Source organism: Mirounga leonina, unplaced genomic scaffold (genome assembly GCF_011800145.1).
Source record: "Mirounga leonina isolate KUSES-001 unplaced genomic scaffold, KU_Mleo_1.0 Mir_93, whole genome shotgun sequence".
In the NCBI taxonomy this organism is placed as follows: domain Eukaryota; kingdom Metazoa; phylum Chordata; class Mammalia; order Carnivora; family Phocidae; genus Mirounga; species Mirounga leonina.
Window position 1 is genome coordinate 6303356 of NW_023270854.1, and position 72089 is coordinate 6375444.

Genomic DNA, 72089 nt, shown 5'->3' on the forward strand with positions numbered 1-72089 from the left:
AACATGAGCACTTACAGGAAATACAGAGGTTTAAAGAAATAAATAAGTGCAGTGGATTTGAAAGATTTTGAGTTCTGGAAAGAGAAAAAAATAAAATGGGGGAAAAGACAATATTTGAAGAACTGATGGCTAAAACTATTTTCAAAATTGATTTTAAAAATCTCAGATTGCTGGGGCACTTGGGTGGCTCAGTTGGTTAAGCGTCAGACACTTGATTTCAGCTCAGGTCATGATCTCAGGGTTCTGAGATCAAGACCGTGTGGGCGTGGACCCTGCTTGAGATTCTCTCTCCCTCTCCCTTCCTACACCTGCATGTTCTCAAAAAAAAAAAAAAAAAAAAAAAAAAAAATATATATATATATATATATATATATATAATAATCTCAGATTGGCTTCGCCAGATGTCAACCACAAGTAAATCAATTAACTTCTTTTTTGTTTTCTTTAAATTTTGAGTTGATCCCAAGAAACTCTTAAAGAGGAATGGAAAAGCAAGATAGGAAAGCAAAGGGAGCCAGTACCGCGTGCCTTAGGGAGCAAATTCCCACTATGGATACAAGAACTCTAGTTGGCTGGGGGCCTTTGGGGATGGCATGGATTAGGGGTAGCAAACTTTTCTGTAGAGTCAGCCAGTAAATAGGTTAAACTCTGTGAATCATACGGTCTCTGTTTTGTACTCAGTTCTGTTGGAGTGGGAAAGCAGCCATAGACCAGGTGTAAAAATGAGTATGGCTGTGTCCTAACACAATTGTACTTAAAGAACAAGTAGCGGGATTTGGGGGCTCCCAGCACTCAGAGTGCAATCTAGCATTGTCTCATACAAGTGAGTATAAGGCTGAAGTATTTACCCCCCATCTCCTGCTCACTGGCTGCTGATGAATTGCTCCCAAGGTTGTTAATTCTCTAGCTTACCCCCTGCTGTGTGAGCAGCTTAGGGAAAATAAGAACACAAAGAAAGCTTTGGGTGGTGAGTTGGCAGTGGCTTCCTCAGAAAGCTGTCTCTTTTGCAGGGATTGGAGTGCTGCGGGGATAGGGATGTGGCTCTGGCAAGGGTCTGAGATAGCATTCAACCAACAAATCAAGATGCTAATAAATGCCAAGCTTCTCAAGTAAAAAAAGAACCCAACTGAGAACACATGAATCAGCAACACTCAAATACAAATAGTCTATTCAAATGTTAGAGGAATGAATGTGCAAAAATGTTGAGGACTTAATATCCAATAGTCACTCCAGTTATCAGTGAGACCAAAAAAAAGAAAGAAAGAAAAAAGAAAAGAAAAAAGCGCCTACATATATAAACCTGCTACTACAACCATGATACTACTAGGTGGAAGATCTCATGGGACATTCTGTGAGTTCAGCACACCTGAAGAAGATATCATATCTGACAAAAACGCCTACTGGACTCATGACCTCCAAAGAGTAAAGTCTGCACTTCACTTTGATACTTCACATTTTCCGCAAGTTCCTCCCACTGGTAAACTCTGGAACCATACCAAGAACTGGATTCTGGAAGTGCAATCTTCAGCCTTGGAGGTGAGTTGTGATGGTAAAACACCGTAACAAGACAATCCAGCATGCCAAGTGAGGTCGATCATGGAGTTTAGCTTTGTTTCTGTGGTTCTTGAGCTCACCGCTTCTCCTCTCCTTAAGATACCCAAACAATATGCTGTGGTCATTATCCAACATCAGTTCCTCAGTACATTTTACCAGCTAGAGTAGTAGCTTTAATGACCTCACAGATTTAATATTTAGACCTAGTGTCTGAGCTCAACAGACAATAGTGAAGCTCTGTCAGGATGAGAACCATTTGTCCTACTCCAAATTGACCACTAAATAAGTGCTCTTTTTTATGTCATGAAAATTGATCCACACCAACGTGCTGACAAAACAACAGACAGATACGTGGCATCAGCTCTGGGACCAGACAATGGCAGAGGCTGGTAAAGGGGTGAATAAATCATGAGCAAAGCCCAGAAAAATAGTCAGAAATTTACCTTTGCAGGGAATAAAAGGTAATCTTATAATCTACTAGCCACATGATTGACCCAGTTGTTCCCCCCAGCAATTTGGGAAGAATAACTAATGAACTTGCTGATTTGCCTGTAGATATCTCCTGGTAAATATTGGAAGTGTTGCTCATTTAGTGTAGCTCTATATCTTAAGGTAAAGGAAAAGAGAGATCAAAAATAAACTGTTCTATTTGCAAGCCAAATAGAAAGAAAATACAAAAGTAATGAGGTTTGTTCAGCTGGGGAATGAAAAAAAAATAAATAAATAAAACTTTTTCACATCTTCAATCTTTCTATCAGCAAAAGACCCTCAAAGTCAAGTATAACCTGGACGTACAGATCAAATAAGATGTGTGGTATGTGGCTCAAAGATTCTTTTCTAAGATTCTTGAAAGATTTAAGCAGAACCTGGTTGACCTGTTCAGCTAGGCAGAGAGACTGCTCAGATTTTTCAGGGTCTTATCTGCAGAGACCAGGCATGATAAAAGCAGTTAGTTACAGGCCTGCCAATCTTGAAAAGAATTATGGATGTGTATTTGGGGGCATGAAGTGTGGAGTGAATCCAATTCAGATTCATACAAAGCTGAAAAAGGTTTTTAGGTTGGCTATACTGGCAAACTGAGACCTCAAATAATGTCCTCTGGGACCGTGATATTTTTATGGGGATTAAGCAAGCTGAATTATTTACTCAGATGCTAGCACTGATGGGAATTTTATTATGTAAAAAGAAGAATGAGCCAGAGGTCTATGCCCTCTGGGATCTATGCTCTAAGATCTCAGCAGATTAAAGATCTGAGGGAGTGAGTGGCCACTTTCTGCTCAAGGAAAAAAATGATTTTGTATTTTTAAAAAAATTCTAAAAAAGAATATGCAATAGAACTCTGAGAACCTGCCAAGTCTAAAATATTTACTATTGGAATCTTTACAGAAAATATTTATTGAACTCTGACCCTGGAAGCCACACCTACGCAGTGACAAAGAACTTCAGCCTGGATTTACTCCCCAGGAGTAAAATCGAGTCCTTCAGGAGAACACTATCTCACCCAGAATACTGAATTCTGGAAGCAGGTGCCTAGTTACATTTCAAAATTGCTATGGGCTAGTGACTGGTGTGTTCCTCTAATTTATCCTTTGAAGGAAAGCATTTGTGGCCATTTTTTTCTATCCCTGCCTCTGTCGTCCGAGGCAGAGAACTTGGTATTTTGTTCAGATCTCACTGAAACAGGAACCTCATCCACATCTTGGACATTTCTAAGATGAAGAGAATGTGGTAAGTTCCTAGGAAGTACATGTTGTAAGTCCTTCGCTTTTATTCACAGATTAAAATACATACAACACAAAAAGTTTAGGTAAATTTTTTTTCTTGAAATTCTAAGTATCATATGCCATTTTTATCTCATATTCTTGTCACATTGTGTTTTTAGCTTACTTCTCGGGGTCGTAAAGATTCAAGGAATGCTTGTCCTATATTTTAGCTAATCTTGGCAGTAATGGGAAAACTGACTATACTACATTAATTAAAACAAATGAAAAAGTGGGGGAGGGCAGAAAGAGAGACAGAAATAGAGAGTCACAGTCACATGAACACAGGTAACCAGAACCCAGTAATGATGGATAAGGCTTTTCTCCTTGCCTTTATCCACTACAGAGCATCAGACCTATGTTTCAGGTTGCTCCATCTTATTTTCATCAAAGGAAGCAATATGAACACTTTTTGTCAGTGAGATACAACATAAGGTTGCTATGAACGTTTCTACAAAATTTTTTACTTTTCTAATGTAAAGAAAAGAATGTGTGTCTTTACATTTCCTCTTTATTTTTTTTTTTAATTGAAGTTTTGTTGACACATAATGTCTTAGTTTCAGGTGTCCAACATAGTGATTCGACAATTCTTTATATTATGTAATGTTCACCAATAAAAGTGTGGTTACCATTTGTCACCATATGATGTTATTACAATACACTGACTATGTTCTCTATGCTGTACTCTTCATCCCCATGACTTGTTTGTTTTATAACTGGAAGTGTGTGCCTCTTACTTTCTCCACCTATTTTGCCCATTCTCCACCCTTTTCTCTTTGGCAACCACCAGTTTGTTCTCTGTATTTGGGAGTCTGTTTCTGTTTTCTGTTTGTTTTATTTCGTTTACATTCCACATATATGTTTCCACTTTTTCCTGCCCAGAATGTGTGCAGGAGCCCAGAGATGCAGCAACCTACTTGCAACCATAATGCAATAAACAAGAGGAAAAAAAAAAACAACAAACAAACATGCTGTCAGTTGGATAAAGCCGATGAAAAAGCCTGGTCTTCTCATGATCATATTGAGTAGCTGAACCAGTCTGAAACTGCCTAGCCCTTGGGTATTGATAAGGGGAGGAAAAAGAAACACTTACGTGTTTATTCTACTTCTAGTCAGGTTTTCTATTACTTGCAGTTAAACACATTTCTTACTTATACATATATTTAGAGAGAAAATCATTGAGTATTGATTCTTGTTTTTATTCTTCAACCCAACGAAAGCAATGCTTGCCTTAGGGAAAATAATAAAGCAGAAACAATCTACCTTTTAGTCTTCCTTTCCTTCTTTTTCTACTTGCTTACTTATACTCCACAAATGTAAGTTTCCATTAGATTAACTTATTAATTTAGGTCATCCATCCATGGTCTGCTCTGTTAATTTAAGTCTTATCTCTGCTATGACCCAGTTTTGCCCAAATCAATAAATAACACCATTATTTTCTCAGGCCTTCAACCTTTAAAAGAACCTTAATTCGTGTCTTTTTCTTACTCCGCACACCTGATCCTTCAGCAGTTTCCCACGTCTGCCTCCCTTTTAAGACCTCCACTGTGCAACATTCTGATCTGTCCTCCTGTCTCATAGACTACTGGAATTTACTTTTAGCTTCTCTCTCTCTCTACCTTGACGCCTACTTTAACAGTATGCCCCTTTTACAACATAAATCAGATGATATCACTGCCCTACCACAAGCCTCACAATGATCTCCCTTCGCCTTAGAAGTAAGTTAGGCAACCTCACCATGGGCTCTAACATCCTACACCATCTGGCTCTGCCAGTTACTTCCTCCCTTGGTCATTTGGCTCCCGTATGTCTGCTCACCACGCTGTTCTTTAGACACACCAAGCAGGCTTTGTTGAGGAGAAATACGTGAAGACATGAGGGGTGTGACTCCAACGGATACCCTTTTTATGGAGACATGAAGCCAAGGAAAAGGATATTTCATGTTAAACCAAGAGGTTTTAAAGGGCATTAATGTAGTGAAATAATACATTTAATTCCATAACGTCCAGTAACAAAACTTACAGAATTTTAGAGTTTAAAGTGAAACTCTAGATACGATTAATATAATTTCCTTACTTCAGGTAATCCAGCCATTAGTATTTGTCAACAGAGCAGTTTTATGTTTGCAGAGAATTGGGCAGATAGAACGGAATGTTCCCATATACCCCCACCTCTGCTGGTCACTGTTTCCCTTGTTATTAAAATGTTGCATTAGTGTGCTACATTTGTTATAATTAATAAACCAATAATGATTCATCATTATGAACTGAAATCTATAGTTTACATCAGGATTTGCTCTTTGCAATATACAGTTTTGAGAAATGCATAACATTATCGTTTTAAGCCCTAAATTTTTAAATTAAAAATTTCCTGTGATCCACCTTTCCCGCTGTCCCCATGCCCTTGGCATTCACTAATCATTTCTGTGTTGCTGCAGTTTTGCCTTTACTGAAATGTCATAAATTTGAAATCATATAGTATGCAGCTTTTTCATACAATCTTCTTTCATTAAGCAATATGCTGAACTTTCAGTTTTTTCTATGTACTTTTTGGCTTTATAGCTTAATAATTTTTATTGCTGATTATATTGCATCATACAGATGCATCACAGTTTCTTTATCCATTCGCCTTTTGAAGGATATCTTGGCTGCATCCAGTTTGGGGAAACTATAAATAAAGCTGCTATAAACATTCAAGTGTGGGTTTTTATGTGGATCTAAGTTTTCAACTCATTCAGGTAAATATGCAGGAGCACAATTACTAGATCTCAGGGTAAGACTATGTTTCGCTTTGGAAAAAACTGGCCAAACTCTCTTCCAATGTGACTATGCAATTTGCATTCCCATCATGGTGAATGAGAACTCCTGGTGCTCTAAATGATCACCAGTATTTGATATCACCCATTTTTCTTTTCTTTTTATTTTATTCATTCTAACAGACACAAAGTGGAATCACATGTGGTTTAGCTTGCAATTTTTATAATGCTGGGAATTTTATGTTTATTTTTCTGTTTTATATATCTTCTTTATTTCTGGTTCGGTTTGAATCTTTTACACATTTTAAATTGGGGTGGTTGATTTCTTATTGCTGAGGTTAAGAGTTTTTTTATATTTTGAATACAAGTTCTTATTTTTTAAAAGATTTTATTTATTTATTTGAGAGAGAGAGCAAGAGAGAGAGCACAAGAGGGGAAGAGGGACAGAGGGAGAAGGAGAAGCAGGCTTCCCACTGAGCAGGGAGCTGGACTTGGGGCTCCATCAATCCCAGTACCCTGGGATCATGACCTGAGCCAAAGGCAGATGTTTAACTGACTGAGCCACCCAGGTGCCCCTGAATACAAGTTATTTATCAGATAATGTATTTTATAAATGTTTTCTACCAATCCGTAGCTTGTCTTTTCATTTTTTGTGTCTCTTACAGGGCAGAGGTTATTAATTTTAATGAAGCCAATTAGTCATTTATTTTCTTTCATGTATTATGCTGTTGGTTTTGTATTAAAAACTCATTACTGGGACACATGGGTGGCTCAGTTGGTTAAGCGTCTGCCTTCAGCTCAGGTCATGATCTCAGGGTCCTGGGATCGAGTCCCACATTGGGCAGGGAGCCTGCTTCTCTCTCTCCCCCCCCCTGCTTGTGTTCTCTATCTCTCTGTGTGTCAAATAAATAAATAAAATCTTTAATAATAAAAAAAACACAACTCATTACTGACCTTAAATTTATGAACAAAGTCTGTAAATTAAAAAGACAAAAACCAATCAACCTAACCAGGAGAGATTGTATAATTAGAATAACTTGAAGCGTAGGTAACACTTCAAGACTAAGCATAAGTCCCATTTCTTAAAATGGGGGAAAAAATGGTATGAAAAGAGAATAGGGTCATGTATTAGATTCCAAGAACTGCCTTAAGGAATTCACACAAATTGGGTGGTTTAAAACAACAGAAACTTATTCTTTCACAGTTCTTGAGGCCAGAAGGTTGAAATCAAGGTGTTGGCAGGGCCACGTTTCATGAAGGCTCACAGCAAGTCCCCCTTTCTCTTCTTATTGTGGCTTCTGAGGGTTGCTGGCAATGCTTAGTGCCCTTGGCTCGTGGCAGCATTAACTCTATCCCTGCCTCTATCTTCACGTGGTGTTTTCCCTGTGTGTCTCTGTTTTCTCTCCTTACAAGGACACCGATAACTGGGTTAGTGTCTTTGTTTGTGTGGGTTGCTGTGACAAAATACCACAGACTGGGTGGCTTAAACACAACAATGTGTGAGAGAACACAGTTCTGGAGACTGTAAGTCTAAGATCAAGGGGCTGGCAGCTTTCCTCTCTGGTGAGGACCCCCTTCCTAGTTCACAGATGGCTGCCTTCTCTCTGTGTCCCCACATGGCAGAGGGACAAGGGAGCTCTTTGGGGTCTGTTTTATAATCCCATTCATAAGGGCTCTACCCTCATGACTTAATCACCTGCCATAGACCCCACCTCCTAATACCATCACACTGGGGGGTTAGGATTTCAACATATGAAATCTGGGGGGACACAAACATTCAGTCAATAGCAATAGGATCCACCCAACTTGCAAGTGACCTCATCTTAACTAATTACATATGCATCGGCTAATTATATTTCCAAATAATGTCACATTCTGAGGCTCCAGGTGGACATCAATTTTGGGGAGAAATTATTCAACCTAGTATAGGTCATAGAAATATATTGTGTGCACTTTCATTTGAATGTGCAAAAAGTAAAAGTGCTTAAAAGCAATGGGAATGATAATAAGGCACTGTAAATAGACTTACTAAAAAAAAGAAAAAAGAAACCTCCATAAGTAAGGACCATCCATATTTTTATTAAAAAATAAGTTTTACCAAAGAGAAAATTTTGTTAAATGAACTTAGCTGATATCTGAATTCTCTGCAGGAAGGTGGTAGTGCTTATAATGTGAGCTAAATCCTCTATGGTCACCAGTGACATCAGTAATGACCCACAGAGATTTTGAGCATGTTCTCCATTGTGTAAGCAGCTGGGAGAATGACAGAGAACACGTTTGCAACATCATACTGCACATTTGTCTGCACTGAGAAATTCGAAGAGAATCTACCTGTAAACTATCCTCATCGATTCTTATATTTAAAATACAATTTGAAGTAAAAGTAGCTTCAACAAACTTATTTTGTTACGTCCATGGACCACTGATGTTTATTGTCATAACTGGCTACTCTCCTTAAAACAAGTTAATAATAGGCATAATGGTTCTGTTGTTTGAGTAAGAATTTAATTTTGGGGTTTATATATGTTTGACATTTATCTATGTTTATCATAGGCACAATCTCTCCCACAATCATGTTCAAAAACAGCAAATGAGTAGAAACAAATTCACAAACATAATTATCGAGAATATTTTACATTGAAAACAGTAATTCTTACTTTCATTCCTACGCTGAACTATTGGAGGAAAATTGACGAATTAATAGCATTAGTAAAATTGGATAAAGTGTTTCTTACACTTAGTACCTTAATTTGAAATATAAAATTTCAAATTATGAAACACTTGACGTATCAATTCAATTGCTAATGATTACAAAATTGTTTCTCTGAAGTTACAAAGAAATTATATGTGTGTCAACTATTCTCAAATAAAAAAAAAAAGTAGTGATAATTATTGGGATTTGTGTAAGAGAGAATGGAAAAGAGAAAATTTCCAGCCATTCAATATTAAGAGATGATGCGCCAAGTGTATGTAAGTTAGCCATGTCTGAACGCAGGAAGAAGCATCATGTGGCAAACAGATTGTATTTTAAAGTTAGACTGAGCCACGTGTCCTCAGTTGAGTGTCTGAGTTTCTTCCTATTCAAACTTAAAATAATAACTACTCTGCAGAACTGGGAGGATTCAAGAAATAGTAAGTTAAGCCACTGAGAATATGTCACAATGCATGCTGCTTGCTGTCAATGGTTTGGTGATTGTTGAGTATGTGTCCCTAGATGGAGGGTGTCCACATGAGCACCTCATAATTCCTACACACTTTATATTCCTTTTCCTCATATTATAAGGAATAGGGGCTGGGAAAATGACATTTCCGAGACTCCATCATCATCGGAGTGTCAGTTAACATTTTAGGTAGAGAAGATAAAATACACTTTTCTGAGGTAACTACAGATGAATGTGCCAAGCCTCACCTGTTTCCCCAAAGCAATGCATTATAAGATGCCTTTTCTACAGATATTTTCACTGAAATAATACAACAAATGTATAATCAGGTTTTTAAATAAAATATTTAATAATTTCTCACATCTCTCTTCCTGACTCAGACTCCAAAAGAAGGAATACCATTCTGCCTTGAATAGCAAGGGATTAGAGGAATTTCAATCAGATTTTAGGTGCTTAGTAAATTTTAGCTGACGAACAATTAACTGATCAAAATGGCATTGTAAAAATGAAGTCAAATAGTATCATAGTCTCTTTGGGGGAGATATAGATGCTCTCTATGCATAAATCCTGACTTTAAAACTTCTAGGCCTATGCAATTCTACTTTCTGAATTCTCATAAAATCTGCCTAGAAATCAGAGTAAGAATGGCTCCCACGACAACAATAGCACTGAGGGGTTGAATGCTCATTCTTGTGTATGGGTGATTAAAACAGAATATTGATTTGGAATAAAGAAACAAACTTAAAATGAAGCTATGAAAGAGGATTATGAATAATCTTATTTTAATTATATATCACTAGTATAAGCCCTTGGGAAAATATTTCCCAAAATTGTAATTGAGGTATTATTACTTAATCGACTTAATTTACTTATTTTATAGTAAGGAGATAAGTTAATTTTATCTTCACATGTTTATAATCTGGCTTATATTAAATTTATACGACTCAATAAGGGATATTTTGAACTTCCAGGCATATTTACCATCAAACACTGATTGTGGTATTTTAATTTAAAAATACCACAGAGATTACCAAATAAACCAATGGTTAAATATTATGTTTAGGATTTGGAATCTAGGTAAAATAATATTTTTGCTTCATTCACTAATAAAGGAATCTTGTTTTATGGCAGAAGAAAAATTAACTTTTAATATGCAGAGAAATATTCTTGTTATGTTTACTTACAAACATTTACAAAGAGATACATTGTTTTTAAGTAATGTGTTTTGAAATTAAGAAATCTATGCTTTATTGATAAAAATTTTGGAAATAGTACTTATGTTGTCATTTCACTTTGTACTTTCTTGAATTTGTTTTTAATTTATAGTTATGAAGTTAAAACTTATTTTGACCAATTTATAAAATTGTTATCCATTATTTCTTCACACACTGAAATAAGAAGTTGGCTTTGGTATTTAGCCTGAGGGATAGCTATGCACCTGGGGATCCCTAAAGCTAGACACTGCAACTCCAAATAGGAAACTGGATCTCTTTGTCCTATTTACTAGTGAGAAAATAGATATTTATTAATCCAGTTGTCAACAGCCATATTTAAAATATATTAATTTTAAATTTTACCTTCAGAACTTAACATTTTAAAACAGTATGAACAGAAGAAGGTTTAGTTTTATAAGTAGAGATAGGGTGTGATTTTCTTCATAATCTTTTTAGTGTAAGATACAAAAATTGTATTTTACTAAAATACTAAAATATGATTCATAAACGTCAGTCAAAAGTATATCTCAAATACTGTGGTCAAAATATTTCTGGTTATGCTGAAAACCACGTTTGGTGAACCCAGCCTCTCAGATCTGACCATAATCCAGCATATGTTGGAACTGCCTTGAGCAAATAATCACATTTCTCTCTCTCTTTCTCTCTCTCTATTTTTTTTCTTCACTTTTCATTCTAATTCATTTATGAATTCACCACATCCCAAGCAACCTATATAAACATAACATCCTACCTAGGACAAATATGTAACATGTATTAAATAAAAGACAATAGAAGAATCTTAATCAGAGTATTCCAAGTTGTACTCAAAATGTTTTTTCTAGCTATATGTTAGATCTGAAGGATGGAATCATAACTTAGCATTACACTTTCATTTTTAGATAATTTGACATTATAGTCAAAATAAATAATACAATTAAATACTCTTATCAAACTTTCCCATATCATATTATACAGATGTTGGTTAAAAATAGATTTTGGCAAATAGATATAATCCATGTGCCCTAAAATATAGAAGTAAACTATTATTATACAAAATGAATAAACGTGAGAATTGTTTTCCTAGGTCTTCCCCCAGATCCATACTGTTTGCCCTGTAGGTGAAGACTCAGATATGCTCCAACTGGAAGTTTTATTTTCATTAATCATAAATTTTCTGAGATGTAGGATCACAGAAGACAGTTCTGAGTCCTTATTTTTGTTAAGTGATTATAAAATTGTTATTATACAAGCCATTTAGATACACAGTTTTAAAAAATACTGCTGACATTCTTTTTATCATCAAGCCTATGGGTCTTCTTTATTGCTGCTGCAGTCAAAATGTAGACTTTGACTGACATTCTCCAGGAAGAGAATTCTGAGAATAATAATTGGATATTCTGTAACACTGTTCTCTAAGAACTGTTAGCTCTGTTGCCTTTTCTTAGTTTGACATTTTGCTAAGCCCTACTGTCTTTATTTTCAGGATAGAATTGAAAGTTTGTGGAGACTTAGGAAACTTTTCCGGAAATCTGCCAATTAAATAAACTATTGAGATTGGAAATAGTGTGGTTTATGATATATTTAATACAAAAAAAAATAAAAGCAATAGTATGAATAGTTCTCTATTACCTCCTAGAAACCAACTTATTCTGGGAATTTGGAATTTCTTTTTTTTTTTTTTTTTGATCTCTGTATGAAAGCTTTGTATTGACTCATATTTTTTTATATAATAAAACTCCCTCTATAATAATATGGTTGCATTTTAGTAAATGTCAAATATAAATATGGCTATTATATTATCAATGTGTTCAAAAACCAACATTTTCAATTCCATATAAATCTGACTTTCACAATATATTTCTTTTTAGATTCAATTTAAAACCCAAACCCAACAAGCATGTATTGTGTGTATAATTTATGCTACACTTCATGCTGAATACTTGAAATAAAAACAATAATATGACAGAACTCCTGTTCTCAAAGTATCGCACATCTAGTTAGGAAGAAATTCACCAGTAAATACACCATATGATAAATACTATATTAGATTAAGGTAAAAAGCAGGTGTATGGAGAGCCTAAAACAGGGAGAACCATTGTGTTATATTAAGAAAGTTTAAATTGCTTGATTATGTTATGGCAATGATAACACACAGAGTTGTTGCATTCTCATTTTGTCAAAGACTATAATTTAAAAATTCTATTCTTTTTGTTCAATTGGTAGTATTCATGCAAAAGTCATCTCTTGTTTTTTACCCTAGTTATTTTTACCTTCACCCCAAATCTATTGGACCAAGAGAACCAATCTTTTGCTTGATATTATATTTAGTATATTCATTCCCTTACATTTGTCTCTCCAGGTGAGTAGACAGAGAGATAGAATATAGTCAAAGGATTTCTAATATAATGAAATCTATTAGAAAAAATGTATTGGTACTTAGCAAAATATCCTCTTTCCTAAATTATTTATTCCTTTCCAAAGAAGAAAAGGTGAACTCTTTTTATGCTCACTTCATTAACTATAGGCAAGATTTTTAGAATGATCTTCATCATTTGTAGCCTATACAAGACCAGAATCAAATTGAAATCACACATCTTTGAAAATCTGAGAAGTAATGAGACCAAAGGTCTACTGGCATCCATATTAAGAACAGATCAAGGGCACCTGGGTGGCTCAGATGGTTAAGCGTCTGCCTTCGGCTCAGGTCATGATCTCAGGGTCCTAGGATCGAGTCCCGCATCGGGTTCCCTGCTCCTTGGGAGCCTGCTTCTCCCTCTGCCTTTCTCTCTTGCTCTATCTCATGAATAAATAAATAAAATCTTTAAAAAAAAAAAAAAAGAACAGATCAAGTAAAATATATTCCACTTCCTATCCCATGGAAGAAAATAACTGTTTTTTTTTAAACTTACCTGGTATTCTAAGTATCTATCATTTAGGGAAATTATCCTGTATTAATTTGTAGTCATTTAATGAAAAATACTTTAAATACCTTGAATTCACCTGTCCCTGTCAACATAAGAAACCACGAAGCAAACAGTAAATTGTATAGATGATTATAAGAGCATGGAGTGATCAGATACTTGAGATTAAAAATATGTTTCCTGTATTATCATTATCATTACTTTTTTGTGCTTTGAATCACTCTGCAGCAAAAACTGTTACCTCAGAAAATGGAGATCTTGAAACTACTTTATAGAACATACCTACAAACACTGCTCACCATTCATATACTTTCTTCTTTAATTTTTAAGACTTTGGCCAAGGCAATACGTGGTGTATGTTGTGAACAGACACACCCTCATAGATGAAAAACCAAATTCTTTACACTTCTTATATGTCACTTTTTCTTGCCTATTGATACAAATGAGTTGATTTCCAAGGAATTTGTTTTTCTAAATTCAATAATAAGAGAACAAAATGTTACTGTCAGGGAGGAAGATCTTTCTCTGCCCTATGGTCCTTCTAGAATCAAATTGACATGAGACAGATTAACAGGAGAAAATCAAATTTAATAACATAGGTACATGGAATCCACACACTGGAAATTTCAAAGACAATGAGGCAACAAGAAGCTCATAAGAGCTAGGTAGAGGGAAAGGGTCTGAGGATACAAAAGGGAGAAAGCCATTAGCAAGAAGGTGGAAAGAGATGTTTGGGAAAAGAAGATTGCCCTATTAGGCAGGTAGGTTCCTTAGGTGAAGGGGAGTCTCTGTTAATGGCTCTCCTCCTCTTACAGACTCTCCTTTCCAATATAAAAATATAGGCAGTTGTCAGGGGAGACAGAGAGCTTTTCCTGCAATTTCTGAGTTTTGATTACTTTTAACTCCAAATAATCTTTGTGTCAATGTGACCCATCTTGGGGCAGCCTGCCCTGGGCCCCTACACTATCTTAATACTTATCAAAAATAAAGACAAGATACTGCCACAGACCAGGCGCCTGTGTGGCTCAGTCAGTTAAGCGGCTGCCTTCAGCTCAGGTATAATCCCGAGGTCCTGGAACCGAGCCCCACGTTGGGCTCCCTGCTAGTTGGGGAGTCTGCTTCTCCCTCTCTCTCTGCTCTCTTGCTTACACTCTCTGACTCTCAAATAAATAAATAAAATCTTTTTAAAAAAAAAAAAGATACTGCCACACACTTATTAGAATGACTAAAATCTAAGAAACCGATAATATAAATTGCTAGCAAGTATACAGAGAAACGCAAAATCTCATTCATCACTGGTGGAAATGCAAAATGATACATGAACTTTGGAAGACAGTTGGGCACTTTCTTACAGAACTAAACATAGTCTTAGCCTATGATCCAGCAAACATGTTCCTAGGGTATTTGCCCAAATGATGTGATAACTTGTGTCCACAAAATACCTGCATAGATATGCATATAGTACCTTATTCATAATCACACACACAAAAAAGTCAAGCAACAAGATGGTTATCCTAGGTGCATGGACAAACAACAAAACAAAAAAATGACAAGGGTTCCTTGGATAAATTTTTGATTCTAGGCCAGGGGCAGAAAATTTGAGTGGTTAACCTGAAGCATCTCCTACTGCCAGAAAGCAAACACACACACACACACACACACACACACACACTAATGGATACATATCAAAGGTCACCAGAGCCAACTGAAAAGATCCCAATGGCCAAAACTGGAACAATTTTAACTAAAAAGTAAATAAAATAGTTTTGGGTAATAACCCCAAGTATACAAAATTTTCTATGAGATTAAAATGACATAAATAAGTGACTGACTAGATTAGTTAATGAAGAACAAACTTCCTGTGCAAACAAAATTCCAAAATAATCCCTATAGATTCTGTCCTCAAGACAGTGGACCAAAGAATATGGTATAGAAAGGCAAAAGATGGGGGAAAGTAACAAAAAGTGGAGAAACTTGGCAAATATGACTCAGCCAGGTAATCAAGGTCAACATGCATGGCAACAACTCACGTCAACAGCATGTACCTTTGATATAATGTGATGAAATTGGCACTTTGCTCTCCCTCCCAAAGTCCATCACCCCAATCTCATCATGAAAAAAACAAATTTCAGGGGATGGACATCCTACAAAATACCAGACCAGTACTCCTCAAAACTGTCAATGTTAGAAAAAACAAGAAAAAATCTTACAAACTTTCACAACCAAGAGAAGCCTAAAGAGACAAGATGAATAAATGTTATGTGGTATCTTGGGTGGGATCCTGCATAGGAAAGAGAAAAAGAACATTAGGTAAAAATTAAGGAAAGTGAATAAACTATGGACTTTGGTTTATAATAATATATCAATATTGCACCATTAATTGTAACAAGTGTGCCATGCTGATTTAAGATGTTAATAGGAGAAACAGTATGAGTTATATAGTATGGTAAATCTCTGTGCTCTTTTCTCAGTTTTTTTCTGTAAATCTACATCTCCCTAAAATAGAAAATTGATTATTAAAATGACTACTTTATAAAAACCCTATTTTATAATATCAGGTATATATATATATATATATATATATATATATAATATCTATACTATACTATGTGTGTGTGTATATATATATATCAGTATATATATATATATATATATATATATATATATATATATATATATATATATATATCACTGTATACCAGTCATATAAGAACATCCCTGATCCACAAACCAAGATAGATGGTGACCTATCCCTTTGGCCTTCCCCACACTGGAGCCACAATAAAGCTCAAAAACAGGGTGGAGTGACATTTAAGCAGGGTAAAGGAGATTCAGGTGCGTCCATCAACTCCAGTGTTTAGGGATTGCCCGGCAGCCCAAGAAAGGATGATGGTTAGGAACTTAGTAAGGCTATCCCATGTGGACTTTACTGGGTAATCATAAACACAAAAAGCTTAAAATATACATATATGTTGTGTTTAGAGTATATATTTAACATGCCACTGATACCACATATCCCTCAAAATCTTCAAAGAAGAGGGGTGCCTGGATGGCTTAGTCAGTTAAGTGTCTGCCTTCTACTCAGGTCATGATCTTGGGGTCCTGGGATCAAGTCCCACGTAGGGCTCCCAGCTCAGCGGGAGCCTGCTTCTCCCTCTATCTCTGCCCCTTACCCCACTCGTACTCTCTGTCTCTCAAAGAAATAAAACCTTTACAAAAATCTTCAAAGAAGAGATTACTTTACAAATAATTTTCCTTCATGCTCACTCAAAATGTTCGTATGTTATTTTATTTTTTCTTTCCCTACTTACTCTATCGGAAGCAAGCAGAGCACTGAATCACCAGGCATGGCGTCATTTTCCCCAGCAAGAACCTAATTCTCGTGCAATTATCTCAATTTCAGATGGCAAAGTTTGCAAAAGCAAAGGTTTTTATTGTTTTGCTTTGGAGAGGACCACAATACATTTTGAAGTTCTGGAGCATTTTCATGTAGCTAGGTCCAAGTTCAATGCAAAAATAGTTTCTAAGAACATACTGTAATGTTCTTAGTAATCAGATAGCTTGGGATGTCTGGTGTCAAGTGCTTAAGGCAGGGAGAACTTTTAGTCAGAAGACATGACATTAACAGCCAGGACAAAAATTTTTACTTTAAAACTCACCTTCAAGTCTTTTGATTCTTTTAGCATGAAGCTCAGTGAGTCTTACTAGTGTCCTTAGTGTGTAAGAAATTATAGAAACTAATTTTCTTATGAAACTTCATTGATAGAAGCAAAATTATACATCAGAACAAAGCCACAATTTGTCCCAACAAAAAAAAAAAAAAAAAAAAAAAAACAAAGATGGTATTTTCTGTCATTTGTATTGTGCTACTATGGGATTGGATAGAAATAGAATCAAAACTGCTTTTCCGGAACCTAACCTATCTATAACAAAGGGCATTCCTTTATCAAAACTGGTCATTTTGAACTTAAGCTGATAACCTTAATTCACTACAGTTTGATGTTATATGAACACCTATGTTTATTGATTGTCAAGGTTATATCTTAGAGGCGGCCTGCTGATCACAATGTCAGTTTTTCCTGAAATATTTTTAGGTTTTTTAGTAAGAGCTGGTCTATTCATTATCCAACTCTCATATATAGAACTCTCCTGGTGTCTCACTAAAATAACACAGGAGGGTCAGACACATTCTTATTTAGTCAATGTGGCCAGTTAGCTATTGCTCTGTGGTTCTCTGTTTTGTCCTTTCGTTTTAGATCAAAGAGAAGACAGGCATCAATAAGTGAAATGATGTTCAGCTGGGCAGTCCAGCCTTCACAGATGCACACATAATTTATTAAAACGAATGTCCAGCCATACATACATCCCGGTGTTCCTTTCTGTTGCTGCCATTTCCTTTACCCCTGTTCATGGAAAAGTGGCCCTGTCTATTGATGACATATCTGAGCAAGTAGGTGAAGTTCACGAATTTGAGTTTATTTCATTGTGTTTGCCAAATAACTAAGATGTCCTTTCTTTTAGCAGATAGTTAAATTTGTGTTTGGCTTTAAAATGAAAACTCCTATTCTCTCAGTGGAATTCAGTTACCTGTTATTACCTAATTGCATTGATTCAGTTCAGTCAGCAAATATTTGCTGAATGCTTGCTATGCTATTCTAGGGCATGGTAATGTAACAAACAGTAAACAGAACATATAAAGTCTGCAGGGAGCTTAGATTCTAATAGGGATTAGAAAGGAGGGACAAATATATTATGAGCGTTAACATTTACAATGTGCCAGTCATTGTCCTGATTTTGTGTACTTAGTAACTCATTTAATCTTTATAATAATCCTATCAAGTTGAAAATGTTATAACCTTCATCATACAGATTGAGATTAAGGCTTATAAATATTAGTCAAAATCATCCTACTTTCATGCAACTGTGAAGTGGCAGAACTTCTGAATCATACAATCTTAACAAAAGTGATGTAAGAAACGAAGCTATAATAAGTGTTATGAATAAAGATAGAGAGTTCTATTCAACTAGAGAATCATGTGTCTTGATATTTTACTGAGAATGCATTGGAAGAACCCTCCTAAAACTGTGGCATTTGAATACAGACCTGAGAAAACAAAGAAACATCCATGTGTCTACATAAAGGAAATGTGTTCCAAACAAGGAGAAGAGCAAGAGCAAAGACTTAAAAAGGATGCACTTGGCTTAGCTAATGGACATCCAAGACATACAGTGATGAGATGGGAAAATGGCGGAAAGGTGGAAATGGGACCAGATCATGAGGTGTGTTGAGGTGAAGGATTTCGCTGAGTTAGGGTAGAGAGCCATTGGAAATTTTGAAGAAGATGAACATAACATAACTGAATTTAATTATAGCTGAAAGTAGTCACTGTGTAACCACTGGGAAGGAGTGGAAGCAGTAAGAGCGCTAAGAGGCTGAGTAATTCAGAAATGATGGATTTTTTGTTTATGCCACAAGGTATCAATCTGCATTCCCCTTCTGATTGTACTCCTGTAAGTCGTTTTCTCTCTTTGACTGCATTTTTAACCTATATGAATTTTCAAAGAAACTGTCTTTATAATTACAAGGTGAAATGTAATCTCTTGGAGGTAAATGTGCAGGTGTTTGGACTTCGGAAACATGCCAAGGTTGGCATGATAGAAAGGAGAGGCCTTGAGATGCAAACAAGATATGACGGTAACTTGGATCAGGAAAGTGATGGTGGAGGTGGTGAACAGATGTCTGAAATAATTTGAAATAATGTCAGAAATAATTTGAAAACAGAGTTTGTAGAAATTTCTGAATGTCTGGCTGTGGATGTGAGAGCCATCTAGGGGGCTGAGATTTGATCAAGAGTTGAGTTGGGCCATGTGAACCTAGTGGTAATTATTAGACATCCCAGGGAAGATGCTGTGTAGGCAGCTGGGTTCTATCAGCCTGGCATCCAAGAAAGAGGAATAGTGTGGAGGTTAAATTTGGAAAGGATGGCAGTTAGAGTCAGGAGACAGGGTGTTTGCTTAAGGAGTGTGTGGAGTTACAGAAGAGAAGCTGAAGTACTGTACCTTTCAGCATAGAGAGGGCAAATACTGAATATTTAAAGAAGGAAACTGGGAAAGGCTATAAAATAGGAAGACAAACTTGAAAGTACGGGGTTACTGAAGTCAAGTTACTAATTACTAGTTTTAATCCAAAAGAAGAGAAAGCTGCTTTGTCAGTCCTATGACATCCAGTGCAATGAAAACTAAGGATTGTGCACTTGGTCATTATTAATGACAGTGGTCACACCAATTTAAATGTAGTTCTGGCTGAAAGCCTGATTCAGTTTGATTCAAAATAATTAATTAAATTAAATTAAGATAAATTGTAAAAGCTCCATGAATATTTTTGTGAAAAAAAAAAACAAAAACAAAAACCAAAAAAAGAAATTGTGATAGACTTCTTACCAATGCCCCCAAATTGCTTTTTTTGGATGTGTGTGTGTGTGTGTGTGTGTGTGTCTGTCTGTCTGTCTGTCTTCCATAGTACTGGAGTTACAGCTGGATATATGGCAGATTCCCTCTCTATGGTTTCTAGATGAATAACTGACCCTGGCTTCTAGATGATTTTGTGTGGGTTTCTGCCAGCAGGAGTTAGGCAGGGGTGATCTTTCTGCAGGAGTATCTGTTGCTGCTATCTTGCATCATTATGATTTCCTGCAGCAACTAGAAAAAATCGGGCCAGTGTTGCTACAATCATTCACCTGGAGGGCTTTTTGTGTTTTCAGCAGTTCCAATGATTTTGTAAGCTCTTAAGCCCCTGTATTAAATCTCTTACTGATTAAAATACCTATAGCGGTTTCTATTTCCTGTGTTATCCCCTGACTAATGGAGACACGTAGTGCCTACGGCATTTAAGAAGGTTGCAGGATGCAATAATGTTCTTTGTGCCCTTCAGGTGAAAAGAAACTTCAGAGGCTCATACAAATAACAGACTGTGCAAAATGAAAACTAGTTCTGCCTGACGTCAAATTCCATGTCTTAGTGTTATTGTTTGATTGATTGTCTTAGTTTTTTTTTAAATAATATGCATATATAAGAGATGGGAATTATAATAATTATACTTAAACACAATAAACAGTTTGTTTTTCTTAATTTGGTAAATTGTGATGAAAAGTGATGAGTAAGGAAAAAAAATGTATAGGTCCAAGGATCACCTCAGTTCCAAAAATAAACATATTTTAAGAACATATGTAATATTTTGCGACTAACGTTTTGCACAAGAGAGATTGCACACACAATCTGGGGGAAGAATGAGAAAACCCTCAAGAAAGAGGAAGAGGAGAAAAAGCAGCTTTCTCACAAGGCCCACCTTGGCCCCCACAAGTATTGCCTATGGGAATGTATCTGCGAGGTGTGACCTGGGGCCTTAGTCCTGGGTGCTGGCTCTCAACATTGCTTTGTACGTTCCTGTCATGCCCTTGAGTAAGGGCACCAGGCCCAAGGAGAGGACATCCCTCCTTTGTGTTCCTGCTATCCCCTATTATAGCACTTCTAACACTTTCTTATATAGGACTGCCTTGGGAGAGGCAGAATAGCACAGTTGTTGAAAATGTATACAATGGAATCTGACTATTTAGATGCAAATCCCAGACTTTCTGCCCACTTGCTTGGGCAAGCTGCTTAACCTCTTTGCATTTAGTGGAACATCTATTTCAGGAAGATTAATCAGATTTTACCAAGTTGGTTAAATTGGAGTGTGAGATAAATTGTCAATTGTGAAGAGCCTTCTTCATTCTGGAGCCGAAGACCTCAATGTCCATGTTATACAATGATTACACATAAACATCAATGATATTTCATGAAACAAAACCCTCTCTTGTTAAATATTGGAATATATACCTAAAGTTGAATCGTTCCTAAATACAATAGATATTTTTTTGTATTCCTCTGCATATAATCTTCATTCAGCAAATATATTGCCATATTTCCTATTATTAGCCTCATGATCACATTGCTTATTTTAACTTTATTATATTAATGGTCATCTGACAGTAGGAAGATATACAGATATACTCATTCATCAACTATTCATTTATTCAACATTGATTGAATTCAATCTTTGCCAAGCACTTGATAGGTGTATTTTGGAAAACTGGTAAAGTGGTAATCCAATTCGAGGTAGAAATAGAAGAGAATGTGTATTCAGCTCTTTTGGGGAAGTGTTCTGCAAATGTTAATTAGTTCATGTTGACTGTTGTTCAAGTCAACTATGTCCTTACTGATGGCCTGTTGACTTTCTTCTATTAACTATTCTGACTATAATTGTGGATTTGTCTATTTCTCCTTATACTTCTATCAGTTTTTGCCTTAGTTCTTATGAAGCTCTGTTATTGGGTGCATAAATATTTGGGATTATTATATCCTTTTGATGAATTAACCCTTAATCGTTCTGAAAATGCCCTCTTTATCCCTGGTAATAGTCTTTGATATGAAATCTACTTAGTCTGATATTAATTTAATCACTAAATGTTCTTTGGCTTGGTCATAGCATGGTAGTTTCTCCATATATTAACATTTAAACTGTTTGTGGATTTACATTGAAGGTAGGTTTTCTTAGGCAGCATGAATTTGGTTCTTGCCTTTTTATCCAATCTGACACTCTTAGGTGGTGTGTTTATACCCTGCACATTTAATGTGATTATCATTATTATTGATTTTGATTGAAACAGGTAAATGAATTTAAAGATAATAAAAAGAGAAAGAAGTGATAATTACCCACACATTTACAATTTAAGGTGTTTTTAATTCCCAGTTTTTTTTTCCATCTTCCAGGAGGAGGAGGTCCTCTCATAGCGACTGTAGCACAGAACTTCTTGTGAGTAATTGCTTTAGCTTTTGTGTATCAGAGAAAATATTTTGCCTTTGTTTCTGAAAAAAAAAAAAAAAAAAAAAAAGATGTAGCTTTCTAATTTGATGGTTTTGTTTTGTTGTTACTGTGGCTATTGCTGTTTGTCCCTACTTTACAGAGGCTAGCCCACTGTTGTCTGGGCTGTGTTGTTCCAGAACAGACATCTGCTCTCCCTCTCATCTTTCTTCATCCGTGTAAAATGTTTTCTCTCTGGCCACTTTTAATCTGCTTTTTTTAAATCATGGTTTTTATGCAACTTGGTTATGAAATATGCTTTACCACAGCTCTCTTCAAGTCTTATGTTGAATTTGATGGAGCTTTGTTCTGAGAGTTCATATTATTCCTGAAAGTCACAAAATTTTATCTATTATTTTTCAAGTATTTCCATTTACTCTGTTCTCTCCTTCTTCACATTTTGTGGATTCCAGTTTCACATGCATTTAATCATTTAAAGTTGTCCCATGGTTTTTTTCACATTTTGTTAACCCTTTTTTTTTTTTTTTGAAGTTTTTCACTCCTAGTTTTCTTTTAATGTCACTTTCTTTCTATATTTATTGATATTTTTGTCTCCTCAAGGTCACTAATGTTATCTTCCATGGTATTTAATTTGCATGTGGTGCATTTTTCATCCTAGCTATTGTAAAGGTCATCCTTAGATGTTACATTTTCTCTTTTTTCACATTGTAAAATCATTTCTCTACCTTTTTGAACATGAGCAATGTACTTAGAAGTTTTTAAGACCCTGTCTGGTAATTCTATCACCTGTGTAATTTACAGTTCTGTCTCTAGTGATTGCTTTTGTTCTTATGGTGGCTTGTGTTTTCCTGCCTTTAGAACGCCTGGTAATCAGTATCCTCTATAGTGCTCTACCTACATCCTATGTATTGTGAAGTTTTCCACTCTGGTCCTTTGGTTTTAGCACTAATTATTTTCAGTGGTTTATTTTCAGACCCAGGTAGTTCCTTCACATCCATGTGCTGATTGGTTCTTGACTGACAGCCCAAGAAAGACCTCAGCAGATGTCTAGTGTTCCTGTTCTCTGTCTCTGCAGTTACCTCCTCTGTGGTACTCTGCCCTGCAAATTATTGCCATCTATGGCCCTTGTATACTAATAGTTTCCACTCCTCAACCATGAGAGACTGTAGGGTCTCACTAGGTTTCTTCATGCCTATGTAGGAGTCTGGAAGCTAGTGTGGGCAGTAAGGTGGACAATGGTAGGAATTACCTCTTTGTAGTGATTTCTCAGAAAATTGCCTTCCTGTTCAGCATCATTTTAATTGCTTCTTATAGTTTTTAGGTTTTTCCTTTCCTTTTCTTTCCTTTCCCCCCCTCCCCCCAAGTAGTTCCAGTAGAAGTATACAACTGGTTTGTGTTACTCCATCTTGTCAGGAACCAAAAGTTCTATTCCTTTTTTTTTTTTTAATTTTATTTTGAGATGATTTTGGGGCAATGTTACAGAAGATAAATTGATGAAATGAGAAACCTGACAGAGAAACAAATAGGAAGCTATATTGAAAGTAACATACTGGGAGAACACAAGATCCATGCTTGAATTATTTCAGAAGTTCAGTAGATAGAATAGGACAAACAATTTAAAGTTTATTATTGGTTCTCTCTCCCAGCTCTCTTTATTTACCATAAGGTAATCAGGCATAAGCCTTGTCCCAGATTCTGTTCCTGGGGTACACAGATTAAGATATTTAGTGACACATTTTATGCTATTTTTATTCATGGTGGCCTCATTGGCAAAGTGAAATTATGCTTTAATAATTCAAGATTTGTTAGGAGTTAGTACAAATAAAATTTAAAAAAGAAATCAGTATTGGGGCACCTGAGTGGCTCAGTCGTTAGTTGTCTACCTTCAGCTCAGGTCATGATCCCGGGATCCTGGGATCGAGCCCCACATCTAGCTCCCTGCTCTGCGGAAAGCCTGCTTCTCCCTCCCTCACTCCTCCTGCTTGTGTTCCCTCTCTTGCTGTGTTTCTCTTTGTCAAATAAATAAGTAAAATCTTTAAAAAAAAAAAGAAATCAGTATCTAAAAATTTGCTCTGAGATTATAAGACTCATGTAAATATTTGAATCTGAAAAATACTAAGGTATATTTAAATAAACTGCTATGTATTTTTTATCCAATTTTATAGTTGCAGGATATAATGAAATAAACAATGCCAAAGTAAAAGTTTCTTTAATTCAACAAAGCCATAATAGAAACAAAGAGGCTAATCAGCATTGATTTGGAATCATTCTTATTGAATGAATATAAAATATGTTAAATAATATTAATCTGTTTTGAAAATGCTATATAATTTTTTACCACCTTGCCCTTTTAGAAATGGCATTCATAAATGCTTTGAATGTTAAATAAAGATCACACTAACGATGAGCCTTATGTAAATATTAGTTACTTTTACATATGGAAACATAGCCAAATATTGGCTTTGCGTTTATATTGTCATATTTTGTATATTGTTTTGGCAGGTTTTTTTTTAAAGATTTTATTTATTTATTTGAGACAGAGAGAATGAGAGACAGAGAGCATGAGAGGGAGGAGGGTCAGAGGCAGAAGCAGGCTCCCTGCCGAGCAGGGAGCCCGATGCGGGACTCGATCCTGGGACTCCAGGATCATGACCTGAGCCGAAGGCAGTCGCTTAACCAACTGAGCCACCCAGGCGCCCTGTTTTGGCAGTTTTTTAAACAAATAGAGAAATTACATAATGGGACAGATGAAGAGGGAGTAAAACAATACTTATCTGATATTTGATACCTTTCCTTTTTGTTAAAGAATCACAGAAAAATTATATATAATGACCATATTGCTAACAATTTCTCATCTGTTCAACTGATTGTTTTATACATTAAAATAGAGTTCTGTGTTATTAGTGAATCATTCATCATCTCTTACTATGGCATTGTCACTTTCTGAATCTAGATGATTTACTACTCTTTATCTAACTTCCTTGGACATTTCACAGAATGTTACTTGAATGCTAAGATAACATTTTTGAGATCTTCTTTTCTTCCATAAGTTAGCACATGCCTTTTAGCCAATTTTAACCTATGTTTATAGCAAAATTCATCCTTCATGCAGTTATTAACTATTTGATATTTATTGACCACTAACAATATTATGAATTTAACATTATATTGCATTTCCTATGTGCCTGATGGTTATATAATGCATTTAGGTGAAATCATCTTATTTTAACAATCTTTCCTAGGTATTATTATGCTTATATTATTAATGAGAAAATTGAAGCTTAGCTAAATAAATGACCCAACATCAGCCAAAAATGGTGAAATTCCAATTTAAACTCGGTTTATTTTAATTTTTTTTTCCAGTCTCAATTATCCCCTGGAGATTTTATGTCAAATATGTAATCTAGTAATATGCTTTGTGAATTTGCTTTTAATTTGATTTTATAAGCATGCCATGGTTTGTAAAGTAGTATGTTATTTTGTTGGTGCTAAGGTGGTAATTAATTATAATCCTTCAATAATGAGGTCAATATCTTTTTTTCATATAGGAGAGACTGACAACTGAGCAGTGGCTAATTTAGTTGCTACCGCTAACACTTTATGTATTAATAAAGCTGAATATGTTATAGAATGTGATGAATAAAGTTATTATTAATACCTTTATAATTATAATATATGTTACATAATACATAGATTCTGCTAAAAGTTATTTACTTTATATTGTGAAAACCTTATTCCCCTCCTGTATCACTTTAATTTAAAATGTCTCAAAAGTCCAATCTAGAGATTTGGCAAAATGCTAGGTTGTATTTGCTGAATGCAGATCAAAATGTTACTATAAAAATACTAACATTAAATGGGATATTATATGTTCTGTTGTTAACTACCAGAATTCTGCCTATCTCCCCTGCCATGTTTTAACAATTTGCAGATGTGAATTTCATTCTCAACTCTGTGGTTACTTTATGGTTAGTATGTACCTTATTCTCCATATTTTTGACATGTGAAAATTTTAAAAAAATCAGTTCTAGAGTTTAGAAGAAAATTTCTAGATTTGAAAGTTGACTGTCATTGGCAAATAATTGACACACCAAAAAATACTCTGATGTAATAAGTTTATATCTATAAAAAAGTTAAAAGAAAACCAGTCACTGTTTGGATTCTGAAAGAATATTTTTTAATCAAGTACATAAAAAATTAGGTGAGCTTTGGGAAAAATAAATTTTGGATAGATAATAACTGGTTGTAAGAATCCAGCAGAATTGGAATGAGAAGAAGGGACCCAGGACTACATAATATTAGATCAAACAATTTTGGTAAAACAAATTTTATCAGTTGGACTTTCCCCACTTTTGTTCCTCAGAACACTGTCATGAAATAACTACATAGTAAACTAAGTTTGAGGAATCATGTGTGTTTTTCAGGTATTCATAATTAAAATTATTAGCAACATAAATTTGTAGACATTCTGCAAGAAAGACAACCATATATGCTTGTTTAAACCAGTGTTGTTCCAACAATGACAATACGTTATTGCCAAAGAACACGCACTGCAAAGTGTTATTGAATCCTGTAATGTGCAAGGTGCTTTAATCTCCTTTTGGTCTGGATCCAACACATAATCATAGTATATACTTTCTTCTGGAATATATGGTTCCATATGTTGGATTGTGATTGCTTTTGATTCACCATCCCCTTAGCAAAGTGCTTAATACAAAATAGGTACTCAATAAATATGTTATATATTTTTTCCAAATTTCAATATTCTCTGGGTCTTTTCCTATGTTCTCCATATAATTATTTAAGAATAAATAACTGAAGGGCGCCTGGGTGGCTCAGTTGGTTAAGTGATTGCTTTCGGCTCAGGTCATGATCCTGGAGTCCCTGGATCGAGTCCCACATCCAACTCCCTGCGAGGCAGGGAGCCTGCTTCTCCCTCTGACCCTCCCCCCTCTCATGTGCTCTCTCTCTCTCATTCTCTCTCTCAAATAAATAAATAAAATCTTAAAAAAAAAAGGAATAAATAACTGAAAAACAAGGGCAAAAGCACCAACTTCTTTTTTGACTGACTTTTTTTCAAAAAATATACTTGAAAGTTTCAGAGCCACGGGACTGAACATGAAATATGAAAGAATTATCACAATCATTATTTCCATTATTATTTCTATATAAATTCAAATAACATATACAACTTATACTAAAAAGGAGGTTTATTTCAGTGAAGATACCACTAGACTAAAATTACGGCTTTTAAACCTAGTTGTATAGATTGAGGGAGTCCTCGTGGAAGCTATTGGAATAATGAGTTCCAATTCGCCTTACTTGAAAAGGGTACATAATTCTGTACCGACATTTCAGAGAGAGTTTTTGCAAGGAAGCTTCAATTTTATTTTATTTTTATTTTTTTAAAGATTTTATTTATTCATTTGAGACACAGAGATACACAGAGAGAGCACACGTAGGGGGAGAGGCAGAGGGAGAGGGAGAAGCAGGCTTCCTGCAGAGCAGGGAGCCCGATGTGGGGCTCAACCCAGGACTCTGGGATCATGACCTGAGCCAAAGGCAGATGCCCAACCAACTGAGCCACCCAGGCACCCAAGGAAGCTTCAATTTTAAATGCTTTAAAAATATTAAGTGTCATACAAAAATGTGCTAAGAACAGAGTGACGTCAGCATCATGACAGTGTGAGTCATTCCTTTTTTCCTCTTTTGATTTAAATTTAAAAAAATAAAAAACATTAAAAAAATAAATTAATTGGCAACCATAAATGATGAAGAAAAGAAAGGTGCCGCTGCACAGTGTATCAGGATAGCCAAGAGATCCATCCATCTGTGCCCCCAAAAGTGGGCATACTGGACTTTAAAGGAGGCGGTGCAGGAAGGGAGTGAGGGCAGGACTGGTGGCAGCAAACTGGAATAACCTTTATGGCAGAGGGGGTAGCAGGTGACAGGCTGAGTGGGGGTCTGCCCGGCCATGCCCCCGGCAGCTGGAGAGACCACCTGCTCTCACTGAAGAAAGACCTCAGTGACTGGGGTGAAGGAAAGGAAATACAAAGTAGCAAAGAGAACTGTAAGGGAAGTGTCTCCTGCTCTCTGCCCCAGGAAGCAAGAGGAAACACCACAGATCTCTGGAACGTGCCTCCACCCAACTTGCAAATCCCCCTACTTGGCTGTGGGTGCATCCAAAGTGCTAAGTACATTCCTCTTTCTGCCTGTGGCCATCCTTTGCCTTTTTTTTTTTTTTTAAATGCCCACTCCCAGCCCTAGCGGTGAATCAGCTCCCCTAAGTGAAACCAGAGGCACTTTTCATCAAATACCATGAAAAATCATGGTAATACACTATTACAAAAAGAAAATGACAATTTTCCAGCAATTGAACCCAAAGACATGGAAAACCAATCTAACTGAAAAAGAATTTAAAATACCTGTCATGAAAAAATTCAAGGAGCTGCAAAAACAAACACTCAGAAATGCAATACAATAATCTCAGAAATAAAATTAAAGAACAGAAGGAGTACTTTACGAAAGAGGTTGAAATTCTAAAAAAGAACCAAACAAATTCTGTAGCTGAAGAATGCAACAATAAGATAAATAAAGCATTGGAAATAGAGCAGATCATATAGAAGAGAGAATTAGCAAGCTCAAGGATAGAAATATAGAAATGATTCAGGTATAAGAGAAGAGAACACAAATTTAATAAAAAGTGAAGAAGCCCTATGAGAAATATCAGATGCTGTTAGAAAAGCCAACACAGGAATAATAGGCATCCCAGAAAGGAACAAAGAGCATATTTAAAGACATAATAGCTGAGAACTTCCCAAACCTGGGGAAGAAATTGGATTTCTATTAAAACTATCAAAAGTCAATGGTAAAGGAAGAATTTTAAAGGCAGCCAGGGGAAAAAAGACAGTAAACTATACAGCAACCCCTGTAGGCGATGAGCAGAAACCCCACAAGATATATGAACTCTCCTGTTTATTGCAGCATTATTCACCGTAGCCAAGAGATGGAAATAACCTAAGCGCCCATCAGTGGATGAATGGATAAAGAGGATGTGGTAGGTATACACAATGGAATATTATTCAGCCAGGAGACAGGAAGCTATTCTGCCACTTGTGACAACATAGATGGACTCTGAGCTGAGCGAGGTAAGTCAGAGAAAGACAAATACTGTGTATCATTTATATGCGGAATCTAAAAAATCTGTAAAAAACAGAGAGTAAAATGATTGCCAGAAGATGGATGGGGGATAAGCGTGATGGTGTTAAGGGCACAAGCTTGCTATGAGGAGTAAAAAAGGCACAGAGATCTAAGGAATAGTATAATGAATATAGAAAATGATATTGTAATATAATTATGTCATATGACTACTGCTATATTGGCAATCCTATTACAGTATATAAATGTATCACAGTAACATTCTGCACACTTTAAATTTACACAATGCTATGAGTCAAATTACTCAATTAAGAAAAAGTGCTAAGCACCCTGAAAGTTACTAATTGGTAGGCTCAAGTAAATTCAGGTATTAAACAAAAGCATTAGGAAAACTATAATGATGATCTAATTCGAAAATCGAGATACCAGCCTAAATCACCTGGGTAATTACCAAAATTGTTTCTTGAGTCCTTGACTATTTTGCCTACATGGAAGTGACAAGAACAACACAATAAATAAATAGTAATGATATCTATAGAACAATGATTTATTAACAGCATGAACTGTGAAAATCAGGTTCTTCTGGATGGCTCATCTGGAATAGAGCTGATTTTAATTTGTTTGAGTTACCATTAAGACCCACTAGGACAACCGGATCTTTTTTCACTTACTGCTATCCCAAATTCATATAATTCCAACTCTGCTTAAAGCACTAATGAATACTCCAGCTGTTGTTTCTGGCCTTCAAAACTCAGAAAAAAAAACATGGAGAGATAGAGAAATGAATTTAAGTTGACTCTAATTTTTTGGTACCTGATGAACTAAAGACTACTATATAATTATCAAAAACAATAATAACCACCTTATATTTAGAAAGCATGGACTATCAAGCAGGTTTCCTAATCCCTTTAAAAATAAGAATGGGACACTGCACTGTCTATTGAAATTTAACTCTTGTATATGTTACCTTTTTTTTTTTTTTAAGAATTCAAAAGGAATGAACTCAGAGAGGTCTAAACTATGGGGGGGGGTGTTGCTTTCTGGGAAGAACATGAGAACAAGGGCTTCTCTTAATACAACCTAGTGCAGCATTCTCAAATTTTCTTTTCATAATATCCAATTGTTTTTATTAAAATGCCAGAAAGAGAATAATGAAAATAAAAGTAACATTTATTGACCATCTATTATGTTTCAGATGTGTTTGTTCTTTCCATGTGGAATCTGGTTAAGTGTTCTCCCTTACTCTCTGTGTTAGAAATCACGGTTTTAGTTTTCATATGAGAAACTGAGATTCGGAAAGGTTATTTAATTTGCTGAAGGTTACAGAGAGTACATTTGTTCATGAGAGTAAGAATTGTCAACTGGGAATTCAATCTGAAGTTTTTCAATTGTAAAACTCATGTTATTTTTTAATAAAGTATGCATCTTGCCTCTGATCACCCCTAATGGGAGTAAAATTTAAATTATTTTATAAATTTTAAATTTCTATCAAACTAAGAAAACAGACTAAGGAATTAATTCATCTCAACCATTACATAATGGAAGACAGAATTTTGAACACTCTTTTTTCAGATATTTGCCATTTATTGGGCATAGGAGAATTTCAAATTTTAAGTCATTACCACATTGATAGTTGAAATATTTAAGATTGTTTTTGGGTTTATTTATTGAATAAAGTAGTCATCTACCATAAATAGGGAAATTATATGAGACAGGTATGTCACAAAGTAAATCAAGAAAATTTCAATTGTGGACAAAAGGCTTACCAAAAAAAAAAAAAAAAAAAAGAAAGGTAATTGCACAAAGAGGCTTTGCTTATTCATGAAATACTGAATAGTTGCACATGAGGAGAATGAATATAGATCATTAAGAACTTCTGCTAAGATACTGGGAAAAGCAAAGTTGAAATGGTTCTCCCTTAGGTGGAAGAGTCTAGAGATGAAGTCTTGGCAGTTTTCAGAGAAGGTGGGGATAACTACATATGCCTGCCGGTTCATATTGGGAAGGAGGAGCTTGGACAGAACTCTGTCTTGTTGGCAACCATGCAGTTATGTGCACACTGACAAGTGCATTAAGTCTAAAATCTCTCCTCTAAACCTCTGAGGCCATTGGTTCAAGGGGCACTTAGGAATGGTGGTAGGTCTTTCTAGTGGTAACACTGTATTCTTTCTAATTTTCTTCTTCATTAGAGAAGTCATGATAATTGAAAAGATAACCCGGGTGTGTTCATTGCTTTCTTTTCCCTTACCCAAAGGCAGCTGTTCTTAGCTTCTCTCCTTTCAGAGACATAGTAGGATTGGATTGCCCCATCGGATCATTGAACTTAGGGGAGGCCTCAATTACCTTGGCCAATGAAATATGAGCAGAAATGGCAGATATCACATTTAGGTGGAGGAAATTAAGAGTCAACACTAAGTCACCATGTACTCTTCCCTGTCCTCATAAACATAAAAGCATCTGTCAAGATAGAACTTCTACAGCTTAGTTCTCTGAAAATAGAAAGAAAAAAGAATACATTTTTGTGTTAAGCTAATGAGATTTTGGCACTATTTGGTTTTGCAGTGGAACCTAGGTTTTCCTGATTAATACAGTAATACAATAAGTAAATAAAGACAACAAAGAACAATGAAAGAAAGTTAACATTTTGCTTTGCATTCTCTTTGATTATAGCAAAATGCCATCATTTTGAAACTGCTGTATTTTTCAGTTTATGTATAGGTATATAATGCATATAAATGTATATAAATTCATACATATTTATAAATTTATGTATATATGTATATAAATTACAAATTAAAAGTGCATTCAACTGCTTGCCCTAAAAACTTGTAAATTCTAACTAGTGGTATGAGATGAGTCACAAGCACATTTTCCACCTGGTGATACATGTTTTTCACATCTGAGGGCCTTCTCAGAGTAATATAAAAGAGTAAGTGAGTTTGGCATCTTGATTTGATATATTATGCCCTATACATCTGATATTTCTTTGTAGTATATTTGCATGATGCTTCCTAGACATTTAAGACTGTACATCTATGGAATAGGGAATATTTTTTGAAATGTTTCATTCCAAAACCATCTAGGATTTAATCACATGTGTGATAGAGTTAGCCATCATTTACAATCCACAATTCTGCTATTATCTTTAATTACTTTTCAGCCTCCGAATATTAGCTGAAAATTGTGTTTTCAGCTTCAAAATAGGTGTGAATATTTGCTTTTAACTTATCCACTTCCCAAGAAAAGTAATTGGATAGAAGTTCAGTTACTATTCTTTCAACAAGGCATCTCTCATGATACACTGTTGTATAGTACAAGCTCAGAAACCATGGGAGGATTTTTAAGCAGCACAAATCTATCAACAAGCCCATTACCTACTAAATGAAGCATAAAATGAACAGATAGTCTTGAATCTGTTATCCATATCATTGTTGCTAATACAGTCAGCATGATAATGAAAAGTACATGGCTGAGCTTCATATACACTAGACAACATGAAAGAAAGAAAAAAAACAAACCTAACGAAGTATTGCTGCCAACAATTTACTCATTTAGACAAACGCAAAACTCTTGAGAGGATAAACAGGAGCCTTACATGTTGTCCAAAAGCACATAATGGCACAAAACAGAGCCACGATTGATCATTTTTAACTTGAAAAAGGAGAAAGAAAAGCAGCAAAAAATAAAATCTACTCATCAAGCAGCAGGTGGAACTAGTGTGGGCATGGAATGTCCATACTGATGGTTGACTTTTTGGTTATGATAGAGACAACATCATATACGTATTTTGGCTCATACAATAATGAGAAGGACCACACACCTGGAGAAGGACCACAAATCAGGGGAGATCTGGGAAAATCTCAGCCAGACTTAGTTATGGCACTGATGGTATCAGGTATGGACAGATGTGGAAGCATGCAGGCAGCTTTAATTAATGAATTTGGGCAGTGGGCTGGTAGGGATCCCACCCAGTCTTAAGGCAGCCTCCACACTGTCATGGGTTTTACTTCCATGGCACCTCCCACCCTCACACAGTTTCTCACTATGGAGAACCAAGAATGATTCCCGCATGGCTCTGGCAGGGGAGGGGAATGTAAATCATTAAGTAAATATATGAGGAAATGAGGTATCAAAATAAAACATTTACGTTTCTACCTGAGCAAACTAGAGAAAGAATAGCAATTGAAGCCTAAATTGAGCATAAAGAAGAAAATAAAAATTAGAGCCAAAATCAGTGTAATCGAAAAAGTAATAAGAGAAAAGCATCCAAGCCAAAGGTAGGTTCCTGAAAAGATCAATGAAATTGATAAACCTATATTCAGGCTTGTCAAGAAAAAAAACAGAAAAGGCAGGAGTTACTAATATCAGAAATGAAAGAGGGACAATTGCTAGTGATCTCATGGATGTTAAAAGGATAATAAGAAATAAATAAAACAACAACAAAAACAGCCAAGAAAGTCTATGAACACTATGCTCATAAATTTGATAAATTCATGTTTAACTTAACACAGATAAAAATGGCAACATATAAAAATGTTTATATATATGGGTGTAAATAGGTTAGTATACACACATATTTCTTTACCTTGTCAGCTGAGGGCCTATGAGGAACAATGTGCGTAGCAATGAGCACAAGAGAGCCCGTATCTTAATTCCCATGCCATTCTCCAAAATAAGGCCCCAGGGCCTTTGGAGAAAGTGCTAATTCTAGCACTTGGGCAGGGAATATACAGGATGAGCCTGAAGCATCTTGTAGTGCAAGAAAGTGAGGAACTCCTAACACACACACACATACACACACACAGGACTAAGTTCGTCAAAGGCACAGGGGTTAACTGGAAGACTTTCCAGCCATATCTGGAATAATTGGAGGATAGATTAAATAAAGTAGTATTGGTTTATAAACCCAAAGTATAAAATTAATATTCATTTGTCCATATTGATATAAATGAATAATTGAATTAATAAATAGAAAAGAGAAAAATATTCTATGCAGGAAAATTCCAAACAACATTAATAATAATAAAAATTAATATTATATAGCATATATCAGAATTTGTAAAAATATATTTAAGAAGAAAAGGATAAGAAGGTAACTCCTATACATGTTATACGAGGAATACAATTGGAAGAATGAGGGTAAGATCAACCTTTCCTCAGCTACTAAGGGTCCACATGTTGTGGTAATAATAATATTTGCCATTAAAATTCAAAAAGAAATTTCTTTGGGCATGCTATCCTAGGAATATGACTTGGAAGTCATATGTTTACCTGTAAAAAAAAATACTTGAACTATTAGAGAAGCAGTGGAGGCTAGAACTATGGACTGGGGGATTGCCAAAGTCTGATGTATCCACGGAAATTTTTATGGAAATCAAGGCTGGGTTAAATAACACAGCAATTAAGAAGTAGACATTAATGTTTAAGTTCTGCATCCTTTTCACTGAAATACCTATCTATCATCTATCTATCTATCTATCTATCTATCTATCTATCTATCTATCTATCGAGAGATAAAATATACAGAAGTCTAATTTCTAATACAGATAATTTCTTCCTGTCATAGGTTTTTGGTATTGCCAGTTGAAATATCATAAATCTCAGACTATGTGCTTGCAGCATTTTTTTTTAAATGAAGAAAACATTACAAAATAATTAGTTTGGGGTTGTACAGAATCAGGAATCTAGATTTCGTTTCAAACAGATTTTAACCAAATAGATTATACATTTATTTCAGATAAAATTTACTAAGAGATCTGTGGATTCACGATAGATTCACATTTGTGTATTATGTAGTGACTATATTTCTAAAGCTTCTTGAACATAAAAATAGGACACATTTATTGGAGTATTGCAAATCAACATTTTGCCAGGAAAATATAGTGTACCAACTTGATTCTGAGTCAATAGAGCAAAGATGAATTATGTTTAAAAGTGTTGCCTCATTGCACAGAACAATTTATTTGTGCTACAAAGAACTATTTAAATGAATGAGTTTTAAAATGATATTTGAATAACTGTAGTATTAATAGTTTTTAAATGACAGGAAAATCATCTAGGGACTTACATGTCTCATAATCCTTGGTAAAACCCCCCAAGTAATACATGGGAATTGAGAACATTGAATGCACTGCACATTTTCCTTAGTTGTCACGTATATTAAATTCAAGCATTTTGCTTAATTCAGAAGCAGTACATATAAATTCCTCAATAGAATATACACTAGTAATGGTCTATCCCCATGATATTGGCTTTTAAAAGCCATCAAAATATTAAGAAACTTTTTGAATAAAATGTCCTAAAAATAAAATTTATTTACATACACATTTTTTATTTTTATTTTTTTTAAGATTTTATTTATTTGTCAGAGAGAGAGAGAGCACAAGCAGGGACAGAGGCAGAGTGAGAAGCAGACTCCCTGCTAAGCAAGGAGCCCTATGTGGAACTCGATCCCAGGACCCTGTTATCAGGACCTGAGCCAAAGGCAGACACTTCACTGGCTGAGTCACCCAGGAACCCCTACATGCACATTTTTTGAAGCATGCAAATTATTTTCAAAAACCACATTATTATTTTCCACTGCAGAACCAGTTTGTATATAGTGATAATTTTTAGATGGAAAGACTCAGAAAGCATATTCAGTTTTATAGGTTATAAATTATCTTCAAATTCATAACATTTTAATCATTATATTCAATGATTTATAACTTCCCTATATATCTAAAAGGAGCCCCAATTGTGAAGTAATATTTTCAGAAAGATTTCCCAGTGCTTTTGGATTCTTGCCAGATGTTCATAAAAGGACCCAGATGAGCACAGAGTTAGACCACAGAGATTTCATATGTGTGTTAGCGTATAAGTCACGCACCTGATGAAAGAGGAAAAGAATCACAAGAAGCAATCATGTCCAAAGAGGCTTGGGAAGCAAACATGGTAACTCCACGTGGTCCTTTCTCCACGGTCAGGAAGATGTAATCCCAGGCGTCGGCAGAACACTTGGTCAATATCACAGCTAGAAATTCTAAACATCTATTTGCTAAACTAGTCATTCTCATGCAGCTTTACAGAGCTCTAGTAACAGAAATGTGTCCATCTCCACACGTGATACCAGCTGCCATATGTTATCATTATCATGAATTTCTTCTGAAAGGCAATATGGATTTTTTCATTTTTTAGAAGAAAAAATTTTCAGATAGGTAAAAGCAAATCCTAATATTTGACTTTTTATCTACCACGATAAATCTGTTGTGCACAAAATTAAGTTTCTCTAGATTTAAATGCAGCAGTTGAGTCTGTGCCCAATGTAACATTTACGACTCAGAGTCCCATAGTAGGAGAACTAAGCAATGGGGGAGGGAGGTTGTGTTTTTATCAGTTCACACTTAAATCATACAGAGTAGGTGAAAAATAGAAAAGATCGGGCGCCTGGGTGGCTCAGTTGTTTAAGCGACTGCCTTCGGCTCAGGTCATGATCCTGGAGTCCCTGGATCGAGTCCCGCATCAAGTCTATGATAAAGACTATGAAAAGATCAAAGTCTATGATATCTCTAATGAACACATTTTAAATTAAATATTAGACTATTTGAATTAGGGAAAACATGAAGTTCACATTCAAAGAATTATATTTGAGACTATTAAGTAAAGTTTAGGCTTAATCAACAGTAGCATATAAACCTACCACTTTAAAAAAAAACAAAACCTGCTGGGGAACTCCATACTCAGAAGGTGTGGTAAGATCTTCCATCTACTCATGATCTTATAATTACTTCAACCTTTCTCTCAAAACTGTTGTCTACATAAGGACTACGTTCTCCTCATCGACTTTGACATTGCTGTGACTTTCAGGGACTCCTTTGCTTCCATTTGCGGTGTGGAAATAAACACATCAAACCCAAATAAGAACATACAGAAACTATTTATTCCGAGCTTGCCATGACAAGAGAGTCAGTACTATCCCTTGCATTTGGCAGATAGCCCGAGAAAGCTTCATAGTGAAAAGAAGGGAAGTCTTCATGTATGCCCTGAAAAATTCAGACTCAGTGAAGTGTTGGTGTGTTCACAGGAAGCAGATGCTGAAATGGAGATTTGTTCTTCAGGTGATTTTTAGGGGTTCTCGCAGAAGTGGAGTGAAAGACGATAGGGCAAAGGAGAGAAAGCTAAGCCAGGAATATGGTCTCAGTGAAGGAGAGCTGTGGTGTGGTCCTCCCGAGGTGTGCAGATACACTGCATCTCAGTTTCCAACAAGAGTGAGGCTCTAACCTCCCTGTCAGTCAGTTACTAGAGAAGCATTTCCCTCCCCCACCCCCGAGGGGCTGTAGTCTATGGGGTGAGGTTGCCCCCTTCTGCCAAGTGCCTGTCTGGAGAAGAGATGATTTGTTATCAGTCCAGGACGATCGCAGCAGATGGGAGTGGGTGCCCCACGCGCAGGGATGCTTCCACAAGTGCCCCTGGCAGTTATCTGGACCCTAACTCAGCTTTAACAGCTCTGATTGCTTTCTATGAAATAACCATCATTTTCCTATAGTCTCTTAGTTTGTCATTTTGATAGCAATTATTCTCTTTGGCTTAGTTCTAGCTCACGTCTCTATTTGGGCTTGTTTTTAATAATTTAGATCCAATTCCATCTTATCCCCCTCTGCTTTTCATGATAACAATTGGCATATATAAATAATACCACTATCCAACACATTCTACCAAATGAAATTTACTAATACAGAAAATGCAGTGTTCAAATGCAATTTACCATCACCAAAATCTCCAATAACAAAATAGAAAAATTAATGCTCATAGTTTTCAAGGTCATTGTTGGTTAAAGCATTCCTAGCAACTACTATTACACTCACTGTACATATATCATATGCCAAACACCAGAGTACTTCTTATTTGTCAAATATAGACAATGTTTTTTTTTTTTTTTAAGATTTTTATTTATTTATTTATTTGACAGAGAGAGACACAGCGAGAGAGGGAACACAAGCAGGAGTGGGAGAGGGAGAAGCAGGCTTCCCGCGGAGCAGGGAGCCCGATGCGGGGCTCGATCCCAGGACCCTGGGAACATAACCTGAACCGAAGGCAGACACCCAACAACTGAGCCACCCAGGCGCCAATAGGCAATTTTTTTTTTTTTAACAAATTGTTGTTGATCTATATTTTTATGGTCTTTGCATATCCCATATTTATTAAATTAATGTAGCCATGTATTTAATAACCCTTGACAAGACTCATTAAAGCATATTAAATGTTGTTTGTGATTGTAGGTCAAAACAAGTTCTCCAATTTCTATGCTACCCTATTAATTTATATGAACATTTTTTTTTAGCATTCATTACTCACAATACAGGTTATATATATATATATATATATATATATACACATATATATACATACATATATATACAGCTTATATTTTAACTATATTGCAATATCTTGGAGAATAAGGGAAGTATCTAGGCTACATTTCTGGTCTCCAAACTGCAAAAATGGCACTAATTAACAAGCTCTCTGAACACTTCTTAATTTAGTTAAATTAAACTTTCATTAAAAATAGTATGACCATTGAGTTAATACAGTGAACAAAATATAGAGAGGTAGGAGTCAGGGGTGGTAAATTAATAAATACCAAAATTATGATAAATACTGAGTAGCGAAGACAACAGTTAGGGCAAGACAAATAGAACTACGGGAAATATTTTAGAGGTGTATGCTCAGTTAAATACTATTTGTTTTCCCTAGTTATTTGATGTGCCTATTTGAATGACTTTACCTTGACTTAGCAAATGTAAAAGATTAAAAAAAAGCGTCACATCTTTTTATGCAAGAGTGGACTCCTACTGAGATCAGCATAAATGTGGAAAGATTAATCGGGGAGAGACCCCATTATTGGGGAGCAACTGAGTCATATTTGCACAAGCCATCTACAGCTCTCTATCATTCTTTGCATTGCCAACCTTAGTGTTTAACTTTGTTTTGTTTATTTTTAATATATAAATGTGCATGATTCCAAACTAATTGTTTTGTGAGCAACTCAAAGAAAATAGATCTGTAATTGACAGGGAGCCATATGCTCATCTTGGTTGAATGCAGACAGATCTTTTTCTTTTGCTAGTCATGCATGAGAGAAGAAACAAAAAGGATACTTATAATATTCTCAAAAACTTGCTATGGAAAAGACTACCAGTTAGTAGAATAATTTTTGGTGGTGAAAAGCTGATCATAAAATAACATGAGTCTCTGTTTCTCTCAGCATCCCAATAAAAATTTCATTTTCATGCATTACATTCTACCAAGGCTAGCTTGAAACTGTATTGTTTAAGGAATCCTGTAAGACTCTTCCATATGCTAGTTTTTACCATGGTTAACTTGAGATTTCATGTTAATTTACTACAAAACTGAGTAAGAACATCCAGCATAATGAAACTCACAAAAATCAAACCCCTGGAAATCATCTTGTACGAAACAACTGCAAAATCTATTCAGAAGATTCACTTTATGTCAATTGTATAATGAGCCTACAGATGGAAGGATCTCATCGCATGGACGTGTGTGTCTGTGTGTCTGGTTTCCTTTCTCCTGCAATTTTTTTTTTTTTCAGCTCTATTTCATCTATTATAGCCCTAGAGTAGAACAAAAAATATGATGCTATGTGAAGAAAAGAAGCTTTAATAAAACACAATCTTACTATTTAAATGTCAAAGAATATCACATTTTTTTCAAAATACTGCAGAGAAAATAAGAAGGGGAATATGGATTGGAGGACTGGATGAGGCCAACTGGTGGTTTTTATTTTTTGTCTTCTGCTCCCCACACTGCTCCCCACACTGCTCCCCACACTGACTGATCCGTACTGAGCTGCTAACCCATTCCCCTTAAGCAAAGAACAGACAGGAGGTTTCCCTTTCAACAGCAAAGCTAAAATGGGAAGCAAATGATACTTCCTGTATACTGTGTCCAAAGTATTTAAAGACTGCTAATCTGAATACATTCAAGGTACCTAAGGTCAAATTAACTATTTGTAGTGCAAAGGATTGGGGCTGGGAATCAGTCTTTAGAATAAATTTCCATTAGTTATCCAAATCCCCATGCAGTGTCTCAACCTTTCATCTGGGAAGTAGGAGTTCTACTCATGGTTTGGCCAAATTTTTTATTAACAGACTTTTATAAAAAAGAAAAATATATCTCTTTTTCATACTGAATGCTTTTATAAATATTAAATATGTATATACATGTAAGTAAAAATATAACTGATGCTAAATAAATAAATAAGTAAATAAATAAATAATCGATGCAACTTCCAAATCCGAGGAAAACTTGTCAGTAGGATGAAACTCAAAGTAATTCATAATAGAACTGGGGGAGCCTTGCTAGACTGGTTTTTCAGCTGATTTTCCAATGACATAAAATGACTTATACTCATCTCTTCTCTGAAACACATGCATAAGATACAACAATTTTTGAAGATTTGCTAAACACCCAGCTCCATTCTCTGCTTCTCAAATCTCAGCATCATCCAACACACTCATTTGAGTAATATACCTTCTAAAAAATACCCCTTTTTTTTCATTTCTTTCTTTGTCTAATTATTCCTACAAAGATGTATCTCACTCAGACATTTGCTTGGTTGGGATTCTGTCTTCTGATCTTATTCAGATTTTAACTGAAATTTATTTGATGTTGTTATGTATGTATGTTATTTTTCTATGTATATTTTTCCCCTGGAGGATCACAAGAGAAAACAAAAGACAAATTGTGAATTTTTGTTTCCACTTTTGCCAGGATGGTGACTTGTTAATGCTTAGAATATCCTAAGATAGTCATTTAAAATCCTATAGGGAGAAATCTTCCACTAAGAAGCTTTTATTATAGTGGTTACCATATCTGGTGGAAACAACCATCAAAACAAACATTTTCATTTTCAGAGAATAGTATCTTATGTAGTCCAGTCAGCTTGAAAGCTCATATTTTCCCTGGCAACTGATCTTTCAGGAGGTCTTAGTTTTTTCTTAGTGACCAATCTGTGTATTAAAGATCTTTTGTATTTATGTCCCCTCAAAGTCCTCATTTCTTGTGCCATGCTGCTAAGTTGAATGAAATCTCATTGTTAGAATACAGCATCTACTCTCTCTTGATAGTAGGACCTTAAATTTTGTTCTTGAACCAATCTTGACTGTTTTATATTACTTCCATATCTCCCCAACCTCACAAAGAACCAAGGCTTATTTAATATTTCAACATAACAAATTGGTCTTTTTGCAAGAACTCCAAGAGTCTGTGCCTTCCTTCCTCCAGGATGGAATAGTCCCTTATGTCTACTTGTCCTAGTTGGAGAATCACATTTGGGTATTTCTGATTGAGGGATGTTGGTGAAACTTCCAAAATCTGTGTCCTCAGAATCCTCCATGTCTAGAGTATTTTTGCTCCTTCTTGCCTAAAACTTTGTTTTCCTCTACTTTTGAATTTCCCAGGACTGTAATTGCCAAAGAAATTCCTCTCTACCATCTGTAGTCCCGCAGCAGTGAGCCCCCAATGCTGCTTCCTCTGATGTTCCATTTCCATTCTTCTCTTCTTTGATGTAGACACTGCTGCATTTTGCAAACCTTGAACTGCTCACTGAATGGTTTCCTTTTCTTCTTTACCACATGTAGGGATAAAACTGCTATCTCTGCTTTCATTTGTTTTCTTACATACCCTTCCAAATTGAGCCCAGTGAAACTCCTTATGAACCTATGAAATTAACATTTCTGATTCTGATAAAATTAACTATTTTTTTTCCAAATAAACATTGCCACTATTAAGGGCCTTATCTCTCTAAGGTAATCTCTTCTTTTGGTCTATTACTGCATCCCAATCTTTTTGTTATGCTCCTCTATGATTTTCCAAGCAATAATCCTCCAATTCTCTGACACCCACCAGATATCCTAGAATTCAATTAAATTCTGACACTAACTACCCACAGTTGATGTAGACCCACTAAGGGTTCAGTGTCACCTTCCTCACTTCAGATGACTACCTAGGCTACCATACTTCTGTCTGGACAATTCTAATTTCAGGGCTTCCCATAACTTCCTCTCAGTTTTAATAATTTGCTAGATTGACTCACAGAGCTCAGGAAAATGCGATCCCTACTATTAAAGTTTATTATAAAGAATAAAAATGAACAGGCAGGTCCAGAAGGGTCCCAACCACAGGGGCCTCTGTTCCCTGAAAGTGGGATATGTCATCCCCCTGGCACATGGATGTGTTGACCAGTCCAGAACCTTCCTTCCCCTCATTACTTCAGAGTTTTTAATCTAAGTTTCATTATATAGTCATGATTAATTAAAGCACTGGCCATTTGTGATTGAACTCAATTTCTGGCCCCCTCCCCTCCTCAGAGGTTGGGGATAGGGCTGAAATTTCCAAGCCTCTAATCCCTTGGTAGTCTCTAGTGACCAGCTCCCATCTTGAAGCTATCTAGGGGCCCACCAAGAGTCATCATGTTAGCATAAACACAGAGATAGTCAGAAAGGGCTCATTATGTATAACAAAAGACACTCCTATCAATCAGACATTCCAAGGGTTTAGGAGCTCTGTGCCAAGAACTGGCAACAAAGACCGAAATCTACATTTGTTTACTGTATCACAGTTCCTTAGAGACTTATTCCATGTTTCCTGGAATATACTAGTTTTATAAATTTGGGGAGATATGTATAGATTTCAACACATCTGGAGGAAAGGTAGTCAGAGAGATGTTGTCCTTGAGCTCTCCTCATAGAAGGATTAAATAAAAATGTACTGCACACCTAAAAGGCATCAATAAAGGCAACTATCCTTTCAAATCGGTAAATTATTTAATGGGAAAATAACAAAAACATGAAATAAAATAATATGCACTTTTATCTATTTCAGCCTGAATGAAATGGCAGTCAATAATCTGCTGTCCAGATATAATGTATTATAAGAAATATTTGTTAAAAACCATAGTAATAAAAGACATTTCTTTATGGATTCCAAGTATTAACATTTGTCTATTCTGCCTTAGTTCTTTAGGTCTAACTGGTTCACCTCTATAAGTGGGTCAGCTTGAGAAGGGAAGCCTTGAATAGCAGCATTGTTTTTTAAGGTGAGTAAGGGTAATTACTCCTCACCTTTTGAGTTTCCTGTCCATATACTAGCTCTTTCTCAGGTATCAGTTTCTTGCCACTCTACTGTACTATTCAGACTTATTTCTGGTGGCCATTGAGTCCCTGCATTCTTGTTTTGTTGTTGGAATTTTGTCTATGTACATGCATTGTTGTTGTTTTTTTTTAAGATTTTATTTATTTATTTGAGAGAGAGAGAATGAGAGACAGAGAGCATGAGAGGGAGGAAGGTCAGAGGGAGAAGCAGACTCCCTGCCGAGCAGGGAGCCCGATGCGGGACTCGATCCCGGGGCCTCCAGGATCATGACCTCAGCCGAAGGCAGTTGCCTAACCAACTGAGCCACCCAGGTGCCCTGTGTACATGCATTGTGATGGGACATGGTATTATTGATTTCTAAGACAGCTCCAGGTTTCATTTATAACAATTTCCAATCACTTGTTTGGGAAACTCCACAGTGAAAAAAATCCCAATAACCTAGCCAGGGCATGGCTTCCTTCAATACTGAGTCCTAGGCATAAACCATGCAAAAATGACATTTACATTAAATTGTGCTTATTTATTGATATGACTTTTCACCATTAGCTAAGAACTCCTTGGAGTTAAGGTTATTTGTTGGTCATTTCAATATACCAATCTTAACACAGACCTTGGTGCATAGTTGAATAAACCAATAGGTGAGTAAATGTATGGATTTCAAATATGAGACAGTCCTATTGTGATATATTTACCTTTCAATGGAGGAATTAACTGAAAGCTTACTGGATTGGAAACAAAATACTGTTTTCAAATTTACTTGCAGACAAGAAGATGATGGTTAGGCAAGTCAAAAGAAATAAAATACATAAAATATATTAGTCTAGATAATATTCATGCTACTTGGGTGGGAGGAAGCAGTTTTACTAATTATATTTGAGGTTTTTGTTACCTGGGAGAATATTCTTTTAGCCAATGAAAGTGAATCTCATGAATGAATTATGTATTTTTCATGATCCAAATTAAAATGTTAAAGATAAAAGTTATAAATTCCCTCCCTTCCTTCATAAATATATAAAAAATAAAATCCAATTAGCACTTGAGTAAGTGGATCACTAAAAATTATAGCACATCACAAATTACTTGGAATTGTGAAGCATACTAATTCATATTTTGGAATAAATTCTAGGTTTGTCAGTATGAACTTAAATCAATTTTCATTTTTCCCACTTTATGTTGACTTTCAAATCATAGGGTATTATCAGAATAATTTTCATCAAAGATAAAATTAATCTTTATTTTTCAGTTTAAAGTACTGCTAGTAGATAAGTCATATCCCTTTAGATTAACAGCTAATTATTTCACAAATAAAATTCAAGTTGTTACTGTCTGTGGACATACCATATAAATTACTCATTGCTTTTGAAAAACCTAAGTTATTAATGTGCTCATCTCAGCGTACTTGTTTATTTCCCTTCATTATAAGTGATTTATGCAATTCATTAGATTTATGCAATTCATTAGATTCATTAAATATCATTTAAGACTCATAAGGCTGTTGTTTATGCAAGCTTTGCTGGTGTTGATGAAGCGTATACTGATTTACAAGACAGGTTTGATAAGTTGCATATATAGGATAATGAAACCATTCAAATTATCTTTACAAGATAACCAGATGCACCGTATTTCTGGTAAAACCATAACTGGAAATGATTTATAAAACAATTATTGTGTACTGGGTTTACTGGGGAACCTGAGAAAGAGAAAAAGCCTGTGTGGATTTTGGTTTATTGCCTCCAGATTAAACACGATGTTGCAATAGGTAGTCAGGGCTTCCAGACACAAAACCCAATTTAACTGAAATTACCCGAGTGCTGTGTTTTTTCAAGTGCTGCGGTTATCATAATGAAACCCTACTTCATCCATAAGCTGAAAAAAACTAGGAAGTTACAATAGATAGCTTCTTTTGAGGATTTTATTTATTTATTTGAGATCAAGAGAGGGGGAAGGGAGAGAGAGAGAGAGCAGGGGAGGAGCAGAGCTGGAGGGAAGGGGAAGGGGAAAGAATCTCAGACTCTGAGCTGAGTGCGGAGCCCAAGGCAGGCTCAATCTCAGGACCCTGAGATCATAACCTGAACCTAAACCAAGAGTCTGCGCTTAACTGACTGAGCCATCCAGGTGCTCCCCATAATAGACAGATTTAAAAATATACCCTAAAATGGTCACTTATTATCCTTTCAATTCAACATGTGAAGTGGTTTTTTCTTTTTTTTTTTTTTTTTAAGGATTCTATTTATTTATTTGACAGAGAGAGACAGAGAGAGAGGGGACACAAGCAGGGGGAGTGGGAGAGGGAGAAGCAGGCTCCCCGCTGAGCAGGGAGCCCGATGCGGGGCTCGATCCCAGGACCCTGGGATCATGACCTGAGCCGAAGGCAGACGCTTAACAACTGAGCCACCCAGGCGCCCCTGAAGTGTTTTTTCTTTTGCTTTCAAATATACCCCTTGGTTTTTTCAGATGTCAGGAAGATGGCAAAGTAGGAGACCCCAGCCTCTGGCTCCCCATCAAAATCAGGCAGCTACCCATGAGCAAAAGGTCCTCTGAGAGAGCTCAGGGGTCCGCTTAAGAAACTGCAGCAAGAGAGTGGAACAGGAAAACCAGAGAATAACAGCACAGAAACAAAGGAAAGAACAGCTTCGTTTTGCCTGCATCGAGCAATGTTGAGTGTTTTATTTTTATTTATTTATATATCTTTCAGTTCACATCATCCTCTCATGCTTCTTGTAATTTCTCTTTTGACCCAATTTAACTTAGAAGTATGTTCCTTGTTTTAAACACATTTGGAGAGTTCTCAGGTATCTCTATGTTACTGATATAAAATTTAATGTGTTAATGGATAAAGAATATGCCATATATGATTTTAAGTATCCTTTTGGTTTGTTGAGATTCATCTCATGGCCTGGCATATGATTTATCACAGTGATTATTCTCTGTTCTCTGAAAAGAATGCATGTAATGCTATTGGTAGGTGCAGTGGTTCATAATGTCCATTAAGTTAAATCACTGGGTAGTCATGCCTTCTGCATCATCATTGACATTTGTGTCTATTTTGTGTATACTTTCCAATTACTGAGATTGGGATGTTAAAATCTCCAAATGAATTACAGGTTTGCTTATTTATCTTTAATTTTTGTCAGTTTCTGCTATTTTACTTTAAATGACTGTTATGGGGTATATAGATGCTTAAGATGACTCCTCTCAATGAGTCAATCCTTTTATCAATGTGAAAAACTGCTATTTGTGGTACCATTGTTATGGAACCTGGACTGGATCGCCTGATGGAAGAACCAAGCGGCACCCGCAGATCTTGGAGGATAGGAGGTTTATTTAACACTGGTGGGCTCAGAGGAGAGTAGTCTCCAAAGGTCTGAGCCCCGGGCACAAAGGGGGCAATTTATTCACTTCTACTTCTGCATACTTGGCACTTTTGGAGCATGCGTGAAGCAGAGCAGGGAGAAGAACCCAGAAGAGCCCCCGGGGCACGGACTAGGACTCTCTCGCTGGCTCGGTTGGCCATCTTAGGACAAAGATTTTCCTTATCAACATTACTTGTCTCAAATCTGCTTCGTCTGATATTAATATAGCCACTTCAGTTTTCTTATGATTGGTATTCTACGGTGTATATATTTTTATCCTTTAAAGAGTGTATTATTTATCAATTGCTGTTGTAGCCAATTATCACAGATCTTTGTCTTCAAGCAAGACAGATGTATTTGCTCACAGTTTATGTGGATCGGAGTTTGGACAGAGGGTAGCTCAGCCTTCTCTACTCCAGGTTTCATGTGGTTGAACACATGGGTCAGCAGGGCTGCATCCTTTTCTGGAGGCTTGGTGGATAAAACTGTTTCCAAACTCATTCCATTTTTTGGCAGAACTCAGTTCCACAAGGCTGTGAGACCAAAGTCCTCATTTCCTTGCTGGTTTTGATATGGGGTCATTTTCAGCTTCTACAGTTTAGTTACACCACTCAGCCCATGGTCCCCTTCTTCCAACTTTAAAGCTAGCCGTGCAGACCAAGTCTTCCTCACATTTTGATCTTTCTGTTGCCTTCCCACCTGCCATATCTCTCTGACTCCAGCTGGAGAAAATTCTCTGCTTTTCGGAGTCCAGGTGATTAGATTGGCCCACCTTTGAAAAACACAGAATATTCTCCCTATTATAAGGTGTAGAAATTTAATTAGATCCACAAACTTCCTTCAGCAGAACGTAGAATCCTGATTAATTTAACACCCAAGAGAGGGGAATCTTGGGGAAAGCTTCCTCAGAATTCTGCCCATCATACCTGTGTGTGTCTTTTTATGGATTCTTTTTCATGGAAAGCATGTAGTTGGGAATTGTTTTATATACACCTATTATCTCTATTTTTCAACTGTGTTGTTAGAGCAATTTACTCTTCTATATAATTATGGATAGAATTTCATTAACCTTGACATTTATTACTTCTGTATTTCTCTCTTAGGATTTCTTATTATTAGAATATTTTTATATCAATTATTGCCCATGATGTATAATTAATTATACCTTGTTTCTTTTTGTGTTTTTAGTGGGGCCTCTAGGGTTTAAAACAGAGTGTTCCCCTGAATACAGTCCACCTTTAAAAATGATAGTAACACCATTTCAAGTATAATATCATGCTTTGATTGCTTGCCTTTGTGATTTTGTGTCAGATATTTATTTCTAGATATAATATAAATTCAGCAAAACACTGTTATTTTTTGCCTCAATAGTTAATTGTGAAATACATTTTAAAAAGGAAAAAAATGTCTTTTATACATATCCCATTTTACTATTTCCCACATTTCCCTGTGTTTTGTTTAGTTTCAAGTGCTCTCATAGAATTACTTTTACTCAATGACTTCCTTCAATAATTATTGTCATTCAAACCAACTGTTGAAAATTGTGTTTAACAATACAGTAAATTGTCCTAGTGAAGAAAATAAAAAGTGAATGATTCAATACCATGAAAGCAGAAAAAAAAATTCCTCTCAACTGCTAATATTTTGTGTTCCTTTTTTGCTCAAAACCACACATTAATTGCATATGCAGTAAATCCACCAGGGATTCTTCTTGTGAAAGATATCTATCCTAAATAAGCTCTAACACCTAAGCTACAAAGATTTTCTCCCAAGTGTCATGAATTCTATTAAGAACAAGAGCCAGCTGAATCTGATCACACACACACACACACACACACACACACCCCTACACACGCACACATCACCCATGAATTATTTTCTTGTGCTCGAAAGCATTTTGTTATATAGATTACATTAAAATATTTGGATAAAAGTATTTGTGCACTAAGTGTACATAGCATACCTATGTGAATGATTTCCTCTAACCCTCTAAATTTAAAATGTTATCATCCTCAATACATATGGAATGTATTGAAAGATTACATAAAGAAAAAAGATGTGCTTTAAATATATCTCTATGTCATCAATTCCAAATTATTATTTATAAAATAATAACATGATGATAAAACAGATTTTCTACTAGGCTAACATAATCTGTTTCAATACATGGAAATTGTGTGTCAATTAGAAGAAAAACTGGAATTACATGCTAATATTCCAACAAATGTCTTTTTATTCCCCTGCAGAAGTGCTGAGGGTACTGATGGAAAATAAGAGCTAACTCATAATTTGGGGTTTAAAATGGTGCAAATTTTGTCATAAGAATTGTCAGAGCAAACAACTAGAGAAAAGAAGCAAAAAAGCCACATTCTAATGAATATTTTTTAAGGGACTGAGTTTTATCATGAAAAGAAATCAATGCTGATTTCATATCTGTTTTAATCTCCTGAAGTCTTAATGCCCAGTTAAAAATAGAAAACAGGTTTTTAGAACACATGTGAATTCTAAATTTTCATTTAATCAATACCTATTAGATTTACAGTTTAACTGAAATTTTTATAGATTCTACTGGGGCATTTTTTTTTCTTGTATTTTTGTTTCTAGACAGATCTATACAACAGGAATTGTTTTAATCTCATTTTCTGGCAGGCCAACTATGAGTGTGCAATTTAATTTTTCTCTCTCAAACACCAATATTTTTTATATTCTTCAGTTATGGTGAGTCTAAGTTTTAAAATAAATGACATTGTAATTCTCAAGCACAGGTTTTCAGTTGGGCATTTCCTTACTTTACTCCCATCTGATGAGATAATATTTGTCATCCTTCTGAATTGCCAAGCTTTCATGACTAAGTGAATAATAAGGATATAACCTAACCATTCTGTAAATTTCAGAATCTATATATGTGCCTTTGCCTTGCTAATGGGCTCTGATAAAACTACGGGCCTTAGGATTATAGATGACTCAGAAGATGTCATCAATCAGAATATTGTTTGCAGCAGTCTAGGGACAAGGTGAAAATGTGGTTTAGTGCCAATCTATAACACCTTTGCCAGGAGGTCACAGAAATCTGAAGACGTAAAGTTTCCTGGCGTTTATAATGCTGTAAATCTTGCTAAGGCAATCTGCTTTTATACTACTGCTTCCATCTGTTTTCTATACAGGGGTTTCTGATTGATGACTCACTATTGTAGTTCCTCAAATACCTTGATTCAGGTGATTGTTCAAATAGCTCTGAATATTAACTGTATACTATACTTGCCTAAATATCAGTGGACAGTCCTAAAATCTAAAGCAAGCAAACAAAAATCACACGCGCGTGCGCGCACACACACACACACTCACACGCCATGGCATTGTGAATAAAGCACGTGCAGAAATATCAATAACTAAACTATTTCAAATGAAATTAGAGACAACATGAGAAAGCTAAAATGGTAACATGAATGAAGATGGTCAGCATCTTTAAACATAATCAACATTTGATTTACTCACATTTTGTTTTACAACAGCAAATAGTTTTTACTTTCTGATCCCCAGGTGTAAGGTAATAAGGTACTCTGGATATGAGTAAAGGACATATAATATCATCAGCAGGCATTTTAACAACTTCGAGCTGCCCTTTTCAATTATTTATGATAATAACAGGTAATATACCTGCCCACAAGGAACTCAACAACTATTTAGCTACATGGGGTCTCATAAGAGGAGTATTGGAATGCCATGGCAAATCATAGAATTACTCCAAGGTAAAGGCTCAAAGTTGATTGCAAAATTTATTAAAATATTTATAAAAATGATAACATACAAAACAAGTAAATATGCCTTCATTTTTGCATGTTTCCATATGTTAGTCAAAGATTGCCATGACTGTTGTCCTGAATTTTGAAAACTAGATTTTTTTGTTGAAACGGATAAAATATTTTCTGCAAGAGTTACACATAACCACACACAAACACACACCAAAGGATATCTCAAAATAATTATATATATAAAATTTTATATATATTTAATACAATGATAAATATAATTTTCCTTTCAATACAAATAGTAAACCTCATTTCAAACATTCATATTAGTACTTGAGCAATCCCATGTCAGTGGTCATTAGTATTTATGCATAGTGAAATATCTAAATAATGCAATAAATTTACATTAGTTTTAAAAATGGGGCAAGACCTCTATGACCCTCCATCAAAGTGGAGGGGGGAGCATGTGCCCATCCTCTAATTATCATTGTACTGGAAATGAGTGATTCTGTAGGTTATCAATAAAGTGTGACTTCACTAGTGTAGAATATTATTAGAGTATGTTATCTATGAAGGTAGACTTTCTTTGTTCAAGTCTCAGGTTTAATGTTTGCTAGCTGAGGATTTTGGTCAATTAACTTAATTTCCTCTTCTATAAAATGGTAAGAGGAATATGAATAACCTCATAAGGTTTTGTGAGAATTAAATAAACTCATGTATGTACAGTAGTATGGTCCTTGGTTTGCTATCAATAAATATACATATGGCTACAGAATACTCAAGTACTCTGAGATTAATCCATACCTTATGACTTTCGTCTTTTTATTAACAAAAGCAATTTTGATAGGAGGCATGGGATGAGTTTTAATCTCATGGCTGAAGCATCAGCAAAACTTTTCTATCAGCTATCCACTTCAGCTCCCCACACTGAAGGGCCAGATTTTAGTCAGTTTGCTGCCAATAGCAAATGTCTAAAATGTGCCTTGACAATTTAATTCAGCAAAAAGTTTTAGTGTGCATTATTGTGTTCTTGGCACTCTCATCCAGCAGAGAGGGACTCCTCTAATGTGCCTGGGGACATGGGAGGGGGGACGGGGAGATGTAATGAGCTCCATGCACTTCAGTGTTCACCAGAAAATAATATTAATTCATCTTTTCATTTTCCCTGACCTCAATTTTTATTTAACATATACACATGGAGTCTTTGAAAGTTTGTGCATGAACTAGTAATAACAATTCTGCCTTACATCTCCTCACCCCCCAAAAATCACTTTGATATACCAGTTATTCTTAAATAATGTGTGTGTTCAAAATTCTGCTTGGTGTCGCAAGCAAAATATCAAAATACTTCTTGCTTTCGATTTGAATCTGAACCCAATTCATCCAACTTTAATTCAAAGATACTTAGATTTTAATATAGATTAAATATACTAGTTCACTTTCAGTAGATACTGGTGAAAAATGCAAAAAGCTCACCTAGAAAACAGGAAAATTGGAGCCTGACTTCTGAAACAGAAAGGTAAGGAGCAGTGGACTCTCCCTCAAATAATTATTGAACTGGAGGAAATTATTTGATCAAAAACAAGAATAAAAGAAAAGTTTCTCAAGGCATATAGCAAATGGAGAAACACAAATTTAAAAATCGACTAGGAAAAATAATTGACTAGATCTCAGTGAGAGGATGTGAACCTGGCAGCGGGTCTCGTCTTCTCCTTCCCTCTCCACAGCCCAGTAAGATCGGGGTTCCCTCTCCCAAAGCTCACAGTCTAGGGCAGTTGTGGGGAGACAGAGGACCAGGCCAGGAGCATTTCCTCTGACCCAGCTTCCTGTTGCAGAAGCTCTATTCAAGGCAAGCACATCCAGAGTTTGAGGCTCCATTTCCTAACTGATCCCTCCCTCAGGGTAGAATGCTAACCAGGTGCAGTGCACTAAAACTGAGACTCTTAGTCCATGGGGCAGAGTTTTCATCCTGGGAAGGGCAAACCAAGAAGACGAGAGTCACCACCCACCCCTCCCCCCAGCACCTACTCATAGAGTAGGGTTGTCACTCTGGGAGAAGCCGGCAGCTGTCCTCATCCCCAGGTCTCGTGAAGTGGCATGAAGTTTCTGTTGAGGGGGAGAGGCAGACCTTAAAGAGCAAGAGCTCTACTCCTGAGCCACTGACTTATTGGAAATAGAGCAGGAAGAATTCCTCAGGTGGGACATCATCAAAAACTATGGAGATCTTGCTGGACAGCAATTAAGAGGGTGGTGCTCATAGGTCCAAGATCAAGTAGCAACAAGAAAAAAAATGACAGAGCAGTCAGAAGTTTAACAAAGAGAACAGAGAAACAGATGGTGAAGGACACCCCAACCATGCACCGCTCCGAATGACAGTCAACCCTGGGGATTAGGACGGTAATGAACAAGTACTGGGGACTTCCACTCAAGGAGGAAGCAGAGAAGGACATGGGAAGACCTGAAAACATTTCTCAAGCTAAAGCAGTGTACAGAGAGAAATTAATAGATGCAAACATCTATATTAAAATAGCTCAGATACATAATACAGCTGTTTACTCTAAAATATTGGGAAAAGGAGAGCAAACTGCAATCAAAGCAAACAGAAGGTAGAAAAACTTTGCTGTATCCAATTTATATCTTAGACCCTCACTCCAGGAAAGTGTGACATGCTGGGTTCAGCCCACAGATGCCAGAGAACCTACGCCAGTGATGGCGTTCAGTCCTGCCTTCTTCAAACTGCTCCCTGCACTTCTCCCGACCATCAGAGAAATCCAAGTACTTCACTGTCTGAAATGAAAACCATTCTGACCTCTTCTTACAGATCTCATGAGTTTGCTGCCTACGCCTGTAAGTGACAATGCAGTAGTAAGGTAGTAATGCATATGTATGCTGTGGAGTAACAAGAAACCATTTTTTTTTTCAGTTCAATGGATGGTTAACGTTTCATTTTTTTTTTTTTTTTCTGAAATAAGAGAGATCACAGAATTGCTCTGAATCTGGGAACAATCCTCCATGTTGATTGGAAAAGACTAGACCAACTGTTTGATTAGGTAAACATGAAAAAAAAAAGTAGGATTAGTTTTATGTATCTACACTTGATCTTAGCCAAAAGGCCGAAGTTTTATGTATCTAATACAATTATTTTAAAAGTCCACAACTCTTTCAATGTTTGATTTAAGGAGATGCCATAGTCTCCTACTCATGGTTTTTATTGTCCCTATAATAATGATTGTTCTTACAAATGAGAAAGCCCCATACGTTCTGTGTGTTTGGTTGTAAACAGTGCAGAAAACAGAGGTAGGTTGATGAAAGGAGCTGCAGTTTCTAATTATCAATGACACACCTCAGCCCCCAGAGGAGAGTGAAGGGCTATCTGGAGACTCTCTGTGGAAGAAAAGTCTTAGACCTGACAATGTTATATTTTATTTCAAAAAGCAAGGTTACCTTGTGTTGTTACTAACTCCAGGGGTAAAACAACTAATTATATCAGTTAAAAAAAAAAAAAATGAGTCTTCCCGCTTTTTTTAAAAGATTTTATTTACTTATTTGAGAGACAGAAAGGGAGTGCACACAGAGGGAGGGGGGAAGCAGACTCCCCCCTGAGCAGAGAGCAGGACTCAAGGCTTGATCCCAGGACCTGGAGATCAGGACCTAAGCCAAAGGCAGACGCCCAACCAACTGAGCCACCCAGGGGCCCCAAGGGTATCTGCTTTAAGATGAGTATTTATAGACAGTTAATATTCAAAATATAACAGTCGGGATCATATATCTTACCCACTTTCTGGTCAAAGTTGGGTAATGGAGCCCCAACAGAAGCAGGAAGGAGCAAAACACACGTGAGTGCCTACAATAAGACTCCTGTGATTGGAAAACCCCAGAGAGGGCAGGAAATGGAAGCTTTTCAGGAGGGAGGACTGTGCTTGGAATGTTCAAGGTAATTCAGGTCATACTCTGGAGAATAAATTGGAAGTAGGGTGGATGATTGAATGTGCGCAGATCAAACAGGAGGCTTTCACTTAATCCAGGTGAAAGATGACAGCGGATTAGACGCTATGTTTGACGTCAATATAGGAAGAACATGATGCAGGTGAGAAGCGCCAACTGCCCAGGAGTGGGGATTGCTTAGGTACAGGGTAGAAGTCAGTAAAGCCTCGTTCACTGGTTTCTAACTTAAGCAAGTTTTTGGATGTGGTATCTTTAAAGATAAAATGAATTACTCTGTGTTTTTACGTTAGGATATTGAAGATCTACTTAAGAGAAACAAGTGTAATATAACAAATAAATACAAAATAGAATAGCAGAATGTTACTATTTGTCTGGACACTTTACTTCTACAAATGCTTCCTAAATTTGATTTTATTTTCCTGGAAACTGCATCGTGTTTTGTGCTTTTGTTAACAATTTTCCTGCCAAGGAAATGTATTCTTTGAAATTCATACTATTTGCAACTGAGCACTAAAATGTAATTAGGATTTCTTTACTTCAGGTATTACTTTTTAAGATACAACTAACCAAGTTCACAATCTCATATCGCTACAAATGCATTCTTACTACTTCATAAAAATGTTAAATAACATCATTCCTAGGAATTAATTGCTTTAGATTATCTAAATTCTCTTTCTGTTGGCACTGATTTTTCTAGTTTCATGAACTATATGATATACAGTTGACTCCTTTAAGAAAAATCTAATTTTCCAGTAGCAATTTATATGAATGATCTCATATTTACTTTAGAGTATATAAATATGATATGCTTAACTATTATAATTTTTAACAGTTTTTCTTCATTCAGTGTTTGTTCTTCAATTTTAAGGCTGTCACTGTTCACTGAGGCCAGTCTGTTTTCATCATTTGTACAACTTTAATATCTACCTCTTCTCTGAAAATATTTTTATGATGCTTGTGAATAAACATATTTCATGAACATTGTAAGAAATCTAAGTATATACCATAGAACTTAGCAAATTGCACACATATTCGTGATTGTCGAAATTAAGGGTCAAATTTGTGTCTGTTTATTTACATCCCTGTGTGTAGTTAGACTTTTTACCACCAAATTTTCTAAAAAGCAATTTCACCAATATTTCTAGGTATATGTTTTCATTTATTTGGTGTTTATTAAGCCATTAACCGGTGCTGATTATGGTATAATAAAATCTTGTTCTCTAAATTGTAAACTGATAGAGTTGATGACATATTAATAATATAGTTGCTTTAAGTAGGGAAAAACCAATATATTAAAGAGTTTACTGATCTGATATACTAAGGCTAGTTTTATGTTTTAATATCTAATTACATTTAGATAGTCTAAGGTAGGGGTGAAAACATCAAATACACATGGTTCTGGGCAAAGGTGTGAAAGTGGAGATGTAACAGGAAATGGAGAGGAGACATTGTAGCAAAATGGAAAGATTATGTCCTTCCTACAATCATTAAAATTCAAGCAATGAATAAGAGCTTTACAGTAGCCAATCAGAGGCTATTTGAGGGCCAGTTTAGCCTCTGGGAAGGCTGTCCTATATTATCTTCACTGAAACTTGATATAACAGAATAATTTTTGTTTGTTTTACTGTTGCCATAGTTGCTCCACAATATAGATCTATATAATTAGTTTAGTTAAGAGATGGGGAAAAGTAGTCATAGCCTTATAAAAGCTTAATTAGTTTTGCTGAACTGCCTATTCAGGACATTTGTAAAATAATCATAACATACCCAAATCAACTGACATACCTACATTATTTTCCATCTGTTTCATACATAATGTCCATAGTCACAATTCTTTACAAGGCATTCTTCCCCTTCCAGATTTCATTTTAATCACCTTGAGCTCCTCAGGCTCTCCTGGGAAAGCTGCATTCACCACTCCTTTCCTCCCTCCCCAAGTTATGGAAAGAATTTAATAGGTGTTAGCTTAATGAATTAAGATGTTTGAACAAAGCTCTTATCATAAAGGCAAGTGTTAATCAGTGATTGTATCTTAAAACACTTTTCAATATTCTCCTTTAGCTATTTAGCTGGGAAACAAATGAATCTTTTAACTCCTGCTTACAAACCTGGCAATCATTTCTTAGCTCATGTAATTTCATGTCAAATAAAAATAAAAATAACAAAGAAACATGAATAACATTCTGTTTCCAAACCTCTTCACCTAAGACTGAAGACTCATTAAGAACATTATCTCACTTCCAGGTTATCACATGTTGGTTTTACTAAATGCTTCACTGAGCACCATGTTGGCAGATTTCAATAGCATTTTCTGGCCTGCCTACTACCCAGCTGCAGGACCAATGCCACATAATTTTAGCTTCTTTTTCTGTGGCAACACCCCTGTTCTATGTACCAATTTCTCTATTAGTCCATTTTCTTATATTTGGTTGCAGTGATCTAACTACCCTAGAATCTCATTTGCCTTCCAATAACAAATATTTTTCTTTCACTCGTGTCACATGGTCTTTGTAGGTCAGCTCTTCTTTTCCTCTTTGTTTTATTTTTTCCAGGGCATGGGATAAGTAGGCAATTGTTATGTGAGGTTTGCCATTCCCCTGGTGGGATGAAAGGAGGACTAACACATAAACTTTCTTCTTGGATAAGGAATAAATCACTTCTCACAGGTTATTTACCAATCCAGGTCTTTGGTCAAATTTCCTGCTAAGGGGATAGGAAGTATAATCCTTTTACAGAGAGTGACAGTGAGTGTTTGGATACAATGAAATACTTTAACACAAGTGGCCTTTTGTGAGAAAACAGATTAAAGAATAAGCATAGGCAGGGCGATCTGTTAGCAGGTAATTGCAGTAATATAGGTGAGAGATGATTGTGGCTCAGACCAGGACCAACACGAGAAGTGAGAAATGGTCAGATGGAAGACATACTTCATGTAGAGCAAACAGCGTGTTCTAAAAAATTGGATGTCAGACTAGAAAGATAAAGAATCAAGCCAATGTGAAGTGTACAGCTTGAACTAGGACATAATGACTGTCCCCTGAGGTTGGAGAAGAAGGGAGGACTGTAGGACAGATTGAGGAGAGAGCACAGTGTGGTGTGAACATCTCGGCCTTAGATTCTGGGACAATGCCATTGCAAATGGACCAAGGAAATACAAGATGGCTGGCAGTATTAAGGGCCCTCTTGATTTTTGTGATTGCATATTTTAAACGAAACCAATCAGTGTGCCAATAGATTCTTCCAGCCATATTCTATTGTATAGAGATGGATTTAACCAGAAATGCAACTTTTTGCCAAATAATAAATCAAAAAGAGAGAGATGCAAAGACTCCAGCACATACATGATGAAGTGATTATAATGCCTGACCATGAAGTTTAAACAGGATAAGGACAGGGGTGAGTGCATCGACTGGACAGGCATAGCAAAAAGCTAATAGAATTGAAGATTCCAATGTGCTAAAAAAAAAAAAAGAAGAAGAAAAGAAAAGAAAAAATCTTGGAATTTTGGTACCAGCACAAGAGAACTGGAACACATGGAATTGAGATAATTGGATAAGTTGTCCTTAGTGGTTATGAGAAGATCTAAGATATGATCTTGACTGTAGGATGAAGACAAAGGGGGCAGTTCAAGAAACTGGAGAATTGCGATGTTGGAAGGATAATCTACCAATTGAGGATGCATGGCTTTTCCCCATTATGCCCTAGTCCACTGCACTCTGACTTGTGATTATTATTTAAATTACTCTGACCAAAGCAATATTTCAAATTGTTTAGATACATCTGAAACACACACACACACACACACACACACACATGTTACCCTTTTTGCATGAGTGCATGGTGGCTTACTTTTTCTTGCTTCTATTCTGTGTCCCTGAGAACACCTCCGTTTTAGCTGGCAAACTTGTCTTGGCTCAACTATGGATAGGAATGAGAAAGTGCGTGGAGAACTGATGAGTCATCCCCATCCTATAGTAACTGACTGCAAACTAGTCCCAAGCCACTGAATCGTGTGAAAGAATTCATCCATATCAGTAGGGCTGCCTGGACAATGGGCAGCTGCCCACAGGCACATGGATGATTTCAGATGAAATTAGAAGAAGCACAGAGCAAAAATATAAATTAATGAGAAATAAATAGCACTGTGGGAAAATGCTGAGCTCAGATATGGTTAATTACACTGCAATAGCTAACTGAAATAGTGCATAGTGAAATTTCTGAAAATTAAGACCAGTGTAGTTATTAGAGAACAGATAGTTGCTAAATTCCTCAAAATTATATCTGTGCATGACAGGAAAATGGGAGAGAAGTGGGGGAAAAAATCTGGGTGATCATTGGCCATTTGTGTTTTCTAATTGGCTTTTTGGACATTTGTGTTTTCTAATTGTGTTTTCTAATTGGCTTTACCCAAAGGTAAAGCAAACTTTCTCATGACAGGAGGTAGCTTTGAAGCTTGGAACAAGGCTCTCAAGGAAGTTAGGCCCCTACCTACCCACAGAAATTGGGAGATGGGGAACTGTCTTCTTTAATGATAGGTTTCAAAGGGATGGTTCCCAGGCCCTTGAGAACAATGTCCCTGGGTTGTGAAACTAGCAAGAGGCTTTTAAAACAGATTTACATCAGAAAAGGATGGAGAGAGGATTCACAGTTACAAGTTTTCTAATGCATAGTCTTTATACTTTAGAAATAAAGAAAATAAAAGTAAAACTTTTCTATAAAGAAAATGGAGAGGCGCTTCTGATCAGGTCGTCAGGATTCTGTGAGGGCCAGTGTGAGAGGGAGGTCAGGATCCTGTAGGCAAGAAGCCTGTGTAAAGCCAGTCAAGCCTTTGGGAAACATTAAGGCCTTCTTGGTCAGTGGATATTCATTTTGAGTTGCCTATCTTGGCCCAAATGTTTGAATTAAATCTTTATGTACTTTGAGGTGAACTAATGCTTCTATCTTATGTGTGATAAAATATTTATCACAGGAAGAAGGTATTATGGATGGAGGGCATTCTCTTGGGAACACATGCTACAAAATCTTTAAAAACTGAAAAACAAAATGGAGAGATGTTTTTTCTACACACGAAATTAAAGGCTTACAACCAAAATGGGAGAGAGAGAAAGAGGCAGAGGCAGAGAGAAGAAGAAAATGTTTCCTGAAGCAAATTGACATGGTAGGTATGTGTTTCTCTATCATCCTAGTTCAGTTTATTAATGAAGAGTCAACCCCTTTGAATTACTGTGTTATCACAGACATCCTCTCTTGATATTTAATGATAATTTCATCCAACTGTGTCTATTTGTTCAATAATGATTTCATTCTTTCCTATTTTTTAATCTAATTTTGTCTCCTCTTCCTTGCTCTTTTCATTTGTTTACAGTTCTACTTTTCTCCCTGAAAAATCAGGGTATCTTTGAGTGAGAAATAACTGGTGTTGACTGATCGGTATTTTCCTATAAGCCTTCAAAAATTGTGCTACAGTCTTGGAACCCGAGGGCAAATTATTTTCATCTGTTTTTCTCAGACACCAGGAAAGGTACACTGAGTAACACCCCACCCTCCCTGCACACACCCATATTGTTACGTTTAAACATTAGATCTCTGAATTACACTCAGAATATGACTATTTACCTACAAAATCGTGTGTTGCAAAGTCCCTAGCAGGAGTCAGAAATCTGACTAGAGGGTGAAATAGGAGTCAATGCCCACATACGTTGGGCTTCCAAATGGTAAATGGGGTGTAAAAACATAAAACTTAAAACGTGTCTTGGTGAAAAGTGGGCTCAGGGATCCTAAAAGGAAAAGACATTCTCAACCAAACAGGATAAAGGGAGGTAGGTACAAACAATAAATGTAAATGCCAAACACACATGGTTGAGGACAGCAAGAAGGGGCTGGAGAGTGTGTCAGCATGAAGATGTGAAGTCCTTGTAGCAGAGATTTGTCTGTGCTTCAGATTTATAAATGTATCCTACCTGCTCAGGAGTGAAGAGACAACAAATAGGACGAGTTCGTTCAGAGAAAGATATTTTAACACCAAGAGAAGCACTGGGCAGAAACTAATGTCTCATAAAGATTCACAAATCAATAATTTCTGGCGGAAAATATACCAAGCTGAAACACTAAGTTTCACAGTAAGCTTCCCTTTCCAGCAAAAGGTAAGCATGGGTTTCATGAGTCATAGTCAATGTCACAAAACTTAGAAGCTTATTGTTAGAACTTAACTTACTTTACTGAGAGCTGTTGGGAGGAAAAGTGCTTCCATATTTCCATATACAAATTTATTTATTTCTGAAAGAAAGCTTTTATATGAATTAGTACATTTCTTGGAGAACAAATAAGTGTAGCTATTTTATGTTTCAGAAAACTTCATGCTCTCACCAAAAGAATGTTTAATTTTTTTAGTTTTCATCACATTTTATTTTAAAATTATTTTATTTGTAACAAAATATGTGCAATTTTATGAGTTCCCTAAACTGAGACTGAGAACTACTTGCTGTGAAATATATATTTTCTATAGAATCCTTAACATAGAAATTTTATTTCCAGCAATGATAGCTGCTGTTGTCTGATAGAATCTACAAAAATGCAGTGGGGGAAAAGAGCTAAAGGGAAGCTAACATCAAGACGATAGTCTGCAGACAACGGATGATGATAATTGCTATGCGTATACATTGGTTTCCCACCTGAGGAGGTGAATTATGTTCCCAGACTCTCAGTTCCTTCTAGCCAGGGATTCTGGCTGTGTAACACACCACTCTATGCCACAGCCTCTATTTAAATAAGGAGTGGAAATGGAATACATCTTCATTATAAATGGGTTTGAAGTTTGAGGACCATGTAAAATAGTGAATAGGAAGCCGGAAAATTATCTATTTGCAGGCCTCAGAAGATATATAATACACTGAGGACATAATGCTGGAAAGAAACAAATTTAGGAAAATAATATGCTCTGTAAAAGAAAAAAATTGTATAAAGTCCAATTGATATTTAAATAAATAAAAATTTACTTCCCATGATTTAGAGTATTTAATGTTTACAAAAAATACGAATTCAACAGCACAAAGATGAGAATGGAAATATACTTGAGGGGAAAATTACAGACTACCTAGCAAGTTAGTCTATGTAAAGTTGGTCTCTGTAAAATGTCTTTAAGTCCTATCCCATAATACAATGATTGTCTCTTTTAATAGTTAATCAGGAACTGTATATTAAATCAATATGTATTAATGTTGTTCTGTCCCTTCACCAACTGTTACTCACTCCTGACAGAGATTAACTTGTAGATCTACCAAATGTGAGTGAATTATCAAGCAAAATAGCATTTAAGCGAAGAGTATTACTAAAGTGGACTTACCACTTCATAATGAAAAATTAAATTCATAGGAAAGTTACAGCAGTTTTAAACTTATATGTCCCTTATATAGTATATGTTATATGAACATAACCTTTTTAGTAATTTTAGTAATTATGTGATCAAACACAAAATGGAAGCAAAGCTATAGAAATATAAAATGCAAAAGTAACACATTTGATATACTGTATACACATACAATATCATAGCCATCTATACACACTTTTATAATGAATAATAATAGAAATTGTTACAGGCTTCAAAGGATTAGTTATATGTAGACCAAATAAACTAGGAATCAATTTTAAAAGTCAATGCTACCTAGAGCAATCTACACATTTAATGCAATCCCTATCCAAATACCATCAACTTTTTTCAAAGAAATGGAACAAATAATCCTAAAATTTGTATGGAACCAGAAAAGACCCCGAATAGGCAGAAGAATGTTGAAAAAGAAAAGCAAAGCTGGTGGCATCACAATTCCAGACTTCAAACTGTATTACAAAGCTGTCATCATCAAGACAGCATGGTACTGGCACAAAAACAGACACATAGATCAATGGAACAAAATAGAGAGCCCAGATATGGACCCTCAACTCTATGGTCACTAATCTTCAACAAAGCAGGAAAGAATGTCCAATGGAGGAAAGACAGTCTCTTCAACAAATGGTGCTGGGAAAATTGGACAGGCACATGCAGAAGAATGAAACCAGACCATTTCCTTACACCACACACAAAAATAGACTCAAAATGGTTGAAAGACCTGAATGTGAGACAGGAGTCCATCAAAATCCTAAAGGAGAACACCTCTTTGACCTCAGCCACAGCAACTTCTTCCTAGAAACACCACCAAAGGCAAGGCAAGCAAGGGCCAAAAGACAACAGACAGAATGGGACAAGATATTTGCAAATGACATATCAGATAAAGGGCTAGTATCCAAAATCTATAAATAACTTATCAAACTCAACACCCAAAGAACAAAGAATCCAATCAAGAAATGGGCAGAAGACATAAACAGACATTTTTCCAAAGAAAACATCCAAATGGCCAACAGACACATGAAAAAGTGCTCAACGTCGCTTGGCATCAGGGAAATCCAAATCAAAACCTCAATGAGATACCACCTCACACCAGTCAGAATGGCTAAAATTAACAAGTCAGGAAATGACAGATGTTGGCAGGGATGCAGAGAAAGGGGAACCCTCCTACAGTGTTGGTGAGAATGCAAGCTGGTGCAGCCACTCAGGGAAACAGTATGGAGGTTCCTCAAAAAGTTGAAAAGAGAGCTGCCCTATGACCCAGCAATTACACTACTGGGTATTTACCCCAAAGATACAAATGTAGTGATCCGAAGGGGTACGTGCATCCCGATGTTTATAGCAGCAATTTCTACAATAGCCAAACTATGGAAAGAGCCAAGATGTCCATCGACAGATGAATGGATAAAGAAGACTTGGTGTATATATACAATGGAATATTATGCAGCCATCAAAAGGAATGAAATCTTGCCATCTGCAATGATGTAGATGGAACTGGAGGGTATTATGCAAAGCGAAATAAGTCAATCAGAGAAAGACATGTATCATATGATCTCACTGATATGAGGAATTCTTAATCTCAGGAAACAAACTGAGGGTTGCTGGAGGGATGGGGTGGCTGGGTGATAGACACTGGGGAGGGTATGTGCTATGGTGAGCGCTGTGAATTGTGTGAGACTGTTGAATCACAGACCTGTACCTCTTAAACAAATAATACATTATATGTTAAAAAAAAAAAAAAAAGAAGATAGTAGGAAGGGAGAAATGAAGGGGGGAAAATCGGAGGGGGAGACGAACCATGTGCTCTCTCTCATTCTCTCTGTCTCAAATAAATAAATAAAATCTTTAAAAAAAAATGTGAGGTGTTTAAATGTAGGAACAATACTAATATTGTATCTCATTCAAGAGTCCCTTGGTGTGTCTTAGTGCTGACACATAGTTACTGTGAAAATGTGAACAAGTCAATATTGCAAAGAAATAGTTCAAATGAATTGGTTTGTGACTTTTTATTAATGTTGTTTCCAGAAGTACATAACTTAGCCAATGGGAACTGAAAAAGAGATGCATGATTCATTCTTTTTTATTTCATCAATCATCAAGTTATAAGTGCACATTAATTCAGATCATTTTATTTTAATTTTCAGAAAGGTTATTTTTCCTTACAACTTTACTAAAGATGCTACTAGGAGGGGTATGTTGGACTAGTTAAAATGAGAAAGCTGCTCCTGTAAAGTGTTTACTCTGCCACACTCTAGGTATGTGATATAAAACACATCCCTTGATCAACAAAGCATCATGTTTCCCAACATAAACTTTTGATAATAAAAATAAATCATGTTGTAGAGAAAAAGCAAGTTCTTTGTTGGTGCTTAGACAGGTCTCTAATTAGCAAGAAGCCACTAAATATATAAGCCTCTGGCATAATAATTAGTGTTTGTAAATTATTTGGAAAATGTAATCATATGTCATCAAGCGACTTGGGGTGTGATACTGGATTTAACAGAAAGATATAAGAAGTTATTAAGTAAATCAAAAGGAAATCTGCTATGGTGAAGTATACATTGTGGGAGAAGTCCAGAGATTTTCATTAAGCAATAAACAAAATGGGATTCAGGAGCCGAAGATAAAGAAGACTGAAACCTCAGAATATTAGGTAAAAAAAATTAAAACAGTATGTTTCTAGTTCCATGGATGGAAAATGTTTATATTCCACAAAGTTTGCAATACTAGAATTAAGAAATATAAAGTAATAACAGTGAAGGGAAAGAGTGGTTAAAGTAATGATGGTATTTGAGGATTCTACTTGAAAGGAAACAGTGGTATAACCACAGGGGAATTAAATCTCTTTACACAAGAAAATTATTAATAAATATTGATATTTGTGATATAATAATTGCAGACATGCAGAAAAATCACTGCATGGTTTATACTAAATCTTCATCTTCCTATAGCCACTATATAGTTATTACTAATAACTGTACTGTAAATTTATAGCAACAATGACTAATGGGGAAAGGATGGACAGATATGAAAAAAGTGAATTGTCATTTTTTTAACAATATAATTCTTAATTTCATTAGAATGATTGAGACAAGTGTCTAAAGCATTCCATGGTATTCAGATTAAGAAACAAGTAATATTTCAGTCATATAAAATTCATTGAAACTTTTGATTGACCATTATTATATGATCTGTGTTGATGAATATTCTATGTGCGCTTGAAAATAGTGTATACTGTTTCATCGGGTGTTGTTTCCCATGTCAATCAGATAATTTGGTTGTTAGTTATGTTTATGTCTCCTGTTGCCTTATGGAATTTCTATATCCTTTATCTATCATTTCCTAAGAGAATACTGTTAAAATATCTGTGATTGTAGATTTATGTATTTCTGTGTTACTTCTGCTAGGCTTTTGCTTCATGATTTTTGGTGCTCTGTTATCTGCTGCATATATGTTTAAGACTGTTACATATTCAGAGGACATTGCTCATTTCATTGTTATACCATCCTCTTTCTCTGTGAAAATGGTCTTTGTCTTAAAGTCTACTTTATCTAGTGTTATAACCACACCACTTTCCTAATGATTACCATGTGCAAAGTATTCACCCCTTCCCCATCCCCAGGTCTTTTTAAAGCATATCCTTCTTGTTTCATATTACTCTAATTAACAGAGTATAGTTTGGCTTTCCTCCTTTAGACAGGCTGAAAAACGTCGCCTTTTAATTTGAATGTTCATTCAATTTATGTTCCATTAAAGTTTTTGTTATTAAATTTACCATATTGCTATTTGTTTTCTTCTCTTTTGTTTTTGTTCTCTTATTCTTCCTTTATCTTGTCTTTTTGGTTAATTAAATATTTTTAGGGTCCAATTTTATTTCCTCTATGGCTTTTTAATCTATATTTTATTGTTCCAGTAATGGTTGCTCTAGGCTAACAATATGGGTTCTTTGTTTATCAGGGTCTATTTTGAGTCATTTTTGTATCTATCAAATTTCACATTAAATATTACAAAAATTCTGATTTCAACCTCCGCCTTCATTCTTTATAATTGGCATTTTTATTTCCTACTTGAAATTTCCTAATTTTCTCTTTAACATTCCCACTTTCTAAACACAATAACCTTAGTATGACATAAATCTATTTACCTGTCCTCCCATTTTTTTGGTAATTGTTACTATAGTTTATATCAACATATGTTATAAATTTCATCTTACAGTTTCATCAGTTTTCATTGAAGTCTTTTGCCTTTTCAACAAATTTTAAAAGGAATACATAGGTTTTATATATATATGCCTACTTTTTTACCAATTTATTTTTGTTTGTATATAAATATAGGCAAATACATATGTGTATGTGTGTGTATATTTGTTCTAAACTATTTTTCCTTTATTCATCTCATATGTAAGTCTTATATATAGGTCTCTAAGTCACTGATTATTTTTATTCTGGGATCTGTACCCCTCCTACGCCTCCACCCATCACCCCTATTACTCAGATTGCATAATTTCTACTCATCTGCCTTTGAATTTACAGGTTTTCTTTTATGCCCTATCCACTCAGGTAAATTTTTACTCAATTATTTTACTTCCCAGTTCTAGAATTTCCATTTGGTTTGTTATTTTATTTTTATTTTATATTTATCTGGTTTCTCTGTTCATTCATAAAATCATTTAATTTTCTTGATTTTTAAAATATATCTATTTAAAACTTGTAGTCTTCTAAGTTCACCATCTGAGGCATAGTGAGCATGATTTCTATTGATCACTGGGTTAGTATAAATTGCACGTTTTAAATGTATATGTCTAGTGATGTTATCTGAAACACTGAGCATTTTAAATTATATTTCATAGATATCTTCACATTGTGTTTCATCTTCAAAGGGATAATTTTTGCTTTTCAGGAATTCAGTTAGTGTTTGAACAATTTGAAATTTGTAAAGGTGGAGGGTAAATCCAGGGAAACCCATAGATATTTCCCAAGCATCTCTAACTCAGCAAGACATAAATCATATGGTGGCACCCTGCAGGATTTGACAGAGATTCTCTAATCTAAGTTAGAATGGTTCTAGAGTAAGTATAATTTAGTGTAGCAATTCTCAAAGTGCAGTCTGCTGCGCTCTAATATGCTTCCAAGATCTCTGTTAATTTAAGCTCATTTTCATAATTATAATGTGTGGTATTTTTCTTTTTTGGCCTTTTACCATGTTGACATTTATAAAGATAGTGCTTAAGCACTGGCTGATAAATCTGCTGATGTCTTCACAGAAATCAAACCAGTGGCACCAAAGTGTACTAGTAAGTATGTATTCTTCAACTTTACAAATCTACATTAAAAAAAAAAAAGCCACTTTTACTTATGAATACCCTGGAGCAAGCAGTACAAATTACGAATTTATTAAATCCTGTACCTTTGAGCATACTTTTGAATATTCAGTATGAGAAAATATAAAGGAAGTATTGTGCTGAATACTGAAGAATGACAGGTTTTTGGAGAAAATCCATTGGATACAGATTTTGAAGGTGATCCAATCACTTTTTAATTTTTTAATGCAACATCATTATGACTTAAAATGACTGAAAGACAAATTATATTTATTCAGACAAGTATTTTGCAGAGTTTCTCAAAAATTAACAAAGTGAGCCTGTGCTGTCACAAAGAAAATATTTGACAGTATTTCTTTTTCTTTTTTTTACTTTTATTATTTGAGATATTTGAAGAAAAGGGAGAGAGAGAATTTTGGAAACCTTTTATCTTCAACCAGAGGTTTGACAAAACTTAAAATGTTTCTCATGAGATCCATACAGATATTAGGACTGTCAGTTTTTACAGTGTATAATGAAATGTGTCAACATTTGAAAGATCTCCATAATTCATTGAACCCAAGTGGACAATGCTTACTTGATGTTACAAAATCCTATATATGGAAAAGATCCATTCATTGTTATGATCCCAGCTTCCCCTTTGCAGTTATTACTAAGAAAAAATGAATTTTTTATTTGAAATGTAGAAACAAAAAATATCCAAAATTATCAGAAAATATAATATTTTTCCTTTTAAAACCACACATCTGTGTGAAGCCATATTTTCCTTCATATACTTCTACCAAACAACAGATCAAGTCAGACTGAATAAAGAAGGCCTACATAAGAATCCAGCTGACTTCTATTAGGCTAATCATTTAAGTCATTAGCAAAAATGTAAAACAATACTACTCATTACAGTTTGGTTTGTTTTGGAAAATATAATTATTTTCCTAAAATTATATTGTTAACATTTCCGTTTAGTGTATTATTATTGCTATTTTAAATGGGTTAATAAGTAAACATTTTTGAAATTTTTCAGTTTTAATTTTGAATATGGCAACTCTTTATGGTCTCAGGTGTATGCTGAGGTGTTAATGATGTGTTAATGAGCATCCCTTCACTATGAAAACCATCCACGGACAAGGTGTTCAGCCAACCTTGCTCAATTTAAAATATCCCCATTATGTTCTGATCCTTGTATTAGGTGCTACCTGATAAGCCCTAGGAGGTTGTGCCCACTCATTTAGAACCCAGCCTGCAGCGAAGAACTAATGGGTAATCCCCCCACTCAGCTTCCTTTTCTACACAGCTAACTCCTCTCCAGTACCCATCACACATACTCCCACTGCTTCAGCTGACCTAAACTTTGATCTCTGCCTCCTCAGCTCAGCAAGATTCCTGTGCTCTGTTCATATTTCAGTTTTCTGTTCTCTCTTCACCCTGGATCAGAAGTGGTTCTGAGGCACAGAACTGAGTGAAATTCTTCCAAGTAGTGCTGACATGAGCTAATATTAGCCACTGGCTAAAACCCAGTACATCATCTATTTTGTTTAGTTTTACAGTTGATTTTAGTGAAAGGAATTGTCCGGTGCCTTTAGCAGTTAAAACCTTTTCATTTATGCCTGGTGCAAGGCTTCATTCTTGGCACATTATATTTTGAGAATCCATTATCAAATAATGCATGTATATATGTATGAATAAACACACAGATAAACAAAGACAACCAAGAGTCTATATTTAGTGATGAAATAGTTTTCCTGGTCTGAAATTCTGACTATCTTTTTCTAACTACAAAGGAGAAATGGGGTGGGGGACTGGGGCGTCCAAGGGGTAAAGTTGCTTTTTTTGTGATTGATTTTTTCTTAATTAAGGTAATAACTTCCATACATTAAAATTCATTTTTGAATGTCTAGGTCCCTAGGTTGTAACATGCCAGGAATGGCCAGCAATCTCTGTACTGACAGATGAAAGTTGACTCCAAACTTTGCTGTGAAAGAGAGGAGAAGGCAAGGGAGTCAATGCTCAGAGACAAAGACCCTTTGCTCTTCTTTGCTCCCACTTTTATTGGTCCTTCAGGATAATCGCAAATCCTTTATCACTGTTTCTCAAGCACGTGATGTGTGTGACAAGAGGTCTTACTGAAACTAGGAGGATCTGTTTTCGGGATACGATATGCTAATCTGCATGTCCTACTAAACATAGCCTAAGGAACAATAAATACATCTTAGATCACAGGGTGGCTGTTGGGGCTAAGAAAGCTTCAGGGAAGGCAACTCCCGGCAGCATTCCAATGGCAGAGTGGTCACGCGGGCCTCAGCATTCCAAAGGCCCACACCCTTCTCCAAAACTCTCCTTTGCCCCCAGCGGCCTCCATGTTACATTTTAGCAAGCCAGGATTATGGCTGATTTCATGCTCTACATTAACCCCAACAGTAACAAATTCATTCAGCATCATAACCACCAATGCAGTCAATATATGGACATTATCATAATCAAGTTACTTCATACCCTTTTTCCGTTAATTCTCTCTGTCCCCAGATCCCGAAAAACATTGATCTATTTTCCATCCATATAGTTTTGCCTTTTCAAAACATAATACAAATGAATCATACGGTCTGTGATCATTTTATTCTGGTGTGTTTTACTTAGCATATTGCATCCAGTATTTATGTTTTATGAGTAGCTTGAATCTTTTCATTGGTAAGTAGTATTGCATCATAAAGATGGATCACAGTTAGTTAATATTACAAATAGAAGAGCATTTAGGTTGTTTCTATTTGTCGGAGATTATGTATGGAGAGCTAAAATATAAAACTATGGTTTTTGTGTGTGAACATATGTTTGAACTTCCCTTGGGTAAATATTAGGGATTGCAATTACTGGGTCATGTGGTAAGTATATGTTTAAATATCTAAGAAAGTTCTAAACTGTTCTGGAAAGAGATCTATGCTCTTCTTTTAGCAGTGGCTGATCACCTCACTCAGGCTTGTCGCCCAGCAGTCTCTTGCCCTTTCTGCAGTCTTTCTTGGAAATGCATCCCCCCTACTGTGGAGAAGAGTGTACCAGCTCCCTCTGTGTTTGTAGATTCCAGAGGCTCTATACTCTCAAACTATCACACTTAATCTTCAGCAATTTGTTTTAAAAATTAGCTAAATAAATATAAATGTATCTTAAAAAGGCAAGTGAAACTTTGTTAATAGGAATTAAGGACCGAAAAATGAAGAGATACACTATGTTCATGGATTGGAAGTCTTGATATCATTAGGATGCCACTTATCAATTTGTACTATAGATTCAATACCATTCTTATAAAATGTCAGTAGATTTATATAGAACATTTGACAAAATGATTCTGGAATGCATTTGGAAATGTCATATACACATAATCGTAGAACGTTTTTTAAATGGATGAGTAAGGTTGAAGAAAGCATAATACAAAATGTCAAAACATAAATAGACCTAAACATATACTCTTCCTTGATTTTCAGAAAATGGGTCCATGCATTACAATTGGAAAGTGAGTATCATTTCAAAATATAAAAAAATAAAATTATATGTGTATGGGAAAAAAAAAAGGAACCTCTATTTATACCATAGGGGGAAAAAATCAACTGGAGGAAGAGCACAGACCAAAATGTAACAACTAAAACTCTACTTACACAGACCTGTACCTCTGAAACAAATAATACATTATATGTTAAAAAAAAAAAGAAGAAGATAGTAGGAAGGGAAAAATGAAGGGGGGGAAATCAGAGGGGGAGACAAACCATGAGAGACTATGGACTCTGAGAAACAAACTGAGGGTTCTAGAGGGGAGGGGGGTGGGAGGATGGGTTAGCCTGGTGATGGGTATTAAAGAGGGCACGTTCTGCATGGAGCACTGGGTGTTATGCACAAACAATGAATCATGGAACACTACATCAAAACTAATGATGTGATGTATGGTGATTAACATAACATAATAAAAAAAAAGAAGCCCATGTTAAACTCGAGTGGTCTGTGGTTTTGGGGAGCTCTGGGCCCCAGTCCTACAACCACAAAGACCAGGATTCTGCCACAGGCAAGGAGTCTCAGAATTTATGTTAGGGGTGCCTGGGTGGCTCAGTTATTAAGCGTCTACCTTCGGCTCAGGTCATGATCCCAGGGTCCTGGGATCAAGACCCTCATCAGGCTCCCTGCTTGGCGGGAAGCCTGCTTCTCTCTCCCACTTACCCTGCTTGTGTTCTCTCTCTTGCTGTCTCTCTCTGTCAGATAAATAAATAAAATCTTAAAAAAAAAAAAAAAGAATTTATGTTAAATGGCAACCACTTCGTTATAAGATTTAAATGGATGAATGCCATATGTGTATGGTGGCACTGGAAAAACAGGATATGACATCAAGCACAGAGTGTTTAAGAGACAGAAATTTAGCCTAAAAATGGCCATAATAATTTTGTTATAGGCAATGGCTGTCTGGATTTGAGTAGTGACTTTGGGAAAAGGGGTATGTACAGAGAATGAATTCATCATTGGATGGTCTAAGAAAGAAAGGAAATTTCTAAACTCATTTTATTGTTAAAACAATGCTAAATCATGTTTTATATATTAAAATCAGTGAAAAGGGTAAATACTTTAGAGCAAATGGCATTGGGGAGATGGGCCATGCAGGGGAAGCTAACCAGATGATATTACCTCTCTACTGCTCTCCTCTCTATACCTTTATATTCTTCTGGCTCGTTGGAGACCCAGTGCGTACTAATCAATCACTGACCACTGGAGAGCTCATGTCAATCCACTGCTGGGGTTTTAAACAAGCATAATTTCAAAACCTATTAACATGCACCTT